Source organism: Otolemur garnettii, unplaced genomic scaffold, assembly GCF_000181295.1.
Source record: "Otolemur garnettii isolate 467f Iridium unplaced genomic scaffold, OtoGar3 scaffold00013, whole genome shotgun sequence".
Classification (NCBI taxonomy): Eukaryota; Metazoa; Chordata; class Mammalia; order Primates; family Galagidae; genus Otolemur; species Otolemur garnettii.
The window spans coordinates 13,142,779-13,199,169 of NW_003852408.1; the positions used below are offsets into that span (position 1 = coordinate 13,142,779).

Below are 56,391 nucleotides of genomic sequence, written 5' to 3' on the forward strand. Positions count from 1 at the left end.
TCAACGAATCTTGTTCTTCTAACTAGATGGAAAGTCTAATGGGGAGACCTAGTCATATTTCACCATATCAGTTCCCACATCTTGCCTAAGTCAAGTGCCAATTAGTTATTTTGTTGATAGAAAGTTGCCATTACTAGTTATTTTACAGCTACTTTGTTGTATTAGCAGACAGCTGTGAGGAAATACCATGGGAGGAGAGGCAGGTGAATCCTTTTCAAGAAGTGACCAGCCTGGACGGCACCTGTGGCTCAAGGAGTAGGGTGCCAGCCCCATATACTGCAGGTGGCAGGTTCAAATCTGACCTCGGCCAAATAACTGCCAAAAAAGAAAAAAGGGACCAGCCTGGAAGAAAGAGTCCTTAAGGATGTGTTAACCAGCATCACACGGGGGCTTGATAAGTTTCTCCAGTGAAGGGGGGACAAGTAGAAAATGTAAGGCAAGTAAGGAAAAACAGAAGTAGCTCAAAAAGGCCTATTCTTGCAAGAAATGGGAAAGAACCCTAAAAAAGAAGGAATGGCTTCTGCTGAGGTCTGGGGCAGAACATTGAGGTCATTAAGATGCAGATCGCACAAGAAAAAAAAAAAGATGCAGATCGCAGATCCTGACCCCGGACTAGAGACAGAAAAGGATGGGAAAATCAAAATCAGTCATGATATCAGAATCTCGATTGTCTTTTCTCTTCAAAGTCAACATTCTGACACTTCACAACAACACTTCCAGGATGGAATCATTATCTCCTTTTCACCGATGAAATTGTCACAAACTCAGTGAGGTTAAGTCACTTGCCTAAGGTCACATGGGGTAGTCTAGATGCCAATTCAGATCCTGAGGGCTCCGGGTCCAACGCTCCCACAGTCCTGGCATCAGGAAAGCGGGCAGGCGGCCGCGGCTAGGGTTCACTAATAGTGACGGCACTGATGACGGGGCCACTGACAAGCGAGCGTCCGGCGAGTCGCAGCAGACTCTTGGGGTCGGCCCTGGCAGATAAGCTGCGGGGCTCATCTCTGCAGGAGAGTCTTAAGGGATCAGCACCCTGGGGCTCAAGTTGTGCAGCCTCGGGTCCTCAGCCGCCCACAGGCGTCGGCGAGGGCCTGCCGCCCCAGCGGGAGACCAGCAGGCGGCGTGCCGCTGGAAAGGGTTCCCTGGGGACGGGCCGGAGCGGCACTGCGGGCCAAAGAAGCCTCCCAGGAGGCGGGGCGGGGAAGGTACTGGCGAAGGTCAGTTGCAGCCCCCTCGTAAGGACGGCCTAGAGGGCACTCGGCCTAAATCAGGATACCTAGACGACTGGCGCCTCCATGACTCAGGTACAGATTGGACGCGCCCTGTTACGACATCCAGCGTGTCTGCTACGGACCTCAGGAGCCTAGAGTATCGTCTCAAAGCCAGGAACGAAGGGTTAAAGCTGGGGTCGCTACTCCGAACTCAAGCCCGACAGGTGAGGGACCCGGGAGCGGCAGGAGGCGGGGTCCCGGCCTGGCCCCACCCCTCGGGGGCCGCCTACCCTTCGGGGGCGTGGCTTCCTGGCCGCCCAGCCCCTAGTGAGCGAGTGGGCGCGCGAGGCCCGTCCCCGCCTATAAGAGCGGTGCGGCACTGCAGCTAGCGCAGTTCTCACTGAGACCCGTCACCCCGACTCAACGTGAGACGCACCGCCCGGACTCACCATGGTGAGTGCAGCCCCGCCGGGATCGTGCCTGTCCTGGAATTGCCCCTCTCTTTCGGGGAACTCTCCCTCCAGGGATCCCTGGGGACCTCTGCCGGGCCTTCCAGGTCTAGAGGAGGTGCAAGGTTTTGCATCTCCCTTCCGCAATCCCCTCCTGGTGACTTTGTCCGGGGCGTGTTGTCCACCTTCGGAGGCTGGGGATGGGCTGGAGTGGTGTAGGATTCTTCACCAGCAGAGAGGAGCCTCTAAGCGGTCCCTTCCTGCCTCGCCAAGCGTTTGAGTCCCGACCTCCTGAGGAGAGTCACGCGATCCCTCGCCCAGTCCTTTGGCAAACTAAGAAAGACCTGTCTGGGTGTCCCCCAGCCCTACTCCCCAGTCCCCGGAACTGACTGAGCACGTTCTGACCATAAGAAGGTGGAAGGGGGTCAGGATACTTGGTGCTGCATCCCCTTTTCCTCTGTTTATGCATCCCTTCTACCCATCCACCCCCCGCGAGTGACTCAGCACCCCGCTTCTGAGCCTAAAGGGGTGGCGGGAATGGGGTTCATCCTTGTGAGGCCAGCCGGCCCCTCTCCAGCTAGAGGGCGAGTGCGCGGACGGGCAGAGACAGCTGGCGCTGAGCTGCAGCGCGGGCCAGGGCCAGGCTGGGGGAGGGGAAAGAGGTGCGTTTGGTGGGGGGGTGGTGGTGGTAATGGTGGTATTTATAGCTCAGGAGCGGAGGCCGAAACCCAATCCCCGCTGTGGGCTGGGATGTAACTGGAAAGACTTCAGCAGGAGACCGGATGAAGGGCTGGGGTGCAGGATGGCTCTCACCCTGCCCAGGGCAAGGCGGGTTACCTCTGGGGCCTTGCCGCAGGTTCCACTTCCTTTTCTGAGTATTTGGAAACCGTCACCCGGCCATGTCGGTGTGGGAAGGGAGGCGCGCGCGGGCCCTGCGGGCTCTGGTGCTTCAAGGGTTAATTTCAGACTGGCAGGAACTGAGCCTAAGGCGGCTAGTGCCCTAGTACCCACCACTCTTATTGCCCGCCTCTGCCGTCTGCGCCTACCACATTACCGCTGCTATTTCCGTGCTCAGTGGATGAAGGTGGTGAAGACACCCAGGGTGTGGGGGTGGAAGTGGGGAGAGGAGCCAGATGGGATTGATCCTCCGGGCCAGATGGGATTTAAAGGTGAGGGAAGAGGGCATCCTCATGGTCAGTGTGGTCAGTTGATACCAGACTGGAAGGCTGAGACACCTTGCAACCCACAGGATGAAAGGGGGAAAGGGTTGTGTGAAATTCTAGCCGTTCCTCCTCAAAGCAAAGAATTAATCAAGTCGGGGCCTTTAAACTCTACTTGTAAACTCACAGCTGTGGGAAACCTTTCTTTTCTCAGTCTCTTGAGAAGCTGGGTTTATGGACAGTAGAGATCAGGAGCAGCTGAAAAGTTTCTTATCCTTAAGAGTCATTAAGTCATTAAATGCTTCAGTCTGTCTCTTATGCACTTGCCCTCTCTGTCCTCCGTGAGCTTTCTATGAATGTAGCAGAGTCATGTGAAGCCACAGCACTCACTTGACAAATTTCCTGAGAAATAGGCTAAGGGATTGGTTGCCCTCCTGGGTGCCTTCAGCTGGGGAGTCCTGTGCAGAGGAGCCTGGGCAGGCTGAGAGCCTCTCTTCTCATCTCTGCCCATCCCCAGTCTCCACTCTTGCCAGCTGAGTCATACCAGCTGGTAGGTGATAGGGTGGAAGAGAGGCTTGTGAGGTGAGGACTTGTGGATGTGAGGCTTACGCCATGTCTCCTTTCTTTATCCCTCAGCGTGAATGCATCTCAGTCCATGTGGGGCAGGCAGGTGTCCAGATGGGCAATGCCTGCTGGGAGCTCTACTGTCTGGAACATGGGATTCAGCCTGATGGGCAGATGCCCAGTGACAAAACCATTGGTGGAGGGGATGACTCCTTTACCACCTTCTTCTGTGAAACTGGTGCTGGAAAACATGTGCCCCGAGCAGTTTTTGTGGATTTGGAACCTACTGTAATTGGTGAGAAGAGGGGGCAAATATGAGGGGGCTAGAGAGTGACTCAAAGCTTTTCTCTGGAGAGAGGGTATTTATTTTATTTATTTATTTATTTATTTATTGGCTGGGGCTGGGTTTGAACCCACCACCTCCGGCATATGGGACCGGCGCCCTACTCTTTTGAGCCACAGGCGCCACCCTATTTATTTATTTTGAGATAGAAACTTACTACCTTGCCCTTGGTAGAGTGCTGTGGTGTCACAACTCACAGCAACCTCAAACTCTAGGGCTTAAGCAATCTCTTGCCTCAGCCTCCCAAGTAGCTGGGACTACAGAGGCCTGTCACAACGCCTGGCTGTTTTTGGGAGAGGGGGTTGTAGTTGCCATTGTTATTTGGTAGGCCTGGGCTGGGTTTGAACCTGCCAGCTCTGATGTATGTGGCTGGCACCCTAGCCACTGAGCTACAGGCACTGAGCCAGAGAGAGGGTGTTTAGACCTGGCTTTCCCCGCCCTGAAAACTCATAACCTGAAGAAAGCAAGCTGAGTTCAGGCTGGCCTAGGCAACAGGTCTGGCTTTCTCTCACACTCTGCTATCTCAGGCTGGCAGAAGGATGAGCTCTCCATATATCTGGCCACAGCTACCACCCTGGGGGAGTAAGGTCCCTTCTGAGCACAGCCTTGTGGTTTTTGCCCTAACAGTGTGGTTTATGCCCTTCTAGATGAGATCCGAAATGGCTCATACCGACAGCTTTTCCACCCAGAGCAGCTCATCACTGGGAAAGAGGATGCTGCTAACAACTATGCCCGTGGTCACTATACCATTGGCAAAGAGATCATTGACCCAGTACTGGACCGGATCCGCAAGCTGGTAAGAATTTGTCTTGGAAGGGAGGGAGCATTTGAGACTATGCTTATGATCACGAACATTTTTTTTCAGATCCATTTCAGGGGGTCAGCTCTAACGGTACATGTTTCAGTGTGTTGCTGCCATGGCATACTAATTAGTCTTTGCCCTGACCTGACTTCTGAGATATTTTAGGCTTTATGAAGCCAGATGATAAGAGTCCCTCAGGCCTCTCCCTAAATTGCTCCTTCCCTTTCTTGCCTTTCAGTCTGACCAGTGCACAGGACTGCAGGGATTCCTGGTGTTTCACAGCTTTGGAGGGGGCACTGGCTCTGGCTTTACCTCACTCCTCATGGAGAGGCTCTCTGTCGACTACGGCAAGAAATCCAAGTTAGAATTTTCCATCTACCCAGCCCCCCAGGTTTCTACAGCCGTGGTTGAGCCCTACAACTCCATCCTTACCACCCACACCACCCTGGAGCACTCAGACTGTGCCTTCATGGTGGACAATGAAGCTATTTATGACATCTGCCGCCGCAACCTGGATATCGAGCGCCCTACCTATACAAACCTCAACCGCCTCATCAGCCAGATTGTTTCCTCCATCACAGCATCCCTGCGCTTTGACGGGGCCCTCAACGTGGACCTGACAGAGTTCCAGACCAACTTGGTGCCCTACCCCCGTATCCACTTCCCCTTGGCCACCTACGCACCTGTCATCTCTGCAGAGAAGGCGTACCATGAGCAGCTGTCTGTGGCAGAGATCACCAATGCCTGCTTCGAGCCTGCCAACCAGATGGTGAAGTGTGACCCTCGGCACGGCAAGTACATGGCCTGTTGCCTGCTGTACCGTGGAGATGTGGTGCCCAAGGATGTCAATGCTGCCATTGCCGCCATCAAGACCAAGCGCAGCATTCAGTTTGTGGACTGGTGCCCCACAGGCTTCAAGGTTGGTATCAACTACCAGCCTCCCACTGTGGTGCCTGGGGGTGACCTGGCCAAGGTGCAGCGTGCCGTGTGCATGCTGAGCAATACAACCGCCATCGCCGAGGCCTGGGCCCGCCTGGACCACAAGTTCGACCTGATGTATGCCAAGAGGGCTTTTGTGCACTGGTATGTGGGTGAGGGCATGGAAGAAGGGGAGTTCTCTGAGGCCCGGGAGGATATGGCTGCCCTGGAGAAGGATTATGAGGAAGTGGGCATCGATTCCTATGAGGATGAGGATGAGGGAGAAGAATAAAACAGCTTCCTGGAGACTCTCCACTATGTTCATTGCAAAAGCCTTTCGAAATAAACAGTATCCTTGCACGATTTCTTGTCCTTTCTGTGAGTGCTTGAGCTTCTGCTGCCTTCTTTTTGCTGCTGCCCTCGCTGTTTGCTGCTCATGATCCTTTTCCCTTCCATGGCTAACAGTAAGACCTGCCAAGGGGCCCTTGCCAGGCCCACGAAGCACGGCTCCAGGACCTTGATGTAAGCTCACAGGGACTCCCAGGATAGGGAGGAAATGAGGACCAAATCCTGGACCTGTCTGTCCAACCTCCAACTATTGAAGAACATGAGTCCCTTCACATCTTTTCCAAGTAGAAGTTTAAGTCCAGTAGCTTCTATATTTAAGAATTGGACTACTACCCTGTTCTTCCTATTGCCTCTGCATTTACCAGCTCTGGAAGCAAAGCTTGGCCCAAGATCCTTTGTGCATTATGAGGGTTTGGAAATGGGGCTGGGCTGGCTCAGAGTTCCTGGGCGTGAAGCCACGTCATAAGCTTGGGGGATGGGAAGGAACAAGGGCGATCTCCTAGGTTGTTTGTGCCACTGTAACTCCCAGCAGCTTTGCATAGCTTCCTGTCTTGCTGCTTTGCTGGGGCTGGGGCTGTGCCATTAAAAGTCAGGTCATCTCCCTGTTTGTGCTTTCTTTCTGGCCTCTGCCTCTGTGTTAGCTGGTAGGAGCCTCCTGCTATGGCCCTGGGGAAAATTTCAACTTTGCTAATAGGCACCCCAGGACACATTCTGACGTCAGCATGTTGGGCAGGTATGGCTGAGGGAAGGAAGCCTCAATCTCAAGAGTAGGAGACATAGGAGATGCCAACCTTACCCTTGCCTACCGTCCCTGTGATTCAGGGACACAGTGCCCTTCCTTTGGGAACAGGTTTCAAGCCCAGCTATTGCAGGGCCTGTTTACTCAGCAGAGCAGGCAGGAAGTGGCAGCTGGATACTGCTACACCACACAGCCTCATTAATCATTAACCATCTACAAGCTAGCACCTCAGAGAGAAAGGGGCCAAGATGACTGCCACCTCCACTCCCCTTCCCCCCCCAGGCTGAGGATGGGAGACCTGTTATGTAGCTATCCTAAAACTTCAAGTGTCTCCACCCAGAAGCCCTTGCCTAGCAAACTGGTTGGGTTGCTTTGACTAAGCTACCCACCCCTGGGAGTGAAGGAATGAAAAAACTAGTTCAGGCTTTTAGGGGGCCCTGATTCTAGCCCTTGTCACAGTTAGAAGCCAACTCATGGCAGAGCAGCTTTAAGTTTTTGACTAGAACAAGCTCGAAGACGTGCCCACTGCCAACTAACTAGATCTATGGAAGGAATCAGCCGCTTCACGTGTAATGATGAAGTTACACCCCTGCCAACTATATCCCAGGCTGTTCCTTTGGAAATGGTAACCAGACTTCGGACCCCTTATACCTCTTCTCTCTAGAAACATTGAGGCTAAGATCCACACCAAACTGGTTTTGCTTTATTCTTTTGTTTATACATTCTCCTGCTCCTGAATTTGGAGGCAGAACATGATGTGAGCTCAGCAGTCCTGAGCCATGGACCATATTCTGTCAGTTTCTCTTTTCCCAACCCCTACCCCACCACTATTTAGTCAGGCTCTTTACTCAGCTGTCACTTTGGGGAGGTCAGAGAGCAAAGATTTCCCCACCCCCTGGTCCTATCAGAGAGCAGTCCTGGACAGAATGGATGGAGCTTCCAATGAGGATGGGTGCCTCTTTCCAAGGCATGAGAGGGCACTTTGTCAACGTGGCTTCTGGTTTGTTCAGATTTGGGTAGTGTGCTGGCCAGAAGCTGAGGGCTGCAATGCCTCCAATTGAGTGATGAGGAGAGGAATGTGAGGGCGCTGCTGGGGGTCCACAGTCATCATTGAGGCCAGCAGCTGCCGCACTGCTGAAGAATGCCTGTGAAGGGAGGTGGGAAAGGTGACTGGAAGACACTATCCCTCTTGCTGAGGTGCCAGCTCAGGTAATCCAGAGGAGTCTGAAATGTTTGGTGCCCTTCATATTGCTCACCTGGGGCTTTCCGGGATGCTGAGTTGGTTCTGCACAGCAAGGGCCACACTGTCACCCTTCTGGAATACCATGTCATAAGGGCCTTCTCCAAACATCATGGCATACAGCACACAGCCTAGGGACTAAGTATAACTTGTTTAATCCCTGGAAAGGAACCAATGGAGGTGACATTGTTCCCCTTCTGTGGTGAAAGGAGACTACATAAACTAAAAAGAATATGCCAACCTCAGCCACATGCCACCATCAGGGCCCAGAGAAACTTCCAGTAAGCTGAAGGCCTCTGCAGCCCTTGCTTTAGCCAAGGCCTTCAGCACTGACACTGAGCTGTACCCACCCTGTTCAGGGGAAGGGATTACACCACTTCCTGTGCAACAGAGTATGGTATCAGTGACAGTTCCCAGGAAGGAAGTCAAGGAAAATGGAGACATATTGTGGTTCCTGGGGTCCCATGCAACAGAAACCAAAGACCTACTTCTCTACTTCACAGTAGGTACAGAGCCACATACCTCTTCCCACCCAGATTTCCACCCACATACTCCTCACCCAGACATCAGTTCGCTCATCGATGACACAATGACTCTGCACAGAGAAGAGCTCTGGGGCTCGGTAGGAGATGGTGCATCGCTGGGCCGCCCAGTCCTGGAACAGTGGCCCCACAGCTCAAAAGTAGAGCACAAGCCACAGTCATGTGACCAGGTTGGGGCATGCACCAGAAGGGGTTTGGGGTGGAAAACAGGTGGGCAAAGAAACCCAGGGATTCTCTTACCTGCAGGGTCAGGGCCTGGCGAGAGCCCTCCACATGGATGCATGCTTGATTCATGGAACCCAAGTCCATTAAAATTGGCTGCCCCTCATCTCCAAGCAAGATATTGGTGGGCTTCAGGTCCCTGTAGGGAAGTGGAAATGACCCATGAGCATCCGGGTACAGGGAGGCTAAAACCCCAGGAAGCAAAATAATCACGCAGGCTTTTTTTTTTTTTTTGAGACAGAGACTCAAGCTGTCGCCCTGGGCAGAGTGCCATAGCATCACAGCTCACAGCAACCTCCAAGTCCTAGGCTTAAGCAATTCTCTTGCTTCAGCCTCCCAAGTAGCTAGGACTACAGGCACCCGCCACAGTGCCCGGCTATTTTTTGGTTGCAGTTGTCATTGTTATTTGGTAGGTCCAGGATGGATTTGAACCCCCCAGCTCTGATGTATGTGGCTGGCGCCTTAGCTGCTTGAGCTACAGGCGCCAAGCCCAGGCTGTTGCTTACGAGAACAGAGACCTCCAATTTTTCTTGGTGAGGCTTTTCCTTTCCACTGCAGCAAAAACACAGGGCCTTCTTACTGACCTGTGGGCATAACCCTTGGCATGAATGGCCTCAAGGCCCCTGCAGATACCCAGCAGCAGTTGAAGAATTTGGTCCTCAGTCAGGAAGTTGCCTTTGTCCTTCAGTCTTTCTATCTCATTCCATAGCGTACCTCTCTGCAATAAAAGTTTCCTCACAGTTGGAGATGTTTTTGGAGCCTCTGCTCCCTGAACCCAATCCCTTCCCTACATCGAAGCCTACCAACCTTTCACCACACACACCTCAAACCCAAATCTGAAGTGGCCAAACCCAGGACATGGCCTCTGCTTCCTAACAGGCTTGACTGCTCACATAGCCCTTGGTAGGTGGCTCTATTACAAATTCCTCCATAACCGGCAGTCTTTCTGACCTTGAAGAAAGGCAGCAGCAGCCAGGCCTCATGCTTAGTACCCCGCTCCCTCAGACAGTAAGCCACAAGGCGAAGGATGTTGGGGTGATGGAAGAGGCGATGCATGTCTGCTTCTCGCTGGGCCTCCTCCCGGTCCTGCTGCTCATGACACAGGATTCGCTTCAGGGCGTAGAAGTGTCCATCATGTAACCCCTCCACTAGGTCCACATAGCTGAACCCACTGTGGGCCAAAGGGGTCAGTGAAGGACCATGTCATCTCTCATACAGCATGGACCCAGAGGAATTCCCTGGGAGGGAGGTGCTGCTCCCCTTCAGTAGAAACCCTCCCAAGATGTAGCTCCAGGAGAAGTCAGAATATTATTATACTTTGAGCATCTCAACAGCAGGGATATAGAAATCTTTGCCGTCCTATGGTCATATTATAGTGCTCTGCATGTGACAGATGTTCAACAAATACAAAATGAGTAAGAGCCAATGTTTATCAAATGCTTATGAACCAGGCACTAGGTGAGACATTTTACATACATTATCTCATTTAATCCTCACAACTCCATTACTAAGACATGATAATCATCAGTATTAGGCAGATGAAAAAACAATTACTTATCAAGGTCACACAAGGTGGATTTAGGAGACCTGGCTCCAGAATCCACCTTCTTGGCTATCACACAGCTGTCAGGTGAGTTAGAGAATAGGGATAAAACCCTGTACCCCAAAAATGTGCAGACATCTGTCCTTCAATAACCATAACCCTAGGAACTGGTTAAAGGATTCCCCAACACTCACCCTTCCCCTAGTTTCTGGATGAAGAGGTAGCGCTTATTGTCAATGATGACAGTTCCCCGAGAGCAGACACACAGCGCGTGTCCCATAATGTCTCAGTCATCCTCCTCAAGGGTGGTCTGAAGGGGCCTAAGGGTTCATCCAGGGTGAGTGGTTTCTTCCAGGCGATAAGTTGGAGGCCCAGCGGATCATGCTGGAAGGAAAATAATGGCAAGGTCGCAAATCTGGCACAATCCACATGACCCCTGAAGTACCAAGGTGGGGAGCACAGGCCTAGGTCTCAGAACCTATATTCTCATCTAGAGAAAACTGGCATTGGCGAAGCCAGTTCCAACAAGGCTGGGGTCAGGTGCCTGAAAGCTCTGGACACGCAATGACTACCAGGCCGGTTCCTCCAATCCCCGCTCACCTTTAGGCAGTCCCCGCTCCTAAGACCAGAGGGCCCAAAGAGAGGGCACAGCTACAGAAGAGGTGCCGTCACCCCTTGCAGAGGCTACCCCTGGCCTCGGCGCGCAGAGCCCGAGGTCTCCCAGCCAGGACTCCCCACTGACCTGGCTCGGGAAGGAGCGAAGCGCTAGGGACCGGAAGTAATGGGTACATCATCAGTCCGCGCCGGCGTAACGGCCTGCGGTATCTTAGCAACCGCTGGGCGTCCGGACGATGTGGGGGTGGACGGGTCCCACCACCCGGGTAAGGGTTCCCTACTTGGCCTTCATTAGGGGTCAAGACGCAGGCACCTGCGCCAAAGGGGAGCAAAGCCGGGCTCGGCTCGAGGCCCCCAGGACTTCCATCTTCCAATGTCAGAGGTAGGAGGCCTCATTCCTCTGGCGCGCTGGGGCCAGAAAGCGGCTGACTACTGTCCACCCCAGGGGGTTCCAGGAAGGGGCGGGTGCTTACGGCCTGGACTCCTAGAGCTCTTATCCTGAACAATGTTTGAGGCTCTGACCTGTATCCCACTACCCCTAGTCTCAGTGATTAAGAATTCAGGGTCTTGGCTCGGCGCCTGTGGCTCAAGTGGCCAAGGCGCCAGCCACATACACCTAAGGCGGCGGGTTCGAATCCAGCCCAGGCCCGCCAAACAACAATGATGGCTGCAACCAAAAAATAGCCGGGCGTTGTGGTGGGCACCTGTGGTCCCAGATACTTGGGAGGTGAAGGCAGGAGACTAGCTTTAGCCCAGGAGTTGGAGGTTGCTGTGAGCTGTGATGCCACAGCACTCTACCCAGGGGGATGGCTTGAGGCTCTGTCTCAAAAAAAAAGAAAAAAGAGTTCAGGGTCTTGAACTCGATTGCTAGTTTCTAAATCAGGTCTTAATAGCCTTGCCTTCTAGCTGTGTGATCTCAGGCAAGTTACTTAATCTCTCTCAGCCTCACTTTTCATAGCTGTAAAGTATGTATAAGAGAATCTAAGGTTAAAATCCACTAACGGTGAAGCCAGACTGACTAGTTCAAATCCCAGCTCTGTGTAAGTAGTTGTGTGACCTTGGACAGGTTACTTAATGTTTCTGTCCTTCAGTTTCCTCATCTGTAAAATGGGAATAATTGTCTACTTCATGGAGTTATTTGAAGATTAAGTGAGATGTAAAGTCCTTAGCACAGTATCTAACACAATAGCCCTAAGTGTCAACAAACTGTAATAATAATAATTATTACCCTGACCCTCATACCCAGGCTTGGGACAGTGAAAGGCAGAATGTATGGAAATTCACAAATTTCCAAGCCTTGGCACCAAGCAGTTGTCTTTGACATCTCTTGCCTAGGCAAGGAGGGATAAGTTGGAAAAGGGTGCACTTCCAAAGAAGATGGAATGGCCAGGATGGGCTCTTTTGCGGAAAGAGGGTTCTCCCGGAAAAAGGTCCAGCTTTTAATCTAATTCCTCTTTCCACACTCCTAAACGCCATGATTTCCCCACTGTTTCTCTTGGTTCTGAACTTGGTTTTGCCCCTTAGTTCTACCATTTATCTAGATTTAGCCAGCTATGTGCCAGGCCCTGTGCTCAGGGTGAACAAGGCAGTCCCCACCCTCAGGGAGCACTGTCTAGTAAAGCAGTGCTTGTCAGTTATGGATGTGCTTAAGATCACCTGGGAATCTTGTTAAAATACAAATTCTGATTCTATAGGTCTGAGGTAGGATCTGAGATTCTGCATTTCTAACAAGCTCCCAGGTGACGCTGATGAAGCTGGTTCCTGAACTGCACTCTGAGTAGCAAGATGTATTGTAGAGGATTTTACAAACTAGTAGAGTAGCGGGTGGCTGCAGGCTGGAGACAAAGTTCAGGCTAACCGCCTGGCAACTTGAGGTGGTCTCCGCCCCCTTGTTCGCTGAAGTTCCCTCCCAGGAATCCAACACGTGATGGTCGGACCACGGTCTCAGACTAGAGGAGCCCCGTAAGCGCCATGGCTCCCAAGAAGCCGCCCTGCCTTCCCTTCTTGCTGCTGCCGCTCCTGGAATTGCTGCTTCCCCAGGTGAGATGAGAGGGTTGAACCGGTTGGCCGGGTAGCTGTAGGGTGGGATCAAATCCGGCAGATCAGAGGAACTCAGCAACAAAATCGGCAAGTCTTGTTCCATCATCTCTGCCCTTGGTAGACTCTGAACCTCACTCAGATTTCTGCTGAGCATCAAGTCTTTCCCTTTGTAGGCAGACACTCGGTCGTTCATAGTGGATCCGGATCATGACAGGTTCCTACTGGATGGGGCCCCGTTCCGCTATGTATCTGGCAGCCTGCACTACTTCCGGGTGCCGCGTGTGCTCTGGGCAGACCGGCTTTTGAAGATGCGATTGAGCGGTCTCAACGCTGTTCAGTTGTAAGAAGTGCTCGCAAGAGTAGTGGAGGAGGGTGGGATTCGCTTTTCCTAACACCCGCTTAGGAAGGGGGACGGGGAAGAAAGATTGACTCGGTTGGAAGAAGGGTTAGTGCTCCAGGATTCCTAGGCCAAGGGTGGGAAAGGGCAGGCTAGGACCTCCCAGACGTTTCCTGAAGATCCCCAAGGCCTGAGCCCTTAGGCTTTCCTAGCATCTCCCCACCTTGGGCCCTGTTAACGTCTTCCTTTCTCAGTTATGTGCCCTGGAACTACCATGAGCCAGAGCCTGGGGTCTTTAACTTTAATGGCAGCCGGGACCTCATTGCCTTTCTGAAGGAGGCAGCTATAGCGAACCTGTTGGTCATACTGAGACCAGGACCTTACATCTGTGCAGAGTGGGAGATGGTGAGTTAGCTGGGATAGAACCAAAGCTACCTATCTACAGTTCCTAGACTACTCTCATTTGCCCACATTCAAGGGCTATTTCCAGCACTATATACAGCTTCCTCCCTTCTTAGCCTCACCTACCCCCAAACAACAATACCTACTGTGCTTCCTTGCTGTCTGTTTGTTTTGTCTCAGGGTGGTCTCCCATCCTGGTTGCTTCGAAATCCTAACATTCATCTGAGAACCTCAGATCCAGGTGAGTTGAGACAAAAGATTTAACATAGAAAAAAGCAAACAACAAAACCATTTGGGTGCCAAAAGCAGACAAAACCATTCCCAACTTGTAGGTCATCATTCAAATATGTACTGTTAGGCTGGTGCCATGGCTCACACCTGTAATCTTAACACTCTGGGAGGCCAAGACAGATGAATTCTCTGAACTCAGGAGTTAGAGACCAGACTGAGCAAAAGCCAGACCCAGTCTCTATTAAAAATAGAAAAACTAGCAGGATGTTGGGGCGGGTGCCTGTAATCCCATCTGCTCAGAAGGCTGAGCCAAGAGGATCTCTTGAGCCCAGGAGTTTGAGGTTGCTGTGAGCTATGATGCCATGGCACTTTACCCAGGGTGACAGAGTGAGACAATGTCTCAAAAAACCTTATAAATAAGATTGTTGCAAAGTATAAAAAATATGCAAGAAAATAAACAAGGAGTTGAGAAAGTGAATAATAGAAAGGGCCCTTTAAGATAGGGTGGTCACAAAAGGCTTTTCTTTTTTTTTTTTTTTTAATTTCAGGTTGTTATGAGAGTTCAAACAACCAGGTCACAATATTTGAATTTGTTGGATACAGTACCTCTTGTAATTGTGCCCCATCCCCAAAAGGTGTGCCATATACTCCCACTTTGTGCCCTTTACATGGGAGCACACCAATCTCCCTCCTCTTCCCACCCTTCGTTCTCCCTTCCCCCGACTTGTATAGAATTAAGTTTTTCTCCTGAGTGGGTATATGTTAGATTATGTACTGGCTTCATAATAAAATTGAATATATTAGATACTTGTTTCTCCATTCTTGTGATACTTTACTAAGAAGAACGTGTTTCATCTCCATCCAGGTTAATACAAAAGATGAAAGTTACATCTTTTCTTAGAGCTGAATAGTACTCCATGGTATACATATACCACAACTTGTTAATTCATTCCTGAGTTGATGGGCATTTAGCTTGTTTCTACATCTTTGCAATTGTAAATTGAGCTGTGATAAACATTCTAGTATGAATGTCTTTATGATTAAATGATTTTTTTAATTCTGGGTAGATGCTTAGTGGATTATGGGTCAAATGAGAGGTCTAATTTGAGTTCTTTGAAGATTCTCCATACTACTGTATTAGTTTGCAGTCCTAAGTAAAGGCTTTTCTTGAAGGTTGAATTTAGGAGGGTTAAAAAGAAAAAAGAAAGAAAGAAAAAGGCTTTTCTGAGAAGGTAGTATTTCAGTTGACTTCTAGGGAAGAGAAAACACTGGGAATGTGAAGAGCGAGACAGGAACATTCCAGATAGAGAGAGCAGTATATTCGAAGGCCCCCAGAGATGGGAAAGAACATGGCATGATTGAGGAACTGAAAACGGAACAGCATGGCATCATATCAGTACTCAAAAGTTTCAGATTTTGGCACATTTCAGATTTCAGACTAGGAATACTCAACCTGTGTGATGATCTTTCAGTTGAAGATCATCTGCACTGTCAGTTACATCAGAAGACAGGTCAGACTTTCTTCATTTCTGTGACTTTTCCTTCCATAGCACTATCAGGTATGAGTTGATTATATAATTATAGGTCTGTGCTATGTGTTTAAGAAACACTACTTTAAAAATTTCCTGTTTTCAAATTTCATTGACATGCAAATATACAAATGCTTAGGGTTGAAACTGTCTTCTGACAAGATTTCTTTGGGGTGAGGACAGAAACTGCAGCCTAGAGTATAGGCAGCACTCAAGTCACTAGTAAGGATGCTAGGGGTGAGGGCTATGCTGGTGGTGGTGGTCCCTAATGTGCAAAGCGCTGCTCTTTCCTTTAGACTTCCTTGATGCAGTAGACTCATGGTTCAAAGTCTTGCTGCCCAAGATATATCCATGGCTCTACCACAATGGAGGCAACATCATTAGCATTCAGGTACAAGGAGGAGATTGGCTGGGGAAGGAGAAGGCAGTACAAGGGGTCCTTGACCTCTACCTCATAATTTGGCTCCATTTTTCCTTCTCCCTGGCAGGTGGAGAATGAATATGGTAGCTACAAGGCCTGCGACTTCAGCTACATGAGGCACCTGGCTGGGCTCTTCCGTGCCCTACTAGGAGATAAAATCTTGCTCTTTACCACAGATGGGCCTGAAGGACTCAAATGTGGCTCCCTCCAAGGAGTCTATACCACTATAGATTTTGGTCCAGGTCTTCTAAGCAAGGGTTGGGAGTGGAGTGGGAGGAAGAGACATGTCTTCTATGATATTTATCTTTTTCCTTTGCCTCCTTTGTGCAGCTGACAACATGACCAAAATCTTTACCCTGCTTCGGAAGTATGAACCTCATGGACCATTGGTGAGGGGCCAGAGAGGAGGGAAATCAAAGAAGAATCAGGGATGGGAATGTGTCCAGCTCAATTTCTCTCTCACTCATGGCTCCTTTCACTTCACTCTAGGTGAACTCTGAGTACTACACAGGCTGGTTAGATTACTGGGGCCAAAATCATTCTACCCGCTCTGTTCCAGCTGTAATCAGAGGATTAGAGAAAATGCTCAAGTTGGGAGCAAGTGTGAACATGTAATTGAAGATACTGGGGTCAAATCTGTAACTGGGAGTTGGGGATAAAAGCTAAGATTCAATGAGTAAGCTTTTATCTACACCCCACTTCCACTTCAGGTACATGTTCCATGGTGGCACCAACTTTGGATACTGGAATGGTGAGTCTAAATGGTCCCTGGGGAAGAAGCAGGGAGGAAACAAAGAATTAGAATCTAAGATGAATTAAAATGTCTAGAAGGTGAATGTGACTACCACTGCCCCCTCTGATGGCAAAATTCTTTGCATGAAGCTCTTTGCTTAGTGTCTTATCATCCAGAAGTTATGTTGAATTAATTACATTGGCTCAACCTCAGGTGCTGATGAGAAGGGACGCTTCCTTCCAATCACTACCAGCTATGACTATGATGCACCTATATCTGAAGCAGGGGACCCCACACCTAAGCTTTTTGCTCTTCGAAATATCATCAGCAAGGTGCCCTACCACTTTGTTAAACTCCAAAGGCTTTTATTAATTTGGTTGGGAGGAGAAGGTGGGGCCCAAATTCTAAAGGGATCCCATAAATTGGTGGTTGTTGACTGGCCTACAGAGCCCTCTGAGTATCCCATGGAAGCGTTTTCCACTCACTCATGGGACTATGTGGGGAAAAACACATGTGTATAAAATTACAGGTCTTCATGACCCCTTAGGCCCGTCCCTGGGGCCCAGGTTAAGAACCTGCTCTAGGGTCTTGGAATAGGTGTTGTATAAAATTACAGGTCTTCATGACCCCTTAGGCCCGTCCCTGGGGCCCAGGTTAAGAACCTGCTCTAGGGTCTTGGAATAGGTGTTGTTTCTCTGGTTTTCCTATGGCTCCTGAGAGAATTTGGGCTCAGTTCCAGGAAGTTCCCTTGGGACCTTTACCTCCCCCCAGCCCCAAGATGAATCTTGGACCTTTGACTCTACAGTTGGTAAGTTCCTCTCCATCTTTTCTCAGAGTAACCCTTTATTTTTCAAGTAGTCTGTCCTCTCCTATCCTCTATCCAGAAATCTTCCTCTCATTCTGATTCTTCCCCCCTATTCTAATAGGATGGGGATTTGCTGACTTTCCTAGACTTTCTATGCCCCCAAGGGCCCATCAGTTCAATCTTGCCAATGACCTTTGAGGCTGTCAAACAGGTAAGGCATAAACCCACATCTGATTGGGAAGGCAAACTCCCAGCTTTCTATCTTCTCCAGTGTTCTTGCTTATCTCTCAATTCATCTTAAGTACTCATTCTTCCACACCCAGGACCATGGCTTTATGTTGTATCGGACCTATTTGACCCATAGCGTTTTTGAACCAACTCCACTCTGGGTGCCAAATAATGGAGTCCATGACCGTGCCTATGTGATGGTGGATGGGGTGAGAATCTAATTCCCGGCTGTGAGCCCCAATTTCCTCCTTTCCCCACCACCCCTTAGTCTTAAAGTTTCCCATATTTACTCTTTCCCAACTGCCTGCTCACATATGCAGAGTGTCCAGGGATAAGCTGGGATGGGGTAGAGTTTGATTAAGGATAGAGTTCTAGAAAGGATGGCTAACCAATGAGTTACATTTTATTTGCCCACCAAATAAGTATCCTAATTTGGATTCCCATGCCTTCGCCACTCAGAGCTCATGTTGAACCCTTCTTTTCATAGATCCCATTTCTTCTTTTTTAAATGAATTCACTGTTTTATTATTTTATTGATTGATTGATTGATTTAGACAGAGCCTGTACCCATTGCCCAGGCTAGTGTGCTATAGCATCAGCCTAGATCACAGCAACCTCAAAACTCCTTGGTTCAAGTGATCCTCCTGTCTCAGCCTCCCAAATAGCTGAGACTACAGGCACCCACTGCAATGCCCAATTTTCCTATTTTTGGTAGAGACAGGGTCTTACCCTTGCTCAGGGTGGTTTCAGACTCCTGAGCTGAAGGGATCCTCCCATCTTGGCCTCTCAGAGTACTAGGATTATAGTTGTGAGCCAGCACACCTGGACCATAAATCCTATCACTTATCCACAGGTGTTCCAGGGTGTTTTGGAACGAAATATGAGACATAAAGTATTTTTGATGGGGAATCTAGGGGCCAGACTGGATATCTTGCTGGAGAACATGGGTAGGCTCAGTTTTGGGTCTAACAGCAGTGACTTCAAGGTGAGCTAACTTTGCCTAGTTGCATCCCAGGGCTTAGATATAGTTTGGCCATAGAGCTTAGTGAGTGATGCCTTTTCATTTCCCTTCTCTACAGGGCCTATTAGAACCACCTATTCTAGGGCAAACTATCCTTACCAGGTGGATGATGTTCCCTCTGAAAATTGATAACCTTGTAAAGTGGTGGTTTCCCCTCCAGTTGCCAAAAAGTTCACCACCTCAAACTCCTTCTGGCCCCACCTTCTACTCTACAAAGTTTCCGGTTTTAGGTCCTGTTGGGGACACATTTCTATATCTACCTGGATGGACCAAGGTATTGCTAATTGTGGTAGCTGGGGCTGGGGGTAGTGGCAGTGGAGAGGGGAAGCAGAAAGTATCCTCTGATTAGAAATTCAAAAGGGGATAATTTTACTCCCCTAGAAAGCTGATTCTTTCTTTTTCTGCTCTCCCCTCTCACCCCTCAGGGCCAAGTCTGGATCAATGGGTTTAACTTGGGCCGGTACTGGACAAAGCGGGGGCCACAACAGACCCTCTACGTGCCAAGACCCCTGCTGTTTCCTAGGGGAGGCCTCAACAAACTCACATTGCTAGAGCTAGAAAATGTGCCTCCGCAGCCCCAAATCCTATTTTTGGATAAGCCTATACTCAATAGCACCTTGCATAAGACATATGTCTATTACCTCTCAGCGGATACACCAAGTATCTCTGAACCAATGGAGTTAAGTGGGCACTAAAAGAAAGGTAACTCTTGGAGTGGGCAGGATCCCTTGGTGCTGGCCATGGTGACCATAAGGAACCAATGACCTGAATGCCTCTGAATAAGTATGAGTACAGATTCCTTGCCAAAGTTTATTGTGATTAAAGTTCCAGAGATAGTACCAGCTCCACACACCTCTGTGGCCCTGTCTTTTCCCCTGGTTCCTGAGTGTCCTGCACCCTAATACTCCCTGGTTTCATGGGAAAGAAGAAACCTAGGGTTGGTGTAAATATGCCCTCTCAGAGCCTAGAGTTGGCGCCAGGTGAAGCTGTAAGAGATCAGGACGAGGGCCTTCCTGCCCGGCGATGATCCTGAAGGCAACGTGTGGAGCAGAAAGAGAAGTCGAGGTAGTGAAAAGGAATGAGGCCTTGGAGGGATGCCCCACAACTCCAGCAGCGTCTGAACAATAGAAAGAAAAATAGCTGGACAGGTACCCCAGAAACATCCCAATCCAAGCTCTCCTCCAGACATTTCTGGTTTTACAAATGTTCCCAGAACATCTCAAATCCTCTCAATGACCTTTCTGAACACTATGTAGGTACTTATTATACTTGCTCAAAATGGCCCCTACAACACTGTAGTCCACCTACTCACTCACCCCCAGCCCATACCGAGCATTGAGAACTGTCGAGTCAGGGACTGGAGGGGAAGAGGCTCCCAACTGGGCAGCGAGTCGGTTCTCTGCAGCCAGAGCTCTCTGAGGGAAAAAGAAGTTGTATTAAGGATGAGGCCCCAGTGGTAAACAGGGTACCCAAGAAGTGGTAGCCACACACTGGGGAAGGGAGTAACCTCTAAGGAAGCATTGCTAAAGAAGAGAAAACCTCCAGCCTCACCTTTTCTCGGTCGCTGAGGGCCGCAAATCGCTGCTTTTCTTCTCGCTCGCGCTCCTCTCGCTCTCGCTGCTCTTGCAGCTGTTCCTCACGTCGCCGCCGGGCGGCCTTCTGCTCCCTTTTCCGCGTAGCCTGCCGTGCCTCCATTTCTAGTGTCAGTGGCCCTGGCACCTGGAGGATTTTTGGAAGATACATTACTACACAAGCTATCCTTGATAAAACTACCAGGAAATAGTAAGGATCCAGCCAGGATCTACAATGCTTTCCCACTCTGCTTCCTTTTCCAGCTGACCTGAGCTTTGTTATAATCATAGGCATCTGGATTCTTCTCCATGTATCTTCGGAATTCATTACGTGTTGATTTGTCAGCTGCAACAGTATAAGGTGGCCGGGCCCGGGAATCCCTGGGTGCAAAACCCCCCAAAATGGGTTCAGGTTGCCTGAATGTCACCCAACCAGACCAACAGAGTACTGTCAAGTAGCTAATATCAACTTCATCCTCCAAATTATCCTCTCTAAACCCAAAATGCCCTTACTTACTGCACAGTGGGGTCAGCACCTGCCTCGAGTAGCAGACGAACCACTGGGCCTCTTCCAGCTGCAGCTGCTGCATGCAGGAGAGTAAAGCCACCAGCACCCAATGGGGCACTGAGCAGAGACATAACTCCAGAGTCTACAGGGCCAGCAGCTAGTTGAAGCTTCAGTATTCCAATATCGCCAGCTCGGCAAGCCGCTAGAAGCACATCCCAGGGCTCTGGCTGACCAGGTGCCTTGGAGTCATCCAGTGAAGGGCCCAAGGGGGCTACAGCTGTCTGAGCTGACTGTGAGAAAGGCCCATCTTCTTCCAATTGCTGGGCAAGAGTCATATTCACCCCAGCCTCCTGGTCTTGACTTCTCTGCTTCTTATTCCTTCTTTTCCTCTTTCTCTTGGGCAACACCTCAAACTCACGAAGATCCAGGGTCCCCAGAGTCAACTCTACTACCTCCAACTCTACCTGGAAAGAATCCTCTCCCTCTGACTCCGAACCTAGGAAAAAAATCTGTTGTGAAATCTACTGAAGGAATAAGTAGAGGGTGGAAGTATTTGGGCTACCTCTGATGCCTAATAATTGTCTATAAAGAGATAATCTAGATCATCCTAAAATTAAATTAAGTGCTTTTATTTTGCCACCCAGTTAAAGTAGCACATCAACAGCTAAGTCCATTCTATCACATGCAGAAATGAGGCTCTCAGCACAGACAAGGACAGGCTAAGAAGGAGATACACAGAGGCACAAGTCCCTGGACTACGCATATGAGCAAGTAGGCTTAGAATGATACACAAAAGAGAAAAGCATGAAGTAGCCCTTAGCTCAAAGCCACAGCATCCGATAAAAGATAAACTATGAGAGATCCCTGAAACACATGGATCTACACCATGTTAGGATTCTTCTAAGTACTGAGGAAACATTCGTGAGCAAAAGAGATAATAGGAGGTCTGGAAAGATCACTAAACAATGTCTCAGAAATTGTTATAATACCCCCATTTTCTAAATAGACACTGTGTGTGAGTGTAATATAAGGACACATCTATAGACTGGGCTCAGTGTCTCATGCCTATAATCCTAGTATTCTAGGAGGATGAGGTGGGTGGATTTCCTGAGCTTGGAAGTTCAAGACCAGCCAGAGCAAGACCTCGTCTCTTAAAGAAAAAAAAAAAATAGCTGGGTGTTGTGGCAGGTGCCTATAGTTCCAGCTACTTGGGAGGCTGAGGCAAGAAAATCGCTTAAGCCCAAGAGTTTGAGGTTGCTTTAAGCTATGATGCCATGGTACTCTACCAAGGGCAACAAAATGAGACTCTGTCTCAAATTAAAAAAAAAAAAAGGACATCTATAAATAGGGAAATAGGTCGGTTATAAGAGTAGGGAATTTGCCACTGCAATTCTAGGACAGAAACCCAAATACATTTGACAGTTGCCAGATGGTACTCAAACCATGTTTCTGAGATTCTTCATTCTGTCCATGTGTCTCATTTTCATCAGTGGGGGGCTTTCTTCTTTCTCCCTTAGTAGTTTTCTTCCTCTCCTCTGTCACTGTCTTCCAGTGTTTCTGAGGTGAGTGCAACCTGACTGCTTCTCGAGGGTCTTCTCCTGCCATAAAACGAAAGATATTTCAGCTCGGCACCTGTGGCTCAAGCGGCTAAGGCGCCAGCCACATACACCTAAGGTGGCGGGTTCGAATCCCCAGCCCAGGCCCGCCAAACAACAATGATGGCTGCAACCAAAAAATGGCCAGGTGTTGTGGCGGGCGCCTGTAGTCCCAGCTACCTGGGAGGATAAGACAGGAGACTCGCTTGAGCCCAGGAGTTGGAGGTTGCTGTGAGCTGTGATGCCATGGCACTCTACCCAGGGGGATAGCTTGAGGCTCCAACTCAAAAAAAAAAAAAAAGATATTTCTCAAACATAGCTAAGGAGAAGCCAGCCCAGGTTTCTAGCAATGAACATGTAATTGGGCAGCAGTCCAAAAGCTGAAAAACCCTCTGAGTATACAAATGAAAACTGAAGCTTATGCTGGAGAGTATAGGGAGGTCTAAAGAATCTGAGGATCTGGTTCAAAGGCTTACCATGAATATGCAAGGTTGTCAGCTTTTGGAGCACACGCTGTAGCTCTTGGAAGGTGGGTCTGCGGGTGACAATGGGGATATCCCAAAGTCGGGGATCCCCCTTTTTCAGAGGTGCCCCATGGCCTCCAAAGAACAAGGACCGACCAGAGCGGGGAGCACGCAGCAGTATTGTCCCAGCATCCGCCAGCGCCTTAGCCCAGTCTGGCCCTGCCAATAGATCACGAACATCCTACAAGAGAGAGTACCTCAGTCCTGCATCACTTGCTATTTTTAAATTTCCAACCAAAAAGAGGCCTACAGATCATGTACAAGGAGTGGGAGGTAGAAGGTAACATAAAGGGAGAAAGAAAGAGGACTAAGACTCCTGGGATCCCTATTCTACTTGAGTCTATCCAGAAATAACAAAAATTGGAAGGTATAGGAGTCCTACTTGTAGTATTTAATGAGTTGAACTGAGAAGCAAAAAAGTGTGGATTATAGGACCACCAGATCTGGGAAGCCTAACTCACCTTATATAGTGTGACCTCATTGTAGCGCCTCAGATTTGCTCCAGCAGAATGTGGCACCCCACCTCGAGCATCTCGAAGTCCCTGCGCTGTGCCCCTCTTGGCCCGCACTGTATAGCGGTGAAAGGTTTTGTGTATCACCACTTCTCTTCTGTAGAAAGCACAGACTCAGTAATGGAGATCAGCTGGTGCTCCCAGGCTAATAGGTTCCACTGCATCCTTACCCCATACAGCACCCTCTTACCCTTGAAATACTGCACCAGCGAAGTGCCCGGCTGCAGCCATGAGCACTACGCAGTATCTGGGACCTCCACTTTGTAGGTTCTGTAGCAGCAGTTCTGCCTCTTGCAGGGGAACCTGGATGACAGAGAAGCAGCAGAAACATTCTATCAGTTGCATTCAATAAGAACAAGAAACCAATTGTTAGTGCTAAGTGCTTCATCTACATTAACACATTTAACACAACAACCTGAGACTTGTTTCCATCTGGTAAATAAAAGAAATTTGGGGCTTGGTGAGGTTGTCAAGATGAAGTGATAGAACCACAATTCAAACTGAGATTGATCTATTTCTAAATTTAATTCTATTACACTTTATTTCCAAGATACAGGCCAGTTTCAATCTAAGACTATTGTCAAGTATGATACCCATACTCAACAGGAAGAAAAGAAAGTAGTGAGAAATGGACTGGACTAAGAGGAAATCTAAGCTTCCTCTTAGATTGTACAAAAGGCTAGGGTTGACCACACATTCTGTACCATCACTTGCCTGGTGAGGGCCTAGGACACAACGGTAGACGTAAAGAAACTGGCCCTGGGCATTTTGGAAAAGAACCTGATGAGGGTAGAAGCCTTGGGATCGGTAAGGCTTCTCAAATTCAGGCCTTTCCTCATCCAGTGTCTGCAAGTCCTCTTCACTGGCCGAGTCTGAGTCTTCTGAACCTGAGATGCTGGAAAGATCACCTGAAGGCAAAAGGAGATACACATCTTTGATCTTTCTTCAAACTACTAAACTAGGTAGGGCCTTCTGCCCCCATGTCCTCCCATCAGTTATCACCTGTGGAGCTCTGCTTTTCAAAATCCAGGGCAGACAAAAGAGGCTTGTCCTTGAGACGTTGCTTTAGGTTAAACCGATGCCAGTCAAGCTTATAATGTTCCCTCTGGTACAAAGAGAAAAAAGGAAGCAGAAGGTGGATATATGCCCCATTCTGCCCTTGCATACTAACCAAGACAAATAATAGAAATCCAAGAAGTATGACCACATAACACTAACTGCATCAGTCAAAGCATGGACCTTTATTAATTTAAGACTTTAAATGCCTATCTCTCCCCACTGATCATTACACTTTTGTTTCTAACATCTACCTCTGTACCCTAGCTTTTTACCTGTTCCTGGTGGTTCTGGAAGATCTGGTCACAGGATGAACAAAATAACTTCTCTGAAATATCCACATGACCTTTTAGTAGTTTTCTTTCTGGGCTTTCCCTCTCCCCTGAACGTAAATAAGGAAAGAGTAATTGGAAATAGAAAGGGAACCTAAATTCATAGTGCCTGGAATTATAATCAGTGTCTGATATGCAAGGCAGAGGAGGATACAAAAGAGATGGCATAACCTTTCCTTCAAAGAATTTACAATCTAATAATCACAAAATAAATGATATAGCAATCACTTTATGCAGTAAAAATGCTCCTGAAAAGATATATGTAAAATGAATATAAATATTGTATTTAACCAAAGAGCTTGTTTAGCAGAATCCTATAGAAAATAATATTTGGTAAATTTAAAATATTTAACTCTAGAGCTGGGAGTGGTGGTTCACTCCTGTAAGCCTAGGACTCTGGGAGGCCAAGGCGAGTGGATTGCCCTGAGCTCACAATTCTAGACCAGCCTGAGCCTGAGACCCCATTTCAAAAAAATAGCTGGGCATTGTGGCAGGTGCCTGTAATCCCAGCTACTCAGGAGGCTGAGGCAAGAGGATCACTTAAGCCCAAGAGTTTGAGGTTGCTGTAAACTATAATGCTCACAGCACTCTACCCAGGGTGGGTGACAGCTTGAGACTCTGTCTCAAAAAAAAAAAAAAAAAAATTAACTCTACAAAACTACTTTCCAGACACATTTTTTTCAGTTTACATTTCCAATAACAGTGTGCTGTTTGTCTGAAGAGAAGTGCAAGAAAACACATAGCCAAAGCCAAACACCAACACATAGCCAAAACCAAACACCAATAATAAACTTCTTTATATTCAACAAAAAGGAATGATTTGATGGGAATCCAGTTAAATTTAGACTACATCTAGGAATTCTGAAAATGTACCTAGGAATTCTGAAGTGTTTTTTTCTTTGTTTGTTTTTTCAGAGACAGAGTCTCACTTTATTGCCCTCGGTAGAGTACCACACCGTCACAGCTCACAGCAACCTCTGACTCCTGGGCTTAGGCGATTCTCTTGCCTCAGCCTCCTGAGTAGCTGGGACTACAGGAGCCTGCCACAATGCCCAGCTATTTTTTTGTTGCAGTTTGGCCGAGGCCAGGTTCGAACCCTCCACCTTCGGTATATGGGGCCGGCACTCTACCCATTGAGCCACAGGAGCCGCCCTTAAGTGTTTTTGAAGGCAGTGGTGTCAACATGAGGAAGTTAAAGACTTGTTTGGAAACAACTGAGGGGCTTTGCTGGGAGCTACCCAGAAATTAAGCGTATTTAAAACAGATTTTATCCAACATAAAGATTAGTCAACGCGAGCTTCTAAACTGGAGGAGCAATAAGCTCCTAAGAGCTTTGTAACGTTGCCCATGGCTCCAGCCCCAATCTTCCCGGGTACCTGGACAGGAAGTACGCAGAGCCCGGGCAAAAGCCTCCTCAGGCGCAGGGCTCACCAGACTCAGGCCCCGAAAGACTGGAGCATCCGCACTGAGGTCAAACAGAGAGACCGACGAAAGAGCTGGAGCTGGAGACATGGCTGAGCAGAAGTTACTTAAAAGCAGCTCCTGAAGCAGAAGGGTTTAAGAAACAGAGCTCCCCAAAGCAAGATGCTACAGCTGCGTTTCCTGTCCGCTAGAGTTGGTCTCCACCATGCCGCAGGGCACCTCGGCTCTCAACTTGCGGTCAAGAGTCAGCTGTGGGATAAATACCTGACCCAGTCCACTTTCTCTAGGCCCAGTCTAGGCTGACTTGGGGGACGTCCGAGTCCCAAATCGAGATCAACAGAATTTAAATCACTGAGATTGCCTAATCGTCTCCTCTTCGTTACCCAAGCGACAAGCAAAGGCTGAACCGCGTCAACTCGCCCCCGCCCTCAGAAGCTGAACCAAACGTCCCAAGAACCGAGCTGCACGCACGTCTTCAGTTCCAAGGCCGGATTTCTGCAACACCACAACAATCCCCGTCACTACGGAGCAGCAAAGAGGACAACCGGCAGCGCCTGCACCTGAGCCCCGCCCCACGTAGAGCGCCCTATTGGTCCTCTGACTGCCCAAGACCCGCCTCAAGCCTTTAGTCCCTCCCCGAAGCCAGGAATTGGCCGTCGTGTCTCCACCCCCCACGTTCATTGGCCAGACTGACTGCGGGTGACAGTGAGTGGCAGACGACGGGCCTAGCACTCCGGGCCGGGCCATCCAAGACAAGCCGACAGAGCTCCTGGAATCACACGGGTTGCTGTTCCTGAGGTGAAACGCGAGACCGGCCATTGGAATCTCTGGGCCCGGGTCGGGCTTGGCCAGGAGTGCCTGAGGAGCTCTAAGGGAGCTCGCGGCCGGTAACGGGGGAAGGAACGCCGCGGGTGGGGCGGGGGCGCGCAACCAGAATGTTTTGATAGCGGGCACGCGCGGGCGGGAGCGCGCGAGAGTTATGGGGACGCGCTCGGTTGTCCGCTGTTGGGAGCTGAGCCCTTGGCCTGGGGCAGGGCAACCCTAGGGCACGCTGGGCTCGAGTCTCGGCGGCTGGGTGTAGGAAGGCAACCCAGCCCACCCAGAGTATCAGCTGTAGCACTGGCTTGAACCCTCAAACATCCGCAGGAGTCCCTGCGGCCAGGCCTGGCCACCCAGGGCTCCATGGGCCCAGGGTCCACACTGACCCGATGAGTGGTGACTTCTCTGAGAGGGAGGGCTCTCACTAACCAAGGGAATCCCACCAGGGCCAGGCTGGGCTGAAATCCACGGCTCCCAGGGTCTGCACTGACAGGTGAGTACTATCTATCGACCATGCCTGGCTCCAGGGAGTTACAGGGACCCACACATTTATCCAGAATCTGGGATCTACACTGTCCTATTCAGGATTTCCTATCCAGGAACTTTGCCCATGTGCTGGGTCTTTGGTGCTAGGAAAGCAGGAGAAAGGGTTGATCAGAAAGGTCCTATTCAGGAAAGACTGTGGGATTTTTGTGGACCCTGCAAAGCATGCCTAATTTATGAGGCTGAGGTGGGGCAGTAGAGAAACAATCTAGAGAGGGTGCCTGGCTTCAGGCTGGTACAGATTTAGTCTTTAGTCTCCATTGGGGCAGTGTTACTAGTTACTTCTTGGGATCATAGAGTTGGATGAGTGGCCCTGGATAGAACAGCCAGAGGAAGTACTCATAGTCCTAGGGTGGCAGGGTGTCTCTTCCTATTGCCCCAAGCTTGGCCTCCTCTTAGTGGGGTGTGTGGATGTGGGGGTGCGTCCTTTCTGCTCCCACTCTGCACTCTCTGGGGCCTGACACCTTCTCCTCCAGCAGCTGCAGAGCCAGGGCATCGAGGGCTGGAGTGGAGCAGACACTGTCCATGGAGCTGGTAGGGTCCTGTGTTTATCTAAAACCTTTGTTTACAAAGTGCTTCCAAACTGCTAATCTCTTGGGATTCCACAGTTGTCCCAGAAGGGACAGGGAGGGACCCCTCTCTCCATTGAGTAGAATATGAAACCGCTCCAACCCAGGGGCATTCTGGCTTTGGGGCAGATTCTGGCTTCAGGCCAGGAAAGCATCAGTAAACACCCAGTCCAGGCTCTGGAAAAGACAAACCAGAGTTGAGGTCTCCCAAATCCTGAACTGGCTGCACTCTACAGGTTACTTCTCCTCTGCCTTTAAGCTAAAGAGAATGGTAGTGGAGACTAAGCCCAAGGATTCTTTCTTACTCCTTCTGGCTTAGTAGGCAGGGCAGCAAGCAGGCAGCATCTGATTCTGAACCAAGGTCTCTTTTTCCTCATCACTGGCAGGTGGACAAGGTGGACAGGGGGCCGTGGTGATGGCACAGTTTGACACTGAATACCAGCGCCTAGAGGCTTCCTACAGTGATTCACCCCCAGGGGAGGAAGACCTGTTGGTGCATGTGGCTGAGGGGAGCAAGTGTGAGTTCTTAGACAAGACAGCCAGAGCTGGGACATGAGGGAGAGTTGGTGGAGAAACTTTGAGGGAGCAAGGGGCTTGTGTCCCTTTAGGGTTCTTACATATCTGTTCCTGTGCCCACAGCACCTTGGCACCACATTGAAAACCTTGACCTCTTCTTCTCTCGAATATCCTTTGTGTCTCTGTGTTGGAGCTCTGAGATCTTTAGCTCCTTTCTAAGCCAGGTCTCTAATGGGAAGTTGGGGTAAGTTTGACTCTAATCCCCAGAACGGGCAATGGAGCTCATCTTGAGGCTGAAAGAGGCTGGTGAAATAATGATCATTAAAAATAATGATAACCCACATTTACTTGAGAGCTTCATATCTAAATGTACTTTGTGGTGTTAATTTACAAGGAGAGTGATCCTCCTTTCTGATGAGATGTTAATAATTGTAATATGTTTTACCTCATTCTGAAATATATTTTTTCAAATGTATTTAACACAGAACTGAGACAGGTGTTATGATTCTTAATTTACTGCTGTTGACAAAGCTTATAGATGTTAAAAAACTTGGCGGGGGTGGGGGTGGGGCGCCCATAGCTCAGTGGGTGGAGTGTGCCAGCCACATGCACCTAGGCTGGCGGTTCGAACCTGGCCCAGCCAACTAAACAACAATGACAACTGCAACAAAACAATAGCTGGGCTTTGTGGCAGGCGCTGTAGTCACAGCTACTTGGGAGGCTGAGGCAAGAGAATCACTTTAGCTCAAGAGTTTGAGGTTGCTGTGAGCTGTGATGCCATAGCACTCTACTGAGAGCGACACAGTGAGACTCTGTCTCAAAAAAAATAAAAAACTTGGCCAAAGTCACACAGCTAGAAAGCCACAATGCTAGGTCTTAAGCTCATGTGTATGACACCAAAGTCTATGTTACGCTGTCTTTATTGACCACTTTTTCTTAACAATTACACGTTTATAACCTACACCAAAAGAATGGCTTCACATGTATGCTCATTGGGGAGATCTTTGAGCTCATGTAAGTATAAGAAGGAACAGATAATGTAGAGAAGGATACATTTTAGTATTTCCTCTCCTAGTACTCACCCCTGGCCCTACCTGCCAACTCAGTTCAGTCCCAGGCTTAAAATTCTACAAACTATTATAGTTCAGGCACTGTGTGTGGCAACTAAACTTACAGCTTCACCTTTCTTATGAGAAAAGCTTTCCTGGCCACGTGTGACAGCTCACATCTATAATTGTAGCACTCTAGGAGGCCAGGGTAGGTGGATTGCTTGAGCTCCCAAGTTCAAGACCAGCCTGAGCAAGAGGAAGACAGCATCTCTACTAAAAATAGAAAAATTAACCAGGTGTAGTGGCACACACCTATAGTCTCAACTACTCAGAAGGCTTAGACAAGAGGATTGCTCAAGCCTAAGAGTTTGAGGTTGCTTTGAGCTATGATGCCAAGGTACTCTACACAAGGCAACAGAGTGAGACTCTTGTCTCAAAGAAAAAAAAGCTTGGGCGGTGCCTGTAGCTCAGTGAGTAGGGCGCTGGCCCCATATACCGAGGATGGCAGGTTTCAACCCAGCCCTGGCCAAACTGCAACAAAAAATAATAGCCAGGTATTCTGGTGGGTGCCTGTAGTCCTAGCTACTTGGGAGGGTGAGGCAAGAGAATCGTCTAAGCCCAAGAGCAGGAGGTTGCTGTGAGCTATGATGCCACAGCACTCGCCTGAGGGCAACAAAGTGAGACTCTGTCTCTTAAAAAAAAAAAAGCACTGGCTGGGAGCAATAGCTCATGCCTGTAATCCTAGCACTTTGGGAGGCTGAGGCAGGTGGATTATCCTGAGCTCACAGGCTCCAGACCAGCCTGAGCCAGAATGAGACTCTGTCTCTAAAAATAAGCTAGTTGTTGTGGTGGGAACCTATAGTCCCAGCTGTTGGGAGGCTGAGGCAAGAGAATCACTTGATCCCAAAAGTTTGAAGTTGCTGTGAGCTATAACACTACAACACTACCAAAAAAAAGCTTTCCAAGTCCTATCTCTTCCACAAAGAGAATTCAGACCTTGATCATTTCATCAGCGCTCTAGTGGAATGTGCAGGATTCAGTCAGGAGGTCTTAGAGATGCCAGCCACTTTCTTTCTTTCTTTTTTTTTTTTTTTGAGACAGAGTCTTACTTTGTCACCCTTGGTAGTGTTGTAGTGTCATAGCTCACAGTAACCATCAACTCTTGGGCTCCAGGTATCCTCTTGGCTCAGTTTTTTGTATTTTTAGTAGAGATGGAGTCTCTCTGGCTAAGGCTGGTCTCGAACCTGTAAGCTCAAGCAATCTACCCTCCTCAGCCTCCATAGTAGCCACTTTCCTGAAAAAACTCTGTGTTTTGCCTTGGCTGCATCTTTGATCTGCTGCTGGACAGAGACCTTCTAGGAGAGAGGAGTCATATGGGACTTACCAAAGGGGAAAGAGTTGAGAAGTCCTCCCTCAATAGGAAAATAGTTCAAGGCCAGCAAGGTGTCATATCTCATGCCTGTAATCTCAGCACTCTGGGAGGCCAAGGCAGGAGGACTGCTTAAGCAGAGGAGTTTGAAATCAACCTGAGAAAGAGTAAGACCCTGTCTCTACTGAAAATAGAAATATTTAATCCTAGCACTCCAATAGGCCAAGGCGGGTGGATTGCCCTGAGTTCACAGGTTAGAGACCAACCTGAGCCAGAGTGAGACCACATCTCTAAAAATAGCCAGGCATTGTGGTGGGCACCTGTAGTCCCAGGTCCTTGGGAGGGTGAGGCAAGAGCATTGCTTAAGCCCAAGAATTTGAGGTTGCTGTGAGCTGTGAAGCCACAGCACTCTATCTAGAGTGACAAAGTGAGACTCTGTCTCAAAAAAAGAAAAATTAGCTGTGTGCAGTGGTGGATGTCTGTAGTTCCAAGTCCTCAGGAGTCTAAGGCAAGATGATCACTTGAGCCCAGGAGTTTGAGGTTGCAGTGAGCTATGATGACCACTACACTCTAACCTGAGCAACAGAGGAAGACTTTTGTCTCAAAAAAAGAAAGAAAAGAAAGAATTCAAGTTCCTAAAGGTCTTCTAACTACTGTCTCAGAACGAAATCAGGGACTAGAGAGGAGAGACCACAATGTTAAAAACTTTGAAAGCATCCAGTGGTGGCAGAGATTACTATGGGGTGAGAAAAGCAGGCTAATTCCATGACACTGAGACTAAGAGCAAACCATAGGAGCTGATTCACTCCTGAGAAGGTCCTAGGGGTAGAGAAAGAGCCCACTGGGAGTTCTCCAGCCCCTTCCATTTCCACAGTCTTGCTTTGCCACATCCAGACTGTTCTCTTTTCCTACTTTATTTCACTGGTGCCTCTCTGACTCTCAGATTGCACCCCTCTTCCCAAATCCCTAGGCAGTTCCTCTTTGTGGTTGCCTTCACCACTTTCCTGGTCAGCTGTGTGGACTATGACATCCTATTTGCCAACAAGATGGTGAACCACAGTCTTCACCCTACTGAACCCATCAAGGTCACTCTGCCAGATGCCTTTCTGCCTGCCCAAGTCTGTAGTGCCAGGTAAGGGCTACAAGTCAGAGGATAGTAGACCTTATAGCTCTGTTAGGACAGCAGTTCTCACCCTGTGGGTCACAACCCACAGGAACTGTATTAAAGGGCCATGGCATTAGGAAGGTTGAGAACCATTGTGTTAGGAGGTGGGGACTAGAGTAGAGAATGAGGCAAAGACTTATGCCCAAGAACACAGACTCAGGCTCAGCTTAGTGGCCTTCAGAACAGTAGCATGTCTGCCAAGACAATTTCCTCAAGGGCCACCCTACTCCTCCCTTTTTCTCCACCAGGATTCAGGAAAATGGTTCCCTTATCACCATCCTGGTCATTGCTGGTGTCTTTTGGATTCATCGGCTTATCAAGTTCATTTATAACATTTGCTGCTACTGGGAAATCCATTCTTTCTACCTTCATGCTCTGCGCATCCCCATGGTAAGATTGAAAGTTGAGCAGTTAGCCCACAGCCCAAGATATCATAGGAGGGATAGTTTCATTCTTGGGCATCAGGGGTCCTTACCTGTCATTGAAGCATCTGTTTAAAGACTCCACTCAGCTCAGTACATGACCCTGAGCCTCAAATCTCATGCAGGGCAAGGGGCCGAGGCAATAACCCTACTTTCCATACCTGTCTTTTCCCCACCCCACCTTGCAGTCTGCTCTTCCATATTGCACATGGCAGGAAGTGCAGGCCCGGATAGTGCAGACCCAAAAAGAGCACCAGATCTGCATCCACAAACGTGAGCTGACAGAGCTGGACATCTACCACCGCATCCTCCGTTTCCAGAACTACATGGTGGCACTGGTTAACAAATCCCTCCTGCCTCTGCGCTTCCGCCTGCCTGGCCTTGGGGAGGCCGTCTTCTTCACCCGTGGCCTCAAGTACAACTTTGAGCTGATCCTCTTTTGGGGACCTGGCTCTCTGTTTCTCAATGAATGGAGCCTCAAGGCTGAGTACAAACGTGGAGGGCAACGGCTAGAGCTGGCCCAGCGCCTCAGCAACCGCATCTTGTGGATCGGCATCGCTAACTTCCTGCTATGCCCCCTCATCCTCATCTGGCAAATCCTCTATGCCTTTTTCAGCTATGCTGAGGTGCTGAAACGGGAGCCAGGGGCCCTGGGAGCACGCTGCTGGTCACTTTATGGCCGCTGTTATCTCCGCCACTTCAATGAGCTGGAGCATGAGCTGCAGTCCCGCCTAAGTAGAGGCTACAAGCCTGCTTCCAAGTACATGAATTGCTTCTTGTCACCTTTGTTGACACTGCTGGCCAAGAATGGAGCCTTCTTTGCTGGCTCCATCCTGGCTGTGCTTATTGCCCTCACCATCTACGATGAAGATGTGTTGGCTGTGGAACACGTCCTCACCACCGTCACACTCCTGGGGGTCACCGTGACCGTGTGCAGGTAGGCCAAAGCAGCAAGTGGAAGCAAGCAGACTAGCAATCTGGGGAAAAGCTTACATCTCACCATGACACTGATCCCACTAGGTCTTTTATCCCGGACCAGCACATGGTGTTCTGCCCTGAGCAGCTGCTCCGCGTGATCCTCGCTCACATCCACTACATGCCTGACCACTGGCAGGGTAATGCCCACCGCTCGCAGACCCGGGACGAGTTTGCCCAGCTCTTCCAGTACAAGGCAGTGAGTGGAGTTGGAGTTAGGGCCTGCTAGAGACTGGCTGGTAGCCCGGAGGTGAGGGCTGGCCTCCCTTCTACTCTCTTGTAGCCTTGGTCCCCTCCCTTTTAGGTGTTCATCTTGGAGGAGTTGCTGAGCCCCATTGTCACCCCACTTATCCTCATATTCTGCCTGCGCCCCCGGGCCTTGGAGATTATTGACTTCTTCCGCAATTTTACCGTGGAGGTTGTTGGTGTTGGAGATACCTGCTCCTTTGCTCAAATGGATGTTCGCCAGCATGGTCATCCCCAGGTACTGGTAGAAGAGCAGGGCATGTGGCCAGGGATAATGCTGGCACACACAGTGTCTTTGGGTAATCTGCAAAAAGTTATCCCTTCTGAGCCAACAAGTCATAAAAAGGTAGTCTTGTATCAGAGACACACTGCTTAGAAGCCTGGGCTGAATTTAAGGCTTAATTTGTACCTTTGGCCAAGCTTCCTTGAGAAAGGCACAATACAAGCAACTGGCTGACATGTGGCCACTCCTGGGGTAACACTGGGGCCCTTGGACAAGATGTAATAATGCATTGCAGTCTCTGTCCTCCAGGGTAAAGGCTTCTCCCTAATAGGAAAGGTACAGGTGAGGGTTCCTGTAAGAGGAAAGCCCTGCTTACTGTGGTCTCCCTTGTGCAGTGGCTGTCTGGTGGGCAGACAGAAGCCTCCGTGTATCAGCAAGCTGAGGATGGGAAGACAGAGTTGTCACTCATGCACTTCGCCATCACCAACCCTGGCTGGCAGCCACCACGTGAGAGCACAGCCTTCCTAGGCTTCCTCAAGGAGCAGGTTCAGCGGGACGGAGCAGCTGCTAGCCTTGCCCAAGGAGGTCTACTTCCTGAAAATGCCCTCTTTACATCCATCCAGTCCTTACAATCTGAGTCTGAGGTGTGTTCCTGGAACTGGGAGATGATGGGCAGCAGCTGGGAGTTGAGAATCAGGCTTAGGGTGAAAGGTTTTCTTCTATTATATCCTGAGGTTTGGAATACTGAGAGACCTGAAGGCTAGACTCCTGCCCTAAGAATTTTCCCACCCCTTTCTTTCATAGCCACTGAGCCTTATTGCCAATGTGGTAGCTGGCTCATCCTGCCGGGGCCCCCCTCTGCCCAGAGACCTGCAGGGCTCCAGACACAGGGCTGAAGTTGCCTCTGCCCTGCGCTCCTTCTCCCCTCTGCAGCCTGGGCAGGCTCCCACTGGCCGGGCTCCCAGCACCATGACAGGCTCTGGGTGAGTAAAGGTGGTCCAAGATGGGAGGGCATGAAAATAGCTCCAGCAACTTGTGTGGGTCTCAGAAATGTTGACAATGGCTCGGCGCCTGCGGCTCAAGTGGCTAAAGCGCCAGCCACGTACACCTGAGCTGGCAGGTTCGAATCCAGCCCGGGCCCGCCAAACAACAATGACGGCTGCAACCAAAAAATAGCCAAGCGTTGTGGTGGGCGTCTGTGGTCCCTGCTACTTGGGGAGGCGGAGGCAGGAGACTCGCTTGAGCCCAGGAGTTGGAGGTTGCTGTGAGCTGTGATGCCATGGCACTCTACCCAGAGAAACAAAGTGAGACTCTGTCTCAAAAAAAAAAAAAAAGAAATGTTGACAATTACTGTCTTGTCTGTGCTGGGAGGGACAGAGTGGATGCCAGGACAGCCAGCTCTGGGAGCAGTGTGTGGGAAGGACAGCTGCAAAGCCTGGTGCTGTCAGAATATGCATCCACCGAGATGAGCCTGCATGCTCTCTATATGCACCAGGTGAGTGGGCAGTTGACAAATAGGGTAGTGGGTTTTTGCTGCAGAGAAGCAAGCTCAGGGTTCCAATCCCTTCTCTGCCATTTATTTGCTCTGCAATCTCCATTCTCATATATGCCTTCTTAATTTCCTTTTTAGCCCAGCATATCTCATCCCGGGCTTTCAACATACATATTTTTCCCTGCCCAGAATCCTCTTCCCTGAAGTATGCAGATGGCTCCCTCCTCTTTTGGGTCTCTGCGGTTGGTCACCTTTTCCCTGAAATTCTGACCACTCTTCAGTAAAAGCCTCCTTTGCCCATTCTCCTGAATCTTCTTGTTCCATTTTTCTACATAGCACTTAGCACTATTGACATGCTTTTTAAAAATTTGTTTATTCGTACAAATAATCGACACATTGAATCCCATAATGGCATAAATGTATTCATGATCTATGTACAAATGACTTAATAAAAAAAAATTATTGGGTGGCGCCTGTGGCTCAGTGAGTAGGATGCTGGCCTCTTATACCAAGGGCGGCAGGTTTGAACCCAGCCCCAACCAAACTGCAACAACAACAACAACAACAAAAAATAGCCGGGCATTGTGGTGGGCACCTGTAGTCCCAGCTACTCAGAAGGCTGAGGCAAGAGCATCGCCTAAGCCCAAGACCTGGAGGTTGCTGTGAGCTGTGATGCCATGGCACTGTACCGAGGGTGACAAAGTAAGACTATCTCTAAAAAAAAAAAAAAAAATTGTTTATTGTTTATCCTCCCCACCTCCACCAGTATATAAGCCCTACAGGGCTGGCATTACTGCTATACCCCTAACATCTAATGGAGTGCCTGACACTTAGACCCTCGAGTAGTTTTTGTTTTTGTTTTTGTTTTTTTGAGACGGGAGCCTCAAGCTGTCCCCTGGCTATTTTTGGTTGCAGCCGTCATTGTTGTTTGGCGGGCCCGGGCTGGATTCAAACCCGCCACCTTGGGTGTACGTGGCTGGCATCTTAGCCACTTGAGCCACAGGCACTGAGCCTCGAGTAGTTTTTCTTTCATAATTTTTAAATCTTTTTGGCCAGTTAAGCAACTACAAATAGGTTTGTTCTTAAGTTAAATGAATAGGTGAAATGAAGGCCATTACAATCTACAACACACAGGCTTTTTCCAGAGATCTGCTGCGAATGTAACCACTAAAGTGTGTTACATACTTTTAATGTGATAGGTGTTCTAGATAAGGATTCTAAGTGAAGGGGTATAAATGAGAACTGGCTGATACCACGGTGAGGGTAACTGTTCAAGACAGACATCCATCTGTTCCCCACTAATAACCCCCCCCCCTTCAACTTCTCCAGCTCCACAAACAGCAGGCCCAGGCTGAGCCTGAGCGGCATGTGTGGCACCGCCGGGAGAGTGATGAGAGTGGGGAGAGTGCCCCTGAAGAGGGGGCAGAGGGTGCCCGGGCCCCCCAGCCTATCCCCCGTTCTGCCAGCTATCCCTGTGCAGCATCCCGACCTGGAGCTCCTGAGACCACTGCACTGCATGGGGGCTTCCAGAGGCGCTATGGGGGGATCACAGGTATCCAGTGGGAGTACAGGAGGAAACAGAACCTTCAGGGAAGGGTGGTTCTTCTGGGGCCTCTGTAAGGGAGGAAAGAGGTCAGAGGGAACAGGCCCAACTACAAATTACATCTGAGGGTGGCGCCTGTGGCTCAGTGGGTAGGGCACCAGCCCCATATACTGAGGGTGATGGGTTTGAACCCAGCCCTGGCTAGCTAAAACAGCAGTGGCAAGTGCAACAAAAATAGCCAGGTGTTGTGGCGGGTTTCTGTAGTCCCAGCAACTCGAGAGGCTGAGGCAAGAGAATCGCCCTAGCCCAAGAACCGGAGGTTGCTGTGAGCTGTGACACCATGGCATTCTACCAAGAGAGACAAAGTGAGACTCTGTCTCAAAAAAAATAAATAAATAAAAAATTACATCTGAGCAGCCCCTAACCCTTTTCCTCATGGTTATTTGTATTTCTTGTGAGAATATGCTTACTTGTTTCTCTAGATCCTGGCACAGTGCCCCGGGCTCCCTCTCACTTCTCTCGGCTACCTCTTGGAGGCTGGGCTGAAGATGGGCAGTCAGCATCAAGGCACCCTGAGCCTGTGCCTGAGGAGGGCTCAGAGGACGAGCTTCCCCCTCAGGTGCACAAGGTAAGAGCTCTTCTGGCAGAGAACAACTGCCCGAAGTAGTAAGTTCCAGGCTGAGGTTACAGCTTTTCATGTGAAAGAAAGTGTGCTCTCCCTGTTGTCACCACCCATAGTGCAAAGATACTGCACCCTGTCCTCCAAATACACTCCCCTGGCTAGGCATGGTGACTCATGCCTGTAAACCTAGCACTCTGAGAGGCCAAGGTGGATAGACCGCCTGAGCTCAGGAGTTTGAGACCACCCTAAGCAACAGCACACCCCATTTCTACTAAAAATAGAAAAACCAGCTGGGTGTTGTGATGGGCACCTGTAGTCTCAGTTACTTGGGAGGAAGAGTTTGAGGTTGCTGTGAGCTATGATGTCATGGCACTCTACCTAGGGCAACAGAGTTAGATTCTATCTTAAAAAAACAAGCAAACAACAAAAACAAAAAAAACAAAATACACTCTCCTCTCTTCCCTCGATTACTACAAAGTCCACAGTTTGAATTTTCCTTTACTTACCTCCCCAAGAATCAAGCTTTCCTTTCTCCTTACCTCCAGGCCTCTATGGGCAAGCAGATAGCTGAAGACAATCTCCATTACCAATCATTTTCCCTCCACAGGTATAGACAAGGCTGAGGAGGGTCCCTATGTCCCAGGATGGAGGCCACTGCTGCCCTGCCATCCCATCTGCCTGCCATAGGAGGGTTCCTCTGAGTGTTGCCTGGCTCCACGTGTGTGGTGTTTGTGTGTCCGTGCCTGGCCAAGGGAGGTGCCAACACTGGGCTTGCCACAGCCTCAGGAGAGGAATCTGGGGCCTAGGAACCAGGGGCACACAGGACTTCAGCCTCATCCCCAGGACCCCCTTGGCTCAGAGTGTGGTGCTAGAAACTGGTCCCCAGCCCAGCCCCAGTACTGCCACCTTTGCACCCACCCCTGCAAGTCTCCCGAGGGCTGCCCATTGCTGAAGCTGCCAAGCAGGGAGAATCTGTGCCAACTGTGGAGTGGGAAGGTTGGGCCTGTACCCTCAACCCCTGCAGTCTATCCCTCACTCTAAATAGATGAGCAGCTCAGGCTGTGGCCCTTACCTCACCCCCAATTCTCGCCCAGTTCTGGAGCCAGCTCACCTACTTCCTGCACATCACTGGCATGTGTGTGCTGCTTGCTCCCCTTTTGTTCGCTTGCTCCCCTTCTGTTCAGCTTTTGCTTTACGTTGGGGTGAAGGCCCTTGCTCCCAGCTTCCCTCTAGCTATCTTGTGACACTAAGAAAGAAGGTCATCCTGCAAGAGAAAAATGGGAAAGTCTCTCCTGCCCTCTCCAACTTTTAGGACGGGGCCCTGGGAGACGGAGGCTTTCCTGGGCCCCCATTGCTGCTTTTTGTACTCCTCACCATCTGCACATGGGACAGACAGAGCTGGGCTGTGACTTCGGCTGCCTGCGTCCCAGCAAGAGAGCTCTGGCCTGCATCTCTCTGTCCCTTGGTGATGGAAGGGCCATGGGTTCGCCCTAGACTTTGGGCTGCTGCAATGCATGCTGGGACTCAGCTCTACTCCCTGCCCAGCCCTCACCCAGCTCGGGTCCGCTTTGGGAGAGTGAATTATGTTGTCTGAACACACAGCAAACAGGGTGAGGACCGTGTACAGCTTGATAATCCTTAATAAAGAAGGGACTTTGAACAGGTCGCGGCTTCTTGTTGTCTTGCGCGGCTAGGATCCTGGGACCAAGAGGAGTGATTCACCAGGTGCCTGGGGACCGGGAAGGGCTCTGAAAGAAAGCGGGCCTGTTATGTCGCTCGGCTGTACGGAGCTAGCCAGATAGCGGAAGGGCCGTTTCCGACCCACGGTTCTGTAGAAGTCAAGGTCTCCAGCCCGACGTACTGTCAGATTTCCCGCCCTGGGCACGTGACCAAGCCGGTTTTGCCCCTCTAGTATGCAGTCAACACTTGCACCATTGCCCCCGCCCCTTAGGGGACATCTGGCCCATAGGCACCTTGGATAGGGGTGGGGACGGCCCAGTGGGCGGGGTTGCAGCCCCGGGAGCCGCAGTCTGACACCAAACACTCCTTTAGGCCTAGAATTGGCAGCAGGGTCCCGGAGCAACTAGCCCGGGAGGGGACGGCGGAGACGGCGTGCGTGCCTTGCGTGAGTGCGTGGTGGCGCGCGTGCGCGACACGAGTGGGCGGGGAGGCCGGGTCCACGTGTGTCCCTCCCGCGACCCCAGCGGCTTACCTCGCAGGGGTCCGATGATGCGAGGCAGCTGGGTGTCCGCACCCTTTTCTGAGTTGCCGTTCCCATTCTCCGGTCCCACAGTGCTCGCAGCCTCAGACGGCGTTCACTTATTGCCATGGTGACCGTGGGCAACTATTGCGAGGCCGAAGGGCCGGTGGGTCCGGCCTGGACACAGAACGGCCTGAGTCCTTGCTGCTTCTTCACTCTCCTGCCCTCCACGATGATGGCACTGGGAGCTTTGGCCTTGATGCTGGCTCTTCCCTGCAAGCGTCGGGAGCAGCCAGTCGGCGCTGACCCGCTGCCTTTGGGGGCAGACCCGCATGTCGCTCCCTATGTGCTGCAGCTTCTCTTGGCCTCACTGCAGGTGGCACTGCCCTTAGCCCGCCTGGCTGGCCGGGTGGGCACTGCACGGGGGGCTCCGCTGCCAGGCTACCTACTGCTGGCCTCGGTACTGGAGAGTCTGGCCAGCGCCTGTGGTCTGTGGCTGCTCAGGGTGGAACGGAGCCAGGCACGACAGAATCTGGCAATGGGCATCTGGATCAAGCTCAAGCACAGCCCCGGTCTCCTGCTCTTCTGGACTGTGGCGTTTACAGCTGAGAACTTGGCCCTGGTGTCTTGGAACAGCCCACAGTGGTGGTGGAAAAGGGAGGACTTGGGCCAGCAGGTAAGGGACCTTGTGGGAGAGGGGAAACATTTGAGGGTAGGGCTTTGGAAGAAGTACTGAGTGTCTGGTCATACTGGCACCAAGCTTTGGGAGCTGATAGCCAGCTGGTGGGGTGTGTCTATGCTGAGTCACTGTGGGTTTTTTTTTTAAGCCTATAATAGTGCTTAAAGGCGCCTCCTGAGAAGCTGGGTGTGTTCCCTACTCCAGTCCCCAGCTCTGTTATGAGTAGTAATACAATGGAATTTTGGTCCTCCATGATACATACTCTCCACATGTATGTTTCATTCTAGGTTCAGTTTAGCCTGTGGGTGCTGCGGTATGTGGTCTCTGGTGGGCTCTTTATTCTGGGTCTCTGGGCCCCTGGACTTCGTCCCCAGTCCTACACCTTGAAGATTTATGAAGAGGAACAAGATGTAGAAAGGAGCCAGGTATACCCGTTTCTGAATCGTGGCGTCTATCTTAATTTCATTCCTTGTCATTATCCCTTCCCCCCCATAATGAATCGCTACTTTTCCAATCTCAGTTTGTGACCTGAGTTTTTTCTTTTTTTTTTTTGAGACAGAGTCTCTACCCAGACAGTAGCCCTGGGTAGAGTGCTATGGCATCACAGCTCACGGCAACCTCAAACCCTTGGGCTTAAGTGATTCTCTTGCCTCAGCCTCCCAAGTAGCTGGGACTACAGGTGCCCGCCACAATGCCTGGCTATTTTTTGGTTGCAGTTGTTATTGTTGTTTGGCAGGCCTGGACTGGATTTGAACCCGCCAGCTCTGGTGTATGTGTCTGGCACCCTAGCTGCTGAGCTACAGGCGCCAAGCCTAGTTTTTCTGACCTCATCAGCAATCACTTACGAGTCTAAGATACTTAAGAGCTGTAACCCAATACATTTTCCTTAGAGGGTTTCTGGCTAGTATACTTTTTGAGCTCCTCTCCCTTGTGTGTTTCACCATCCTAGGTTCACTCAGCAGACCAAGGGTCTACCTGGAGAGACCTTGGCAGGAAGCTCCGCCTACTGAGTGGCTACCTGTGGCCTCGGGGGAGTCCAGCTCTGCAGCTGGTTGTGCTCATCTGCCTGGGGCTCATGGGGTTGGACCGGGCACTCAACGTGTTGGTGCCCATCTTCTATAGGGACATTGGTGAGAGGAAGAAGGAGCACCAGCTCAGTAAATTCTGGTCCTACCTTGGCCTAGTGGCTGGGGCAATTCTTCCTTAGGGAGGTGGGACAGAGTTGGGAGCTGGGTGATCAGAAAGAGTCTGGGACAGTTTTGCCTGAAGAGAGCCCTGGGTGCCGTAAGTGAGCTGTGACTTGTTTTCTCTATAGTGAACTTGCTGACTGAGAAGGCACCTTGGAGCTCCCTGGCCTGGACTGTTACCACCTATGTCTTCCTCAAGTTCCTCCAGGGGGGTGGCACTGGCAGCACAGGTATGAGAGACTCTGCACTGACGCTGCTTGGTGTTGGCCCCTCCACAGACATCCCCTGCCATCATGCTTCTTAGAGCATTCCTCACCCAGGTCCCTTTGTGCTCTCAGATCTTTTGCATCTTGGTGCTGGGCTGATGTCCCTCAGCCCCCAAGCCCTACTGAGGCCTCCCCCGGCTTCCCCCCAGGCTTCGTGAGCAATCTGCGCACGTTCCTATGGATCCGGGTGCAGCAGTTCACTTCGCGGCATGTGGAGCTGCGCCTTTTCTCCCACCTGCACGAGCTCTCACTGCGCTGGCACCTGGGGCGCCGCACAGGGGAGGTGCTTCGGATAGTGGACCGGGGCACGTCCAGTGTCACAGGGCTACTGAGGTACCACCCCAGTGGAAAAGGCTTATGGGAGGGTGGGGCTGGAGGGGCAGGGATGGGCGGCTGTCAGTAGAACAGACCCAGCCCAAAGAGCTGTCCCTCCAGCTTTGATGTGTTTCTAATTGTAGCATTATTGTATACATGCTCTCATAATGACTCAAATAACAGAGAGCAAACCTCTTTTGAATGTCGCTCATTTCTCCAGAGCTTCCCGTTCTGTTTAGTATGTTGAGTTCTGCTTTCTTGCATGTTTATATATAATGCATACTGTACGTGCAGTATTGTGGAGGGTTTCCCTAAAACAAATGGTATCATGACATGTGTCATTCTTGGTGTTGCTTTACTAGTAAGACATTACGAAGATATATTTTCACCTATGCATGAAGATCTCATTTTTTATAATCACTATAGAGAATTCTGCCACTGGGTGTGCTATGGTTCATTTAGCTATCTACCTCTTGAGGATGGAATCAGTTTAGGTTGGGTCCAGTCTATAGTTGTTGGAAACAAAACACTACACTGAATCTCCTAGAGGCAGGATTATTGTGTCTAAGACCCTGAACCTTTCTTTGACACCTGACTTGCCTTCCTAGCTACCTGGTGTTCAATATCATCCCCACGCTGGCCGATATCATCATTGGCATCATCTACTTCAGCATGTTCTTCAATGCCTGGTTTGGCCTCATTGTGTTCCTGTGCATGAGTCTTTACCTCAGTGAGTAACACCACAAGGTGACCCCAGCTCCCTGAACTACATAGGGACTCCCTCGGGCATGAACTCTGCCCCTACTCAGGTGACCCACCTTTGGAAGGTTGTAGATCAGTCGACATGAATGGGCTTCTACTGCTGTGCTGTGATGGTGGATCTCTTCCTTTGTCAAGTTGATCTTTAAGCTAAGGCAAAGAGCTAGGAAAGGGCATTCTTGTTATATTAGGCCCCCAGGGTGAATGCAGGTCAAAGAAGAACCTCATCTGTGATAAGATGCATCTTGCCTTCATGTGTTCACCAAAAGCATTTTCTATACATGAGGCTTTGCAAAGATGTCTTGGACACAGCTCTTTACCTCAGCAAGCTCAAGGCTCTCAGCCCCTGGATCTGAGTCCCTGGGCTGTAATGTAGGTTTACTGGAGGCCTGGCAGGTAGTGGATATTCACACTTGGATTCTACTGTTGTGGTGATATCCTTCCCCTCCTTCTGTCACTCTCCAGTCCTGACCATCGTGGTCACTGAGTGGAGAGCCAAGTTTCGCCGGGCTATGAACACACAGGAGAACGCTACCCGAGCCCGAGCAGTGGACTCTCTGCTAAACTTTGAGACGGTAACAGGCCCCAGTGGTGGTAGTGTGAGGCACAAAGATATGGAGGAATGTGGCTGGGACCCCTGGGCTGATGAGGAGCTGTGAGTGTGATGTTGAAAATCAGGAAGGAGGGATTAGGGATTTGGAGAGAGGGATCTGATTGCTGTGGTGTTGTGCCCATACCAAACAGCAGTGGTTTGAATTCATCAGGTGAAGTATTACAATGCTGAGGGTTATGAAGTGGACCGCTATCAAGAGGCCATCATCAAATATCAGGTGAGGATGCTAGTTTGAGGCCTTCTGAGAGCACTAAGCTGGCTAGGTGGAATTGCCCTGTCTAGGAGCAAAATTCAGGTGGTGAACTCAAAGGTGCCTGGGCCCAGGTATGCGTTTAAATGGTGGTCAGTGTGTATGGGACATTCCTCCATGTTTTGTTACTGCCCTCAGGGTTTGGAGTGGAAGTCAACTGCTTCACTGGTTGTACTAAATCAGACCCAGAATCTGGTGATTGGACTCGGGCTCCTTGCTGGGTCCCTGCTTTGCGCATACTTTGTCACTGAGCAGAAGCTACAGGTGAGGCAGAATCATGGACAGAGAAGTGGGGGACAGGAAAGAAGGGGCTGGGGCCTATGTAGGCTCTTGGGCGGGAAGTGGAGTGAGTGACAGAAAAAGCAGCCTGTAGGCCCCTTGTGACATGGTCTCCTTCTCTGGATTTCACAGGTTGGGGACTTTGTGCTCTTTGGCACTTACATAATACAGCTGTACATGCCTCTCAACTGGTTTGGCACCTACTATAGGTAACCTGACTCCTGGCCCCTCACCTGTCTGGAGTATATTGCTATTTCCTGGCTACTCAGAGGAGCTTTAATGAGCACTCTTCTTGCAGGATGATCCAGACCAACTTTATTGACATGGAGAACATGTTTGACTTGCTGAAAGAGGAGATAGAAGTGAGTGAAGAGAGAGGAGTGGGGTGTGGGGTAGGGGGAGCTGTGTGGTTTCTTGTGCCTAGAGAATACCAGATCAGCAGCAGCAGCACTGAGTGGGTGGCATTCTTCCAGGTGAAGGACCTTCCTGGAGCAGGGCCCCTTCACTTTCAGAAGGGCCAGATTGAGTTTGAAAATGTGCATTTCAGCTACACTGATGGGTGAGCCCTCCCTTTTGCCTTCTTTCCTTTCCTATGATCCATTTGCACACTGCCTTCCTACATTCCCTACTTCTTTGCCCACTGCTACCTAGGATGAGAGCCTGGGCAGGGGAGGGGCACAGCAGCTCTAGTGACAGGAGCCTGCTGACTCTTCCTTTGTTTCCTTATAGACGAGAGACCCTGCAGGATGTTTCTTTCACTGTGACACCTGGACAGACACTGGCCCTGGTGAGAAAAGACAAAGCCACTTGGCTCAGGTTTCTCAAGCTTCCCTCATTCAGTGCTTACGGTGACTCTTGACCCATGCTGTGGGGTCAGAAAGCCTTGTCATGACAAGCAACATCCTATCCCAGATAGGACTGAATTTTATAGTTTCCATGGACATTGGTGGCCTCTTGGAGAGAAAGCCTTAAAAGCCAGTGGATCTGAGAACTTCCTTTTCTCTTTTCCAATGCAACAGGTGGGCCCATCTGGGGCAGGGAAGAGCACAATTTTACGTCTGCTGTTTCGCTTCTATGACATCAGCTCTGGCTGTATCCGAATAGATGGGCAAGACATATCACAGGTAAGGTTGCTTGGGAGAAGACTGTCATTTAGGGCTCTGTATGTGGAAGAATGGTAAGGGCTACATGTCCAAAGCAAGTAGGAGATATTACCTTTACAAAAAGCTGAGGCCCTTCTAGCAGCATATAACCTAGAGTTAACACAAGTAAAGCAGTCCTGTGAATGATTTGTTTGGTGCCATACAGAGTACAAAGATCTGTAGCACTGTGGTGAGGCTGGTAGAGAAAGCATTTATTTTATATATATATATATGGAAACAGTTTGAGCAGTTGGCCCATACATTTAGGATTTGGGGTAGTTATGGCAGGATTCTTACTTGGGGTCTCTTATCCCATGGGCTTCCTGTGGGCCCATCCTTCCAGGCCTGGGGAGGTTATCTCACAGGTCAGGGTATGTGGTCTCTTGCCCAGGTGACTCAGACCTCTCTCCGGTCTCATATCGGAGTCGTGCCCCAGGACACTGTCCTCTTCAATGACACCATTGCCAACAATATCCGCTATGGCCGTGTCACAGCTGGCAATGATGAGGTTGAAGCTGCTGCTCAAGCTGCGGGCATCCATGACACCATTATGGCTTTCCCTGAAGGTGAGGTTCGTTTGTAGAGTCCCCTTCCCTGCCCAGTGTAGTCCTATTAACCCTCTGACCCCTGTTCCATCCCTTCCTTGCCTGTCTTGTTAAAGGAACCACATTTCTTATGTGTGACTGACTTAGGGGCGGTGGGCAATACCCACAGGCTATGAGACACAGGTGGGCGAGCGGGGACTGAAGTTGAGTGGTGGAGAGAAACAGCGTGTCGCCATTGCTCGCACCATTCTCAAGGCTCCAAACATCATTCTGCTGGATGAAGTGAGTCCTGGACAACTTTCTCTCCTTCCTACTGAATGTGCCCAAGCTATTCCTGCTAGGCACTGCTTCCTCCCAATAGATATCACAAGTCCATGTTTCACAAAAACACTTGGCAGTTCTTAAGCCCAGTGTTCTGTATTCCTGAGCCCTCAGCTAGCAGCCTGCATCCTCCTTCCATTGGGGGGTTTTGAGTGGCAAGAGCACTTTTACCCAGACCCTTTCTGTAGGCAACATCTGCACTGGATACATCTAATGAGAGGGCCATCCAGGCATCTTTAGCCAAAGTCTGTGCCAAGCGCACCACCATCATTGTTGCACACAGGTACAAGACTACATACAGATTTGGGGCACTTGGCAGCATGGGCCCACTTTGATGGTTTACTATGTAACTGATATAACTTTTCAGGCTCTCAACTGTGGTCAACGCTGACCAGATTCTTGTCATCAAGGACGGCTGCATTGTGGAGAGAGGACAGTAAGAGATATGTGGGATTAGTGCCAGAGCTTCTGGAGGGGATCTCCCCTGTTCATCCCTTCTGTCCTCTGTGGGCTGGAGCAAGGGCCCTTGGAATAAAACTGATGGCTTATACTTTCCTCCTTGCCCAGGCATGAGGCTCTGCTGTCCCGAGGTGGAGTGTATGCTGGCATGTGGCAGCTGCAGCAACAGGGACAGGAAGAAGTCTCTGAAGACATTCAGCCTGAGAACATGGCACGGTGACAAAAGTTATGGATAACTTCCTTCTCAAAGGCTAATTCAGAGGGGAATAAAATGTATACCTTTTCCCTGGCTTATTTCATTTGGGTCTTGGGGTTTGGTGCTAGCTACAGTGAGGGAAGAAACCCTTCAGAAGAGCCCTTTTTGAGAAAAAAAAAAGTGTGGACTGTGTGAGGCTCATGATGACTTTCCGGATGGGATATGGCAGTGGGCCTCTACTATTAAGTCAGGTAAGCATTCTTGCCAAGACTTTTCTGTTTGGGGTTGGAAAGGAGAAAGAACCATACCACTTGTGTGTCTTACTGACTGCCAAGATCCTTTATTTTTTTTTTCCAGGCCCCTCCCTGCCCACTACGTGTGGGGGCAGCCCCAGCATTAGGGGGACAACATGATGAAGAGAATTTAGAGTGGGGCCTGGCAACATCCCCTGAGGGCCCTACCAGGGAACAGGTGCTAGCTGCTCTCTCCCATGCAACTGGAACACTAGCAGGGCCTTCCTTCCAGAGGCTTCTTGGAGGCCACCTCCACTTTACTTCTGCTTGTCTCTGCTGCTCCGGGCCTCCTCTCCCTGTGTACCCTAGAGGTGTGAGGGCCACAGTCTTCCTCAGCCGAGCCTCCCTCCCCAGCCCAAGGCCCTAGCACAGGCTGCAGTTGGACGGCTTCAAGCTGCGGCTCTGGGCCTGGAGCAAGGAAAGGGGAAGGAGAGGAAGATGGTATGACATCAAGGAAATGAGAGGGGATGGCCCTCATTTCAGAGCGCAGCACAAAAAGGGCTGGAGTCATACTGAAAACAAAAGGATACCCACCATTCCAAAGATCACCACTTAGAAGAACGCCTGCCCCAGAATCTCCACCCCTAACTTATTGCCTCTTAGCACAGGACCCCATACTCATACCTGCTGCTGTTGGTATTCTGCCTCACTGGCTGACAGTGCTTGTGCTAAAGCTAGGTCTTCTTCCTCCTGAGAACTGGGAGGGAGAAATTGCTCAAGTTGGATGACAGTAATGTCTAAAATATGACCATTTGGTCTTTATGTGTTAAGCACCATGGTGCTGAGCACTCCTGGGTATTATCTCAATCTTCATAGCAACCCTGCAAGGTGGGTATTAGTATTGACCCCATTTTATAAAGAAAATGAAGGTTCTATGGGTTAAAGAACTTTCTATGGGTTAAAGAACTTCTCAAAAGTCATTAATTTTGAGTCCAAGTTGCCAATGATTATTTTGCATTAGGTCACCATGTTCCCACCTTCCAAGTGAGCCCTTGCCCACAGCCTACCCTCTCTCTTTCACCAGACAATAGATACCTTGGAACCTGGGGTTTGGTCTCTGCCAGGGACATTTCTAGAGCTCGTTGCAGAGCCTCATCCTCACTCTGTAAAGGGAGAAAGAAAACCAGTTTCCTTGGACTTTACTCTCTTACACACAGGTAAAAGACTACAGATTCAGGGCACTTGGCTTCTGTGCTTGCTTCTGTCTGTCCACCCTCTGCCCAACTCACCAGGCCATTCTGCAAAGCAATCACTGGAGGGGCTGTCCGGGATGGAGATTGGGTTGTGGCTCTATGGCAGATATTGAAGAGGTTTGAGGTCAGAGATGTGAAGGGGAGAAAAAGGGAGAGAGGACAAACAGGCAGGCCTACCTGCTAGGAGAGGTACAGGAAGGCAAGGTCCGACTTGGGCTGGGAATGGTGCTTGTAGAAGCCAGACCTTTTGCTCTGGAGATGGCAGCAAGTCTGTAGAGAAGAGACACTTTTGGCATGCCTCCAAGAACAACCCTTTCTCAGGAAGTTAGGAGGGGAATTTCTCTAAATAGTAGGAAAAACATGCTCTTGAAAAGGATACTAAAAGACTTCTGTAGCCAGCAAGGATAGGGTTGAAGCTTCCCAGCTTGTAATGATAGAGGCTGAATCAGTTCCAAAAGGATGGAATGATTTTTATATTTTTTACAAAGCTTTATTTCCATTGGGTCCAAAGCTTGGGAGAGGACTCCAGGGTGTTTAAAAAGCTAGGACAGGATGATATTAAAGGCAAAACTTGGTTGCAGTTACCCTGCCTGGCTGGTTGGATGTCCCTCCCCAGAGCAATCATGGTCCAGTGGGTGACGGTGCTTGATGCAGAAGTTCCGCCCACAGCGATCACAGGTCAGTTTCATCATTTCCCGCTGACGGCAACCAGAGCGTTCACACTTATTGGTGAAGATCTGAGGTGAAATGGGAAGGTTTATCTCTGCCAAGACTGACCCCCTGGGCTGGGTGCAGGGGCTCACGCCTGTAATCCTAGCATTCTGGGAGGCCGAAATGGGTGGATAGCTTGAACTCACAGGTTTGAGACCAGCCTGAGCAAAAAGCAAGACCCTCATCTCTACTAAAAATAGAAAAACTGAAGCAAGAGGATCTCTTAAGCCCAAGAGTTGGAGGTTGCTGTGAGCTATGACGCCACACCACTCTACCCAGGGTGACAGTTTGAGACTGTCTCAAAAACAAAAAAAAAAAATTTTTTTCCCAGGGCAATGCTCATAGCTCAGTGGGTAGGGCACCAGCCACATACACCAAGGCTGGTGGGTTTGAATCTGACCCAGGCCAGCTAAAATCAACAACTACAACTGCAACAAAACAAACAGCTGGGTGTTGTGGCAGGTGTCTGTAGTCCCCGCTACTTGGAAGGCTGAGGCAAGAGAATTGCTTAAGTCCAAGAGTTTGAGGTTGCTGTGAGCTGTGACAGTACAGCACCCTACAGTGGGCAACATAGTGAGATTCTGTTTCAAAAAAAAAGACTGACTCTCTTCTCCAGCCCCATCACAGGAACTGGCTGCTTACACTTCCAAGCATCTGTAGTCCCAGCTGGGTCATGGCGGACCCCTACAGTGCTTACCTTACGTTTTTGCTGAGCTGGATCAGAGCGGCAGTCTCTGTCAATGTGCTCTCCTACAGCGCGGTCAGGGGGCTCCCCTCTGGCCACAGGCACAGGCACATTACATAGGGGGCATACAGGTACCTGGATATCCTACAGGTAAGGGGCAGAGGTCAGTCTGTAGCCCATTCCCAGTCCAACAAATCTCTAGTCCTTAAAGAACTTGACTATGACTCCACAAACACCAAAGAAAACAATGTTCCCCAGCATTGACTGAGCCTCAGAAAGACAATACCGTTATTGGACAGGAAATGTGAAGCAGAAAGAATTGGGAGGTTCTGCATGCATCCTCCATCTGCCAGCTTTCACCCTCAGGATCGCCCCCTCACCTTTTGGTAAGCAGATCCACAGTGATGCTGAGCGTAGGCCACATGGTCTGCACAGAAGATGCCAGAGCAGGCATCGCACTTGAGCGGCAGAAAATCTGCAGGGAGTTGGTCAAATTGCAGGTCCACCGGGACCTTTCAAGCCTCCCACTCGGGAAGGAAAATACGGCCTTGAACAACACAGGGTGCCTAGTCCGCCTTAGCCACGCCCCCTCAGCCACCGCCCCCAACTTCTCGCCCCGCCCTTCTCTGGCATTCCTCGCCCGGGAGCCCACTTCTCGCCGGGCTCGCGGCTCCGAAGCCCCTTTCCGCTCGGCCCCGCCCCCCACGTGCTCCGCCCCTCACCCAAACGCTGACAGCTCGGTTCCGAACAGTGAGCCCCAAGGTCCGGAAACTCCATCTCTAGGATAGGCGGGGCCTGCTGGGAGAAGAAGCGAGTGCTGAGCGTCACTAGGGCTCCCGCCCCGGGTTCGGAGTGCGACCCTGCACTCTGAGGGGCTTCGTGCCCCGCCCCTTCTTCTCCCCGCCCAGCCCGGGTTACCGGAGCCTCAGCTCCTGCAGGCCCACGGCTCCCACTCCTCCCTCGGCGCGCGCGGGCGCACTGACGTCATCACGCAGGGCGGGTGCGTCCCGCGCAGTCTCTTGGCAGCTGCGGGGGCGTCCCGACAGAGCTGAGTCCCGCCCATCCCTGCTCCGCCAGGCTGGGTGCTGTCCCCAGGCGAATGGGTGGCCATTCCCGCCTTTGGGATTCTGGGCGAGGGCGTAACTTCAGGAAAGGTCTCTCTGAGGTCTTAGGGGCTCGTGAAAGGGCTGGCGAAAGCGAGGAGGAATATTTTGGGCGTGGAGGGCTGAAGTGGTTTGGGGTCTTTCACAATTCAGTTCTCACTCGACACCCTCCCCCTACATTTACTTTCCACGAGCTGGCAATTCCTGTATTTCTCTGCCATCTAGATTTCTCTCCAGAGCTTCAGATCCTTCCTCCAGATTTCAGCTTTGATGCTCTCCTCAGTCTGAGCCGAGTACACCTGCTATGTGATCTCTCTGTTTCTGTTTTAATACCCACAGCACCTCATTATGACTAACTGGAATATACTGGAAAGTTAAAGACCACTTCTACCTTGTTCTGTGTTAGGGCCCAGCACCTAACAGTGCCTAGAACAGTGTGTTTCTCAGACTTGAGTGTGAATTCGAATCTCCTACCAAGCTAGTTTAAATGCAGATTCTTGGGCCCTGGAGATTCTAAGTCAATAGGAAGCACCCAAAGAACTTCTGACACAGATTGCCCATGTAGCATACTTTGGAAAACACTAGCCTAGAATATTCTCAGTGCTTATGAACTATTACTTGAATGAATCATGAGTCTGTAGATTGATGTCCTCCTACATTAAGAAGCTCCAGATTGAGATCTTCCACCTTCACATTTTGCTTTTCACATGCTTCTCACCCCTTATGAGTGGAGTTGGTTGCCTTCTTTTCATCGGTAAGTCTGAGCATGGGACAAGTAAACAGATGAAATAAGGTTAAAGCTAAACAGTGTCCTCCAAATTGGAGAGAGAAGTCAGACTACAATTGGAAACAAGGGGTCATTCTCTCCCTCTTTTTTTTTTTAAGAGACACCCTGTCCTGTGTGCTGTGGTGTCACAGCTCACAGCAACCTCCAGCTCTTGGGCTTAGGCGATTCTCTTGCCTCAGCCTCCCAAATAGCTGGGACTACAGGCGCTGGCCACAACGCCTGGTTATTTTGTTGTTGTTGCAGTTTGGTCGGGACCAGGTTTGAACCCACCACCCTCAGTATATGGGGCCGGCATCCCACTCACTGAGCCACAGGTGCTGCACTCATTCTCTCCCTCTTTCTGTATTCCTCTTCATCTCCAACTTTTGGCTCTCTTTCCCTCTGTGTCTGCTTTTACATCCTCACAGTGCTAAAGCCAGTGGAAATTAAAACTGTCTTTTCTGGTTTCTCAAATTAAAGTCTAAGCTCTGACTGAGATTGCCTTGACTTGGGTCATCTGGCAAATCTGACACTGTGTCTCCTATGTGCCTGTCACACTTGTATGCAAGTTGATTGCTACGACAACTTTAGAGGAAACCCTAAGATGGACATACTGAGTCTGGGCTTGGTGGCGGGAAGCCTTTAGTGCTCATAGGAACTGTCCACTACAGCAGTAGCTAAAGTCAGAGATGGGCCCAGCAGATGCGGTCATCGGGCATCAGGAGCATTTGCTACATATGGCCAGTTTCCTGGGAATTTGGAAGTGAGGCCAAGAGAATCTGTGTACAGAGTCTCACTTTGTTGCCCGGGGTAGAGTGCCTGACATCGCAGCTCACAGCAACCTCAAACTACTTCAAAATTACTAAGGTATTGCTTTTGTCCATGTGGTCCCAGATAAATCCTTTTCCAAGTAACAGAATGGGGGAAAGGAAAAAGAATGCATACCCTTCCTATTTAAGAGCATGACAACTCCCTTTCCTTACTGAATTTGCTTTCATGACTGAATGTGCGCTTTGGGGCATGTTGCATTGGCTGGCTCCTGGTCACATGATTAATGGTAGCTCCTGGGAAGCTGGGAAATGTAGTCTTTTTTTTTTTAAGCGACAGAGTCTCAACTTTGTCGCCCTCGGTAGAGTGCTGTAGCGTCACAGCTCACAGCAACCTCCAGCTCTTGGGCTTAGGCGATTCTCTTGCCTCAGCCTCCCCAGTAGCTGGGACTACAGGTGCCCATCACAACATCCAGCTATTTTTTTGTTGCAGTTTGGCCGGGGCTTCGGTATATGGGGCTGGCGCCCTACTCACTGAGCCACAGGCACCACCTGGGAAATGTAGTCTTTAACTGGGTGGCCAGGCATGTGCCCAGATAAATTTTTAATTATTTGTCAGGGAAGGGAATAGATATTTGGGAGTTAATTAGTGTCACAAAAAGAAATAAAGAAAGTGGCTCGGCGCCTGTGGCTCAAGTGGCTAAGGTGCCAGCCACATACACCTAAGGTGGTGGGTTCGAATGCAGCCTGAGCCTCCAAAACAACAATGACGGCTGTAACCAAAAAATAGCTGGGCGTTGTGGCGGGTGCCTGTGGTCCCAGCTACTTGGGAGGCTGAGGCAGGAGACTTGCTTGAGCCCAGGAGTTTAAGGTTGCTGTGAGCTGTGATGTCACAGCACTCTACCCAGGGGGATAGCTTGAGGCTCTGTCTCCAAAAAAAAAAAAGAAATAAAGAAAGACTTTGATGATATTTGGACCATTCCTAAGCTTGAAGTAATGAAACAAGTGTCAAATCATTTAAAGTCACACAACAGTGAAAATTGTATAAAGCATTTATCTTAGCTCCTGGGTTTTGAGAATGAGAGCAATAGGATCAAAGACCATTTTGTCAATCTATTTTGTAGCCCACTGTGTTCGTGATCTACTCCTTTTTGTTTTAAATTCTTCCAAGACTTCCTCAACTTCCTCCTTGAGGACAAAACCCTGATTTTAATCTTTTTGCTCTAAGCAATTGTGTATGGTTTTGATCCCTTTGCAGCCTCTGACCGAAGTCAGTGGTTTTCAAACTTTTAAACCTTTACTCACATTAGGAACTGCATTTTATACCCAACACACATACATAGGCACAAAACTGAAACTTGACCTTATTGTGTTTGATACACTCTGATAGTCTATTCTTTTTTTTTTTTTTTTTGAGACAGAGTCTCAAGCTGTTGCCCTGGGTAGAGTGCTGTGACATCACAGCTCACAGCAACCTCCAACTCCTGGGCTCAAGCAAGTCTCTTGCCTCCACCTCCCAAGTAGCTGGGATTACAGGCACCCGCCACAATGCCTGGCTATTCTGATAGTCTATTCTACAATATTTCTTTTTCTTTCTTTCTTTCTTTCTTTTTTTTTTTTTTGAGACAGACTCTCACTATGTTGCCCTCGGTAGAGTGCCGTGGCATCACAGCTCACAGCAACCTCAAACTCCTGGGCTTAAGTGATTCTCTTGCCTCAGCCTCCCAAGTAGCTAGGACTACAGGTGCCCACCACAACGCCCAGCTATTTTTTATTGCAATTGTCATTGTTGTTTGGAAGGCCCAGCTGGATTCAAACCTGCCAGCTCCAGTGTATGTGGCTGGCGCCCTAACTGCTGAGCCACAGGTGCTGAACCCTTTTTTTTTTTTTTTGAGACAAAGTTTCCCTTTGTCACCCTCGGTAGAGTGCTGTGGCATTGTAGCTCACAGCAACCTCTAATTCTTGGGCTCAAGCGATTCTCTTGCCGTGGCCTCCCAAGTAGCTGTTACTACACGCACCCACCACAATGCTAGGCTAATTTTTAGAAGTGAGGGGCTCTCATTCTGGCTCAGGCTGGTCTTGAACCTGTGAGCTCAGGCAATCCACCCACCTCAGGCTCCCAGAGTGCTGGGATTATAGGCTATTAATGAGTTTCAACTTGCAGTGTGGAAAAAAACTCCCTTTCTCTAAGCCAGTTAAACTCCCCTTATTGCCACAATTCATGTGTAAAAGAAAAACTTATCCCAAACTGTAAAAAAGACAAAAAAAGATGATTGTCCTGTTTTTTTCATATAATACTAGAGTTTGTCTAATAAGCCTACTTGACCGTTGTCTAATACTCTTGGGAATATAACTGTTGTCATAGTATATTTGATTAACAACCCAGTACTAATAAAAGCATAGGCTTTATGGCTCTGTAATGTTAGCCTGCAGAAATTGATGTGGTGTTTTTCTTTTTTTTTTTTTTTTTGAGACAGAGCCTTAAGCTATCCCCCTGGGTAGAGGGCTGTGGCTTCACAGCTCACAGCAACCTCCAACTCCTGGGCTCAAGCGAATCTCCTGCCTCTGCCTCCCAAGTAGCTGGGACCACAGGTGCCTGCCACAACGCCCAGCCATTTTTTGGTTGCAGCCATCATTGTTGTTTGGTGGGTCCGAGTTAGATTCCAACACACCATCTTAGGTGTATGTGGCTGGCACCTTAGCCACTTGAGCCACAGGCGTCAGCCGATATGGTGTTTTTCTAATGTGGCCTTGAAGACATTAACCCCAGAGGCATTATGGCATTTTTAAAAACTTTATTTATTTATTTATTTATTTATTTGAGACAGAGTCTCACTTCATTGCCCTTGGTAGAGTGCTCTGGCATCACAGCTCACAGCAACTTCAAACACTTGGACTCAAGTGATTCTCTTGCCTAAGCCTCCCAAGTAGCTGGGATTACTGGCATTCACCACAAGGCCCAACTATTCTTTTTAGAGACAGGGTCTCACTTTAGCTCCGGCTGGTCTCCAACCACTGAACTCAAGGGATCCTCTCACTTCAGCCTCCCAGAGTGCTAGGATTGTAGGTGTGAGCCACCACACTCAGCTTACTTCTTTTTGTTTTAAATTACTTCCAAGACTTTATAAATGCTTTTATTTTGGTCTGGTGTGGTGGTCACTCCTGTAATCCTAGCTCTCTGGGAGGGTGAGGAGGGTGGATTGCCTGAGCTCAGGAGTTGAAGACCAGCCTGAGCAAGACTGAGACCCTGTCTCTACTAAAAATGGAAAAACTGGGCGGCGCCTGTGGCTCAAAGGAGTAGGGCACCAGCCACATATACTGGAGGTGATGGGTTCAAACCTAGCCCCGCCAAAATAAATAAATAAATAAATAAATAAAAATAAAAAAACCTGCAAAAAAAAGGAAAAACTAAGGGCCCGGCTCAGTAGCTCACACCTATAATTGCAGCACTTTAGGAGGCTGAGGCCAGTGCATTGCCTTAGCTCAGGAGTTTGAGACCACCCTGAGCAAGAGTAAGACCCCGTCTCTAAAAAGTAACTGGGCATTGTGGTGGGCACCTGTAGTCCCAGCTATGTGGGAGACTGAGGTAAGAGGATCACTTGAGCCCAAGAGTTTGAGGTTGCTGTGAGCTATGATGCCATGGCACTCTATAAATAAATAAATAGAAAAGCTAGCTGGGTGTTGTATCTGGCACCTATAGCCCCAGCTGCTTCGGAGGCTGAGGCAAGAGAATCACTTGAGCCCAAGAGATGATGCCACGGCACTCTACCCAGGGAAAGAGTGAGACTCTTTGTCAAAAAAAAGATTGTCAGATTTTAAATATTTCTTTTCAAGCATGCGATAATCATTTCATTTCAAGAGATTTATTCTTTTTTTCTCTCTACATTCATCGATGGCTTTAGAATTTCCAGTTTAAGAAACCTTGTATGGAGCAGACTAAACAAAGACAAATACTGCCTCTCTCCGCACTCCCACTATATGAATACTCAGATAACCAAAGCCTTGAAGAACTCAAAATATAAAATCTTTGGAGCTTTATCTTAAGCACAAGCCAGAATGTTTCAACTGCCTTAACAGACTTACCTTGGAAACCCCAATGACCACAACAGATAGTGAAACTCTCACAATAACTTTTTTTTTTTTTTT

The 56,391-nt window shown here is 49.6% G+C and overlaps 7 protein-coding genes and 1 long non-coding RNA gene across 28 annotated transcripts; 4 read left to right on the top strand and 4 right to left on the bottom strand.

The window, feature by feature from the left end:
• The first annotated feature begins 1,256 nt into the window (after positions 1-1,256).
• TUBA4A (tubulin alpha 4a) lies at positions 1,257-5,812 on the top strand. 2 transcript variants are annotated; one of them, XM_012802184.2, is made up of 4 exons: positions 1,257-1,435; positions 3,457-3,679; positions 4,375-4,523; positions 4,768-5,812. In XM_012802184.2, the coding sequence occupies exons 2-4, from the start codon at positions 3,499-3,501 to the stop codon at positions 5,737-5,739; spliced, it is 1,302 nt and encodes a 433-aa protein (XP_012657638.1). In that variant the 5' UTR covers positions 1,257-1,435; positions 3,457-3,498; the 3' UTR covers positions 5,740-5,812. The 2 variants fall into 2 exon arrangements, with proteins under 2 accessions (XP_012657638.1, XP_003784977.1); XM_003784929.2 differs by lacking the exon at positions 1,257-1,435 and adding an exon at positions 1,496-1,664.
• Positions 5,813-7,215: 1,403 nt separating this feature from the next.
• Positions 7,216-10,891, bottom strand: STK16 (serine/threonine kinase 16). Of its 3 annotated transcripts, none has more exons than XM_012802185.2 (8): positions 10,682-10,813; positions 10,276-10,465; positions 9,490-9,709; positions 9,123-9,256; positions 8,557-8,677; positions 8,334-8,429; positions 7,791-7,912; positions 7,216-7,679 (listed from the first exon to the last, which is right to left on the bottom strand). In XM_012802185.2, exons 2-8 carry the CDS (start codon positions 10,359-10,361, stop codon positions 7,541-7,543), a joined length of 918 nt encoding a protein of 305 aa, XP_012657639.1. In that variant the 5' UTR covers positions 10,362-10,465; positions 10,682-10,813; the 3' UTR covers positions 7,216-7,540. The 3 variants fall into 3 exon arrangements, with proteins under 3 accessions (XP_012657639.1, XP_023366089.1, XP_023366088.1); XM_023510320.1 differs by lacking the exon at positions 10,682-10,813 and adding an exon at positions 10,824-10,891 and having other exon boundaries at positions 7,443-7,679; XM_023510321.1 differs by lacking the exon at positions 8,334-8,429.
• Positions 10,892-10,933: 42 nt separating this feature from the next.
• GLB1L (galactosidase beta 1 like) lies at positions 10,934-19,291 on the top strand. The gene is made up of 17 exons (XM_003784927.3): positions 10,934-11,078; positions 12,610-12,736; positions 12,910-13,076; positions 13,328-13,478; positions 13,656-13,716; positions 15,532-15,626; positions 15,724-15,898; positions 15,987-16,045; positions 16,146-16,267; positions 16,367-16,407; positions 16,603-16,721; positions 17,123-17,197; positions 17,316-17,405; positions 17,518-17,631; positions 18,276-18,407; positions 18,502-18,717; positions 18,869-19,291. The coding sequence occupies exons 2-17, from the start codon at positions 12,668-12,670 to the stop codon at positions 19,136-19,138; spliced, it is 1,956 nt and encodes a 651-aa protein (XP_003784975.1). The 5' UTR covers positions 10,934-11,078; positions 12,610-12,667; the 3' UTR covers positions 19,139-19,291.
• Positions 19,224-26,475, bottom strand: ANKZF1 (ankyrin repeat and zinc finger domain containing 1). 5 transcript variants are annotated; one of them, XM_012802181.2, is made up of 13 exons: positions 25,918-26,475; positions 24,485-24,591; positions 24,156-24,258; positions 23,868-24,061; positions 23,344-23,456; positions 23,103-23,250; positions 22,594-22,822; positions 21,965-22,120; positions 20,532-21,018; positions 20,284-20,395; positions 19,995-20,162; positions 19,773-19,858; positions 19,224-19,560 (listed from the first exon to the last, which is right to left on the bottom strand). In XM_012802181.2, the coding sequence occupies exons 1-13, from the start codon at positions 26,051-26,053 to the stop codon at positions 19,440-19,442; spliced, it is 2,160 nt and encodes a 719-aa protein (XP_012657635.1). In that variant the 5' UTR covers positions 26,054-26,475; the 3' UTR covers positions 19,224-19,439. The 5 variants fall into 5 exon arrangements, 4 of the variants coding, with proteins under 4 accessions (XP_012657635.1, XP_012657633.1, XP_012657634.1 ...); XR_002772094.1 differs by having other exon boundaries at positions 19,240-19,560; positions 20,551-21,018; positions 21,959-22,120; XM_012802179.2 differs by having other exon boundaries at positions 19,240-19,560; positions 19,760-19,858.
• Positions 26,476-26,593: 118 nt separating this feature from the next.
• On the top strand, positions 26,594-39,181 carry ATG9A (autophagy related 9A). 11 transcript variants are annotated; one of them, XM_023510314.1, is made up of 17 exons: positions 26,674-26,850; positions 27,229-27,275; positions 27,802-27,859; positions 28,281-28,412; positions 28,534-28,577; positions 29,360-29,424; positions 31,799-31,960; positions 32,242-32,383; positions 32,604-33,352; positions 33,436-33,589; positions 33,695-33,874; positions 34,255-34,503; positions 34,664-34,842; positions 35,237-35,354; positions 36,681-36,903; positions 37,377-37,522; positions 38,124-39,181. In XM_023510314.1, exons 4-17 carry the CDS (start codon positions 28,310-28,312, stop codon positions 38,127-38,129), a joined length of 2,520 nt encoding a protein of 839 aa, XP_023366082.1. In that variant the 5' UTR covers positions 26,674-26,850; positions 27,229-27,275; positions 27,802-27,859; positions 28,281-28,309; the 3' UTR covers positions 38,130-39,181. The 11 variants fall into 11 exon arrangements, with proteins under 11 accessions (XP_023366087.1, XP_023366082.1, XP_023366083.1 ...); XM_023510315.1 differs by having other exon boundaries at positions 27,805-27,859; XM_012802171.2 differs by having other exon boundaries at positions 26,674-27,275.
• Positions 27,866-29,784, bottom strand: LOC111723578. Its single transcript, XR_002772095.1, has 3 exons — positions 29,770-29,784; positions 29,702-29,705; positions 27,866-28,071 (listed from the first exon to the last, which is right to left on the bottom strand). It is a non-coding gene; the product is annotated as an uncharacterized LOC111723578 (long non-coding RNA).
• Positions 39,182-39,498: 317 nt separating the features above from the next.
• On the top strand, positions 39,499-46,919 carry ABCB6 (ATP binding cassette subfamily B member 6 (Langereis blood group)). Of its 2 annotated transcripts, XM_023510322.1 has the most exons (20): positions 39,586-39,641; positions 39,810-40,392; positions 40,683-40,820; positions 41,345-41,525; positions 41,711-41,812; positions 41,998-42,181; positions 42,772-42,893; positions 43,388-43,497; positions 43,687-43,752; positions 43,924-44,049; positions 44,197-44,273; positions 44,363-44,426; positions 44,538-44,623; positions 44,794-44,851; positions 45,084-45,188; positions 45,598-45,772; positions 45,921-46,033; positions 46,261-46,355; positions 46,440-46,508; positions 46,640-46,919. In XM_023510322.1, the coding sequence occupies exons 2-20, from the start codon at positions 39,844-39,846 to the stop codon at positions 46,749-46,751; spliced, it is 2,532 nt and encodes an 843-aa protein (XP_023366090.1). In that variant the 5' UTR covers positions 39,586-39,641; positions 39,810-39,843; the 3' UTR covers positions 46,752-46,919. The 2 variants fall into 2 exon arrangements, with proteins under 2 accessions (XP_003784979.1, XP_023366090.1); XM_003784931.3 differs by having other exon boundaries at positions 39,499-40,392.
• Positions 46,920-47,043: 124 nt separating this feature from the next.
• On the bottom strand, positions 47,044-50,587 carry ZFAND2B (zinc finger AN1-type containing 2B). Of its 3 annotated transcripts, none has more exons than XM_012802187.2 (10): positions 50,528-50,587; positions 50,332-50,407; positions 49,990-50,084; positions 49,622-49,753; positions 48,799-48,950; positions 48,391-48,483; positions 48,250-48,310; positions 48,056-48,123; positions 47,645-47,717; positions 47,044-47,325 (listed from the first exon to the last, which is right to left on the bottom strand). In XM_012802187.2, the coding sequence occupies exons 2-10, from the start codon at positions 50,384-50,386 to the stop codon at positions 47,278-47,280; spliced, it is 777 nt and encodes a 258-aa protein (XP_012657641.1). In that variant the 5' UTR covers positions 50,387-50,407; positions 50,528-50,587; the 3' UTR covers positions 47,044-47,277. The 3 variants fall into 3 exon arrangements, with proteins under 3 accessions (XP_012657641.1, XP_012657640.1, XP_012657642.1); XM_012802186.2 differs by having other exon boundaries at positions 50,332-50,404; positions 50,528-50,584; XM_012802188.2 differs by having other exon boundaries at positions 47,044-47,428; positions 50,332-50,404; positions 50,528-50,584.
• Between the last annotated feature and the right edge of the window lie 5,804 nt (positions 50,588-56,391).

Excerpts from the sequence above, each read along its gene's own strand:
- TUBA4A (XM_003784929.2), top strand. Across the intron at positions 3,680-4,374 it reads TTTGGAACCTACTGTAATTG|ATGAGATCCGAAATGGCTCA; the intron begins GTGAGAAGAGGG and ends ATGCCCTTCTAG. Across the intron at positions 4,524-4,767 it reads TGGACCGGATCCGCAAGCTG|TCTGACCAGTGCACAGGACT; the intron begins GTAAGAATTTGT and ends CTTGCCTTTCAG.
- STK16 (XM_012802185.2), bottom strand. The coding sequence starts at position 10,361 with ATGGGACACGCGCTGTGTGTCTGCTCTCGGGGAACTGTCATCATTGAC. Across the intron at positions 9,257-9,489 it reads TGCTGCTGCCTTTCTTCAAG|AGAGGTACGCTATGGAATGA; the intron begins GTCAGAAAGACT and ends CTTTTATTGCAG. Across the intron at positions 8,430-8,556 it reads GCCAGGCCCTGACCCTGCAG|GACTGGGCGGCCCAGCGATG; the intron begins GTAAGAGAATCC and ends CCACTGTTCCAG.
- GLB1L (XM_003784927.3), top strand. The coding sequence starts at position 12,668 with ATGGCTCCCAAGAAGCCGCCCTGCCTTCCCTTCTTGCTGCTGCCGCTC. Across the intron at positions 13,077-13,327 it reads GGTCTCAACGCTGTTCAGTT|TTATGTGCCCTGGAACTACC; the intron begins GTAAGAAGTGCT and ends TTCCTTTCTCAG. Across the intron at positions 13,479-13,655 it reads TCTGTGCAGAGTGGGAGATG|GGTGGTCTCCCATCCTGGTT; the intron begins GTGAGTTAGCTG and ends GTTTTGTCTCAG.
- ANKZF1 (XM_012802178.2), bottom strand. The coding sequence starts at position 26,053 with ATGTCTCCAGCTCCAGCTCTTTCGTCGGTCTCTCTGTTTGACCTCAGT. Across the intron at positions 23,457-23,867 it reads GTGTCCTAGGCCCTCACCAG|GTTCCCCTGCAAGAGGCAGA; the intron begins GCAAGTGATGGT and ends TCTGTCATCCAG. Across the intron at positions 23,251-23,343 it reads GCTGGTGCAGTATTTCAAGG|AAGAGAAGTGGTGATACACA; the intron begins GTAAGAGGGTGC and ends TGCTTTCTACAG.
- ATG9A (XM_012802171.2), top strand. The coding sequence starts at position 28,310 with ATGGCACAGTTTGACACTGAATACCAGCGCCTAGAGGCTTCCTACAGT. Across the intron at positions 33,590-33,694 it reads AGCTCTTCCAGTACAAGGCA|GTGTTCATCTTGGAGGAGTT; the intron begins GTGAGTGGAGTT and ends CCTCCCTTTTAG. Across the intron at positions 36,904-37,376 it reads GCGCTATGGGGGGATCACAG|ATCCTGGCACAGTGCCCCGG; the intron begins GTATCCAGTGGG and ends TTGTTTCTCTAG.
- ABCB6 (XM_003784931.3), top strand. The coding sequence starts at position 39,844 with ATGGTGACCGTGGGCAACTATTGCGAGGCCGAAGGGCCGGTGGGTCCG. Across the intron at positions 44,274-44,362 it reads TGGTTTGGCACCTACTATAG|GATGATCCAGACCAACTTTA; the intron begins GTAACCTGACTC and ends CTCTTCTTGCAG. Across the intron at positions 46,509-46,639 it reads TGCATTGTGGAGAGAGGACA|GCATGAGGCTCTGCTGTCCC; the intron begins GTAAGAGATATG and ends CTCCTTGCCCAG.
- ZFAND2B (XM_012802187.2), bottom strand. The coding sequence starts at position 50,386 with ATGGAGTTTCCGGACCTTGGGGCTCACTGTTCGGAACCGAGCTGTCAG. Across the intron at positions 48,124-48,249 it reads TTGCTTTGCAGAATGGCCTG|AGTGAGGATGAGGCTCTGCA; the intron begins GTGAGTTGGGCA and ends CTCCCTTTACAG. Across the intron at positions 47,326-47,644 it reads CAGAATACCAACAGCAGCAG|GGTACACAGGGAGAGGAGGC; the intron begins GTATGAGTATGG and ends TCACACCTCTAG.